The sequence below is a fragment of the Triticum aestivum genome, chromosome 4A, assembly GCF_018294505.1.
Source record: "Triticum aestivum cultivar Chinese Spring chromosome 4A, IWGSC CS RefSeq v2.1, whole genome shotgun sequence".
NCBI classification, from domain to species: domain Eukaryota; kingdom Viridiplantae; phylum Streptophyta; class Magnoliopsida; order Poales; family Poaceae; genus Triticum; species Triticum aestivum.
In genome coordinates this window covers 635,743,235-635,815,197 of record NC_057803.1, presented here as the reverse complement: position 1 = coordinate 635,815,197, position 71,963 = coordinate 635,743,235, and the positions used below count along the sequence as shown (strand labels likewise).

The 71,963-nt window shown below is 44.4% G+C and overlaps 3 pseudogenes; all 3 read left to right on the top strand.

Moving 5' to 3' along the window:
• Positions 1-2,741, top strand: part of LOC123084159 (BTB/POZ domain-containing protein POB1-like) — a 10,626-nt pseudogene extending 7,885 nt beyond the window's left edge.
• Positions 2,742-24,599: 21,858 nt separating this feature from the next.
• Positions 24,600-44,033, top strand: LOC123082799 (BTB/POZ domain-containing protein POB1-like; annotated as a pseudogene).
• A 2,777-nt stretch (positions 44,034-46,810) lies between these two features.
• Positions 46,811-52,238, top strand: LOC123082798 (BTB/POZ domain-containing protein At2g46260-like; annotated as a pseudogene).
• Positions 52,239-71,963: the final 19,725 nt, after the last annotated feature.

Here is a 71,963-nt window from a genome sequence, read left to right as displayed (position 1 = left end):
AGCTCGCGCGGCGAGATCTGTGGCGGAGGCAATGGCGGGCGCGGGGCGTGAGGTCGCCGTGGTTGGGGAGCGTGGGGAGCGTGGGGAGCGTCGAGAGAGTCCAAGGATCTCACCACCACAATCCACGAGTATAACACATGTTGTTCATTATTTTTCTTTTGTTTGGAGGGTTAATTTCGTTTGTGCAAATAGCTGGGGTTGTTCTTTTCTGTTCGTACACTGTTATTGTTTATCTCCGTTCTTTCTGCCTGTTGAAACATTTAAGATCATCATCACCCTGCCCGATGAGTGTTTACTTTTATAAGTAGAATAATATAAATACCTGGTGTATACTGGTAAATTTGGTACTGGCAAATGTCCTGATCAAACGTATGCCTTGGCTGCTTCTTTTGCAACACATGTAAGTTAGGGGCAAATGGCAACACTGGCAGTCGCGCCTTCCCACCAGGTCTTAGTTAATTAACCCCTTTTCCCCCCTTTTTAGCTACTTGACTTATTTCTGCTACTAAATGATACTCCCTCCAATCCATAACAAGTGTGCCAGTTTTGAACTAAGGTTGAACTAATCTTAGTTCAAAACTGCGACACCTATTTTGGATCAGAGGGAGTATAAAACTTTGTGGGTTCCTTTTCCGTTATTTACTGGGTACATGTTTATATATACAAAATTCTGATATGATCCTTGGGTTATGGGAATCATTTATGATTACCGAGTGAGCTACAAGCATGCCTCTGTTGCTGGATGCAGCTGCGTGAGTGCATTCCTAATTTTCGTGATTTTAGTTAATCATTTTTACCATATTTGCTGATGAGCAATTAAATGAATCTGCACCATGGTATTTTTTATTTGTCTAGTGTTTCTCCTTGTTTGCTCACTTTCCTTGTTATCTTCCTCAACCATGGCAGGCACACCAGTTTTACGAGTAAAGACAATTCATATCAATTCAGCGATTCTTTCTGTTAGAAGTCCTTTCTTTCTCAAGGTAATACTTATAACAATTTGAAATACATTTGCTTTATTGTCTGTTCATCCTTTCTAATAAAATTTCATGCTTCTTAGTTGTTCTCAAATGGCATGAAAGAATCTGACCAGACACGTCCAACACTTAGGATTGCTGATTCAGGCAACGTTATGACTCAAATGTAACATTCTTCCTCTTATAATTGGTTCTGATTAATTGTTGTGGTGATGCTACTATTTTCTGTACTTCTAAAACAAAAACATGATTGCATATAATAAATAGTGATTTATGTTTCTGAGTTTCTTCACTCTTCTTTCTCTCTTTGATAATGAAATGTTTATTAGTCTCTTTTCATTCTTCACTTTTACCTACCAAATGAATATTTTGTCTACTTTTTGCCATAGGTATATTTCCTCAATACTAAATGTCAATAATAATACTTCAATAACTTAGACACAAAAACCTTCCGTTTTTGTCAAGTTCTTAATTCTTAATTATTTTCTTAATCATTTTGCTGTTTTATTTTTATTCTACATGGAACAGAGGAAAATGCCCTTATGGAGATTTTAAGCTTTATGCATAGTGGGAAGTTGACAACAACCGAGCCCACTCTTCTGCTCAACATCTTGATGGCTGCCGATAAATATGAGGTTCTTTCGTGCGTGAGTTACTGCAGTCAGTTGCTCACAAGGTTGCCCATGACCACAGAATCTGCGCTGATCTATTTAAAGCATTCATGCTCCATTTCAGTGCCAGTTGAAGTTGAACGTTTGGTAGTTGCAGCCAAGGAATTCCTAGCCTTCAAATATGAGGATGTGCTTGAGTGAGTGATCCCAATTGAAAGGAGACATATTTTTTATTTTATTTCCTGAGAAAAATCTTTGGGCATTGTTGTCACCAAATCATGTATAGAGTGTACTCAAGGCATTGTATGTCTCCTTTTCAGGTTCACGGGCGAACTTAAGAATTTCCCTCTTGCTGGGATCGAAGCCATCTTCTCAAGTACTGGATTACATGTACGAACTGAAGATGACATATATGACTTCATGCTCAGTTGGTCCCGTTCGCGATACCCAGATCTGAAGGAAAGGCGCAAGATCCTGAGTTCTCGTTTACTTCCGCTGGTGCGCTTCAGTCATATGAGCCGTAATGGACTGCAGAAGGTCCTACTGTGCACTGATGATGATATAGACCATGATCAAGTAAATAAGTGTATCAGTGAGGTACTTCTGCACAAAGCTTACCCATCACACTTGTATGGTGACCGTGCAGTAGACGCGACAACATGGCAGCTTGAAGAGCGAGATTACTTGTTCAAACCTGTGAAGTTAGTTGCATTTGATGGACCCTGCCCACAGGTTATAGCTTACTGGGATCTAAAGCATGAGGACTGCTCCCGATTTTTTCATTCCAAACAGAACCGTTATACAGAGGTTTTGTCGCATTCGCTCCATCATGCAGGCCTTAACTTGTTTCTCTTAGCACAATGTGTCGGGAACAAGGTGAGTGGGCTGTATAGCTTTGGCCTATTCTTGTACGTCAGCAAGAGTTCAAAGCGTGTGACATTACAGTATGAGTTTGCTGCAAGGACAAAGGCGTTCGGGCAAATTTGTGAGCAGGTTTGAGGGTCAGGGTTCCTTCAGTACTGGATCCAAGCATGGATGCAATGATGTCTTTGGTACTGCATGGTCGAACTTTATTGCTGACAACAACCTCTTCATCGATGACGTGCTGCATCTGAGAGTTGACTGGACGGTGGCGGAGCAGTCGGACTTATGAACTTGATATCTTATTACTTGGGCTCTTACACTACAAATTGTAGGCCTGATGCTGAGCAGATCATGGATTGATCTTCAATGAGTTTTTTTTTTTTTAAATCTGGAATGAGTTATCTGCTTCTTCATGATCACATTCTTGTCGGTGTCAAGATATTGCTACTATATGCCGTTTTCTGCTATGCTTTGGTCCCTTGTCCCTGCAGTTGTAGTAGGATTTGTACGTATGTTTGCTGTTACTTTTCTTGGATGCATGGTGCGGCTATGGTTTTGTAGCTGGGTCGTTCTCTTGCAGCGCTTGGCTTGGCATATATTTGGCTATTTATGTTAAAAACTACTCCCTCCGATCCCAAAAAGTGTTGGGGCTTTAGTTCAGTTTTAGCTTTAGTTCGCTTTAGTTTAAAGCTGAACTAAAGCCACAACACTTTTTAGGATTGGATCCAGTAACTATTAGTGGATTCCATGAAGATATGCCTTCTCATGGAACTTATTTTGCTAATGTCTCTGCTAAATGCTATCAATCTACAATGTTATGCGTTTGATCCGGCACTTTACCCTAGCTTGTTGAAACTTGGTGCCCTGGTTGAAAGATCGTGGATGTCGCCTAGAGGGGGGGGAGGGGGGGCGGGGGAGGGGGAGGGGAGGGTGAATAGGCGTTTTAAAATAATTACGGTTTAGACTTGAACAAATGTGGAATAAACCTAGCGGTTAATTTGTCAAGCACAAAACCTAAAACAACTAGGCTCACCTATGTGCACCAACAACTTATGCTAAGCAAGATAAGCAACTAAGTGATAGCAAGATATATGACAAGAAAAAATATGGCTATCACAAAGTAAAGTGCATAAGTAAAGGGCTCGGGTAAGAGATAACCGAGGCACGCGGAGACGATGATGTATCCCGAAGTTCACACCCTTGCGGATGCTAATCTCTGTTTGGAGCGGTGTGGAGACACAATGCTCCCCAAGAAGCCACTAGGGCCACCGTAATCTCCTCACGCCCTCGCACAATGCAAGATGCCGTGATTCCACTAAAGGACCCTTGAGGGCGGTCACCGAACCCGTACAAATGGCAACCCTTGGGGGCGGTCACCGAACCCGTACACTTTGGCAACCCTTGGGGGCGGTTACCGGTACCCGTCAAATTGCTCAGGACGATCTCCACAACCTAATTGGAGACCCCAATGCTTGCTCGGAGCTTTACACCACAATGATTGAGCTCCGAACACCACCAACCGTCTAGGGCGCCCAAGCACCCAAGAGGAACAAGCTCAAGGGTACCAAGCACCCAAGAGTAATAAGCTTCTCAACTTGTAACTTCCACATATCATCGTGGAGAACTCAAACCGATGCACCAAATGCAATGACAAGGGCACACGGAGTGCCCAAGTCCTTCTCTCTCAAATCCCACCGAAGCAACTAATGCTAGGGAGGAAAATGAGAGGAATAACAAGAAGGAGAACACAAAGAACTCCAAGATCTAGATCCAAGGGGTTCCCCTCACATAGAGGAGAAAGTGATTGGTGGAAATGTGGATCTATATCTCCTCTCTCTTTTCCCTAAAAACTAGCAAGAATCCATGGAGGGATTGAGAGTTAGAAAGCTGAAGAAGGTCAACAATGGGGGGAAGAACACGAGCTCAAAGGATAAGGTTCATTGGGGAAGAAGACCCTCTTTTATAGGAGGGGGGAAATCCAACCGTTATGTGCTCAGCCCGCACACGAGCGGTACTACCGCTTGGGTGGAAGAAGCAGGGAAGAGGAGCAACAAAATATGAACCTTGGGGCAGTAGTACCGCATATAACCGGTACTACCGCTCACCCCAGCGGTACTACCGCTGGAGGAGCAGAACACGGGACCAAAAGAGGCAGGCAGAGCAGAGTATGGCGGCAGTGAGGCAGAAACGGTACTACCGCTCGACTGGAGCGGTACTACCGCTTAGGCGGTACTACCGTGCCTTACTGCCGTGCAACTACTGCTAAACCCGACACAAAAAGAGCAGGACCCAAAATGGAGGCGGTAGAAGAACCGCACTGTAGCGGTACTATGGCTGAGAGCTCCAAGCGGTACTACCGCTGGGACCAGACAAAAGCCACTCTCAAGAAAACAAGAACTGCCATAACTTTTGCATGTGAGCTCCGAATTAAGCAAACTCAAACTTATTAGAAACAAGACGACGAGTAGCATCAAAACAACGACTGTTTATAGTAAGAAGAGGTAGGGGAGGTATGCCTAACAAAAAGAGGAGTGAAACCTCCAAACGAGAAGAACCGGCAAAACCTTCAACATCGAAAACATTATAGAAGATGCATGTGAACTCCGTTTTCGATGAACTCGAGCTTGTCATTAAGATGACCATAAGCTCTAAGACTCACAAAGAGAACCAAACAAGAACCAAGAAAGATGATGCAAGGATGCAATGGTTTGAGCTCTCAACGAACGATACGATCAAGCTACTCATCGAGAGCCCCCCTTGATAGTACGACAATCGATCCTATAACCCGGTCTCCCAACTACCATCACGAGACCGGTAAAATAGAAAACCTATCAAGGGCAAACCTTTGCCTTGCACATGGTCCACTTGAGCTAGATGATGACGATCTTGACTTCCTCAAGTTAGACCATCTTTCTTGATTGTGTTGCCTCGATGAAGACTAGTTGATTGCTCCCCCATACTTCACTATGGGTGAGCCACTCTTCCGCACATCTTCACATGTTCATTGTCACCACAATGGACGGCAAGCTTCAAGCATTTGATCTCTTAATGATTCTCCACTTGAACTTGCACGCCGCAACCTAACCCCACAAAGAACTCTCACGAAGACCATGGGTTAGTACACAAAGCGAAATTGACAATGCTTACCATACCATGGGATCACTTGATCCCTTTCGGTACATCTTCTACGCTTTGTGAGTTGATCAATTTGATTCATTCTTGACTTAATCTTGATCAACCTTGAATTTTTTCAATTCTCTTCATTTGGATGATGTCTCGAAGGTAGACATGAATGATCATACAATTTTCTTCTTCAAGACATGTTTGCAATAAGCTCGACACTCACATGACCAATCTTTGAATAATTCCTTGAATGTCACCTTGGTCAACACAAACTCTCCTTGAAACCAACACATGTACTCCAAAAAAAGCCTATGGACAAAACCTTTATATATAACTCAAGGCAACCATTAGTCTATAGAGATTGTTATCAATTGCCAAAACCAAACATGGGGCACCGCATGTTCTTGCAGTGGTCTCTGATGTGTAAACTCATGCGTAATATACACTTATATTTTGAAAAATTGTACTGTTTCTAGCCTCATACGTTGCTAATTTGCTAGCTCAAAAATATTCGTCCGGAGAAGTCAAATTCTAGTGCTACCAAGTCTTGTCTTGCTATACTGCGCAACCAACACATGGTAGCACCACTAGTGTCACATTTTTTTGCGCTTCTCTTGGTAAAATTGATTGATACGAGATATTCTATCATGTCGTAGGATATAAATCTAAGTTTGATCTTAACACGGAGTTTTAAGGGAAATAAACCGCGATCGGAGAACCGAAGCAATGACAAAAGGCCATCTAGGGAGGTAGACTCGCCATCGTGGTAGGCCATGCCATCACGATCACCTAGGTGTCGGGCATAGCAAGGACATCTAGTTTCACCGCACATCATGGCGTGACATGTCTACTGAAGTACCGAATGTTTCTCACCTCACACTCCTCCCTTCTGCCTAGTGACATCACTCTACTCCCCTCTTCTCGACGACTCCTTTACCTCTATGCATGTATTGAAGGTCCTCGCTGGCTAGAACTGATAAGACGGGCAAAAAGGAAAAATGACGCAGTCCCCTTTTACTTGAAACCATAAAGAAAAGGGCGTGCTACGGTCGGCCGGCCGGTCTTTTAGGAAGATACGGCGTCTAGTGAGCCGTCTGGTTGTGTGACATGTGATGTCAGCTTCTCTTATGTAATTTTCCGCAACAATACTTTTGCTGGGAAACCTCTTCTTCATTATTCTCATGCAACAAGACCTTTGTTGTGAAACCTTCTCTTCTCTAATTCTCTGCAACAACTCCCTGTTGCAAAATATCTTTTCTAATTTTCTGCAACAAGATCCTTGTTGCAAAAAATTGCAAACACATCTCCCGACGCGCTTAATTTTCTATAACAAAACCCTTGTTGCAAAAGTTGCAACAACATCTCCGGCCGCATTGTGTAGTAACACAGTCATCTTTTGCTGCCACCGTTCCGCAACAATGTTGTTGTTGCTGCAGAAACTTGGAGTGGACGTGGACGTACGGCGTGGTGATGTGGCTGCTAGTAGTGCTGGTGGTGCCATGAAGGAGGTGAGGTTGATGGCGCTCCATGCCGACGTGGTGAATCTTGCCAGATCCATTGATCCGGTTGCCGGGAGGCGTTTGGCGGCGGAGATCCAGCATGGATGCGCTCGCGACGACGACCTACAAGCGGTGGCACTCGACGACGACGACGACCTACAAGCGGCCGCGCTCAGCGACGACGATCTACAGGCAGGGGCGCTCGTCTAGGCTGCTGGTCACGCGTGTTCGGTCCACAACAGACCATTTATTTCGGTCAAGCCAATTGAAACAAGGGGCGAATTGCAAAAAACTATACTAGGATAGAAATTGTTTCTGAGTCGTTCGATTCAAATCAAATCCGACAGCCACGGTGGAGGTCGACGCACACACAAACATCCACCGGTTGAGCGATAATGTTTTCCCTAACGAGAAACATTATTGGGAGTTTAAGAATTCTGAAAATATAGGCACTTCTTAGTACTACTACGCTGGCGTGTTTGCAATTCGGCCGCTTCACAAGGCCCTATTGGCAAATGTTGGATTCCTCCAAGGGGAAAAAAAGTTCGCGGGGTTTCCAGTTAGTAGTGATGGCCTCAGTGGTGAACTAGCTTTGTTTTGGTCAAAAGAGGTTGATGTAACTCTTAATAATTTTTCAAACCAGCATATTGATGTATTGGTTAAGAATATTGGTGATAATAAAAAGTGGCGGTTTACGGGTTTCTATGCGAAAGCTAGACGAAGTGAACATGCAGAAAGTTGGAATTTGCTGAGATGGTTCAAGGCTCAAAGTGATGCCCCGTGGCTATGTGGAGGTGACTTTAATGAAATTCTCGATAGCTCGGAGTATTTTGGTGCCCATGACCGCCCGGAGTGGCAGATGGAGGGTTTTAGGCAATGTGTGGATGATTGTGAACTACACGATTTGGGCTACCAGGATGTGCCATTCATGTGGGATAATATGCAACATGGCGATTCAAACGTGAAAGTTCGCCTTGATAGATTCTTAGCGAATCAGCGATGATGGCATTGTTCCCATCTTCATTTGTGCGACACTGTCCAACGCCAAAGTCAGACCATTGTATGCTAGTGGTGAAGATGAAGGGGGTAATCTTGCCAGAAGAAAGGTACCAGCGCAGGTTCATGTATGAGGAGGCGTGGCAGCAGGAAGAATCATATGATGCCGCGGTCATGCATGGGTGACGCAAGGGGGTTGGCACGCAAGGTCTCCAGGGCATAGAACAGGCCCTTCTGGACATGCAAGTGCAGCTTACGGACTGGAAGTCAAAGAAGGTAGGAGATGTGAAGAGGAAAAATCTGTTGGGGAACGTAGTAATTTCAAAAAAAAAATCTACGCACACGCAAGATCATGGTGATGCATAGCAACGAGAGGGGAGGGTGTTGTCTACGTACCCTCGTAGACCGAAAGCGGAAGCGTTAGCACAACGCGGTTGATGTAGTCGTACGTCTTCACGGCCCGACCGATCAAGCACCGAAACTACGGCACCTTCGAGTTCTAGCACACGTTCAGCTCGATGACGATCCCCGGACTTCGATCCAGCAAAGTGTCGGGAAAGAGTTCCGTCAGCACGACGGCGTGATGACGATCTTGATGTTCTACCGTCGCTGGGCTTCGCCTAAGCACCGCTACAATATTATCGAGGATTATGGTGAAGGGGGGCACCGCACACAGCTAAGAGAACGATCACGAAGATCAACTTGTGTGTCTATGGGGTGCCCCCTGCCCCCGTATATAAAGAAGTGGAGGAGGGGAGGGCCGGCCCTCTCTATGGCGTGCCCTAGGAGAGTCCTACTCCCACCGGGAGTAGGATTCCCCTTTTCCTAGTCCAACTAGGAGTCCTTCCATGTAGTAGGAGTAGGAGACAAGGAAGGGGAAGAGGGAAGAGAAGGAAGGAGGGGGCGCAGCCCCTCCCCCTAGTCCAATTCGGACTAGGCCTTGGGGGGGGGGCGCGGCCTGCCTCTCCCTCTCCCCTAAAGCCCAATAAGGCCCATATACTTCTTCCCCCGTATTCCCGTAACTCCTCGGTACTCCGAAAAATACCCGAACCACTCGGAACCTTTCCGATGTCCGAATATACTCGTCCAATATATCGATCTTTACGTCTCGACCATTTCGAGACTCCTCGTCATGTCCCTGATCTCATTCGGGACTCCGAACTCCTTCGGTACATCAAAACTCATAAACTCATAATATAACTGTCATCGAAACCTTAAGTGTGCGGACCCTATGGGTTCGAGAACAATGTAGACATGACTGAGACACGTCTCCGGTCAATAACCAATAGCGGAACCTGGATGCTCATATTGGCTCCTACATATTCTACGAAGATCTTTATCGGTCAGACCGCATAACAACATACGTTGTTCCCTTTGTCATCAGTATGTTACTTGCCCGAGATTCGATCGTCGGTATCTCAATACCTAGTTCAATCTCGTTACCGGCAAGTCTCTTTACTCGTTCCGTAATACATCATCCTGCAACTAACTCATTAGTTGCAATTCTTGCAAGGCTTAAGTGATGTGCATTACCGAGAGGGCCCAGAGATACCTCTTCGACAATCGGAGTGACAAATCATAATGTCAAAATACGCCAACCCAACAAGTACCTTCGGAGACACCTGTAGAGCACCTTTATAATCACCCAGTTACGTTGTGACGTTTGGTGGCACACAAAGTGTTCCTCCGGTAAACGGGAGTTGCATAATCTCATAGTCATAGGAACATGTATAAGTCATGAAGAAAGCAATAGCAACAAACTAAACGATCAAGTGCTATGCTAACGGAATGGGTCAAGTCAATCACATCATTCTCCTAATGATGTGATCCCGTTAATCAAATGACAACTCATGTCTATGGTTAGGAAACATAACCATCTTTGATCAACGAGCTAGTCAAGTAGAGGCATAGTAGTGACACTCTGTTTGTCTATGTATTCACACATGTATTATGTTTCCGGTTAATACAATTCTAGCATGAATAATAAACATTTATCATGATATAAGGAAATAAATAATAACTTTATTATTACCTCTAGGGCATATTTCCTTCAGTCTCCCACTTGCACTAGAGTCAATAATCTAGTTCACATCGCCATGTGATTTAACATCAATAGTTCACATCACCATGTGATCAACACCCATAGTTCACATCGACATGTGACCAACACCCAAAGGGTTTACTAGAGTTAATAATCTAGTTCACATCGCTATGGGATTAACACCCAAAGAGTACTGAGGTGTGATCATGTTTTGCTTGTGAGAGAAGTTTAGTTAACTGGTCTGCCACATTCGGATCCGTAAGTATTTTGCAAATTTCTATGTCAACAATGCTCTGCATGGAGCTACTATAGCTAATTGCTCCCACTTTCAATATGTATCCAGATTGAGACTTAGAGTCATCTGGATCAGTGTCAAAAATTGCATCGACGTAACCCTTTACGACGTACCTTTTGTCACCTCCATAATCGAGAAACATATCCTTATTCCACTAAGGATAATTTTGACCAATGTCCAGTGATCTACTCCTAGATCACTATTGTACTCCCTTGCCAAACTCAGGGCAGGGTATACAATAGGTCTGGTACACAGCATGGCATACTTTATAGAACCTATGGCTGAGGCATAGGGAATGACTTTCATTCTCTCTCTATCTTCTGCCGTGGTCAGGTTTTGAGTCTTACTCAACTTCACACCTTTGTAACACAGGCAAGAACTCTTTCTTTGACTGTTCTATTTTGAACTACTTCAAAATATTGTCAAGGTATGTACTCATTGAAAAAACTTATCAAGCGGCTTGATCTATCTCTATAGATCTTGATGCTCAATATGTAAGAAGCTTTACCGAGGTCTTTCTTTGAAAAACTCCTTTCCAATATTCCTTTATGCTTTCCAGAAAATTATACATTACTTCCGATCAACAATATGTCGTTCACATATACTTATCAGAAATGCTGTAGTGCTCCCACTTACTTTCTTGTAAATACAGGCTTCACCGCAAGTCTGTATAAAACTATATGCTTTGATCAACTTATCAAAGCGTATATTCCAACTCCGAGATTCTTGCACCAGTCCATAGATGGATCGCTGGAGCTTGCATATTTAGTTAAAACCTTTAGGATCAACAAAACCTTCTAGTTGCATCGTATACAACTCTTCTTTAGTAAATCCATTAAGGAATGCAGTTTTGTTTATCCATTTGCCAGATTTCATAAAATGCGGCAATTGCTAACATGATTCGGACAGACTTAAGCGTAGATACGAGTGAGAAAATCTCATCGTAGTCAACACCTTGAACTTGTCGAAAACCTTTTGCGATAATTCTAGCTTTGTAGATAGTAACACTACTATCAGCGTCCGTCTTCCTCTTGAAGATCCATTTATTTTCTATGGCTTGCCGATCATCGGGCAAATCCATCAAAGTCCATACTTTGTTCTCATACATGGATCATATCTCAGATTTCATGGCCTCAAACCATTTCGCGGAATCTGGTCTCGTCATCGCTTCCTCATAGTTCGCAAGTTCGTCATGGTCTAGTAACATGACTTCCAGAACAGGATTACCGTACCACTCTTGTGCGGATCTCACTCTGGTTTACCTACGAGATTCAATAGTAACTTGATCTGAAGTTGCATGATCATCATCATTAGCTTCCTCACTAATTGGTGTAGTAGTCACAGGAACAGATTTCTGTGATGAACTACTTTCCAATAAGGGAGCAGGTACAGTTACCTCATCAAGTTCTACTTTCCTCCCACTCACTTCTTTCGAGAGAAACTCCTTCTCTAGAAAAACTCCGAATTTAGCAATAAAAGTCTTGCCTTCGGATTTGTGATAGAAAGTGTACCCAACAGTCTCCTTTGGGTATCCTATGAAGACATATTTCTCCGATTTGGGTTTGAGCTTATTAGGATGAAACTTTTTCATATAAGCATCACAACCCCAAACTTTAAGAAATGACAACTTTGGTTTCTTGCCAAACCACAGTTCAGATTGTGTCGTCTCAATGGACTTAGATGGTGCCCTATTTAACGTGAATGCAGCTGTCTCTAATGCATAACCGCAAAACAATAGTGGTAGATCGGTAAGAGACATCATAGATCGCACCATATCTAATAAAGTACGGTTATGACGTTCGGACACACCATTATGCTGTGGTATTCCAGGTGGCGTGAGTAGTGAAACTATTTCACATTGTTTTAACTGAAGACCAAACTCCTAACTCAAATACTCTTCTCCACGATCAGATCGTAGAAACTTTATTTTCTTGTTATGATGATTTTCCACTTCACTCTGAAATTCTTTGAACTTTTCAAATGTTTCAGACTTATGTTTCATCAAGTAGATATACTCATATCTGCTCAAATCATCTGTGAAGATCAGAAAATAATGATACCTGTCGCGAGCCTCAATATTCATCGGACCACACAAGGTTGTCAGAATCGTGATTCTGAATCGAATCGGAGCTCCGATGGTAGGATCGCAAATCGTAGAATCTTCACTATCAGGATCGTAGAAACGTAGATTCTATAGACTAAAGTCGTAGAATCGGAGGGGTTAGTTTGGATCGTAAAGTCGTAGAATCGTACAATAGAATCGCGATTCTGAAAACCTTGGGACCACATACATCAGCATGTATGATTTCCTACAAATTTGTTGCTCGCTCCATTGTTCCGAAGAACGGAGTCTTAGTCATCTTGCCCATGAGGCATGGTTCACAAGCATCAACAGATTCATAATCAAGTGATTCCAAAAGCCCATCAGCATGGAGTTTCTTCATGCGCTTTACACCAATATGACCTAAACAGCAGTGCCACAAATAAGTTGCACTGTCATTATTAACTTTGCATCTTTTGGTTTCAATATTATGATTATGTGTATTACTACGATCGAGATCCAACGAACTATTTTCATTGGGTGTGTAACCATATAAGGTTTTATTCATGTAAAGAGAACAACAATTTATTCTCTTACTTAAATGAATAACCGTATTACAATAAACATGATCAAATCATATTCATGCTGAACGCAAACACCAAATAACACTTATTTAGGTTCAACACTAATCCCAAAAGTATAGGGAGTGTGCGATGATGATCATATCAATCTTGGAACCACTTCCAACACACATCGTCACTTCACCCTTAACTAGTCTCTGTTTATTCTGCAACTCCCGTTTCGAGTTACTAATCTTAGCAACTGAACTAGTATCTATTACTGAGGGGTTGCTATAAACACTAGTAAAGTACACATCAATAACATGTATATCAAATATACTTATGTTCACTTTGCCATCCTTCTTATCCGCCAATCACTTGGGGTAGTTCCGCTTCTAGTGACCAGTCCCTTTGCAGTAGAACCACTTAGTCTCAGGCTTAGGACCAGACTTGGGCTTCTTCACTTGAGCAGCAACTTGCTTGCTGTTTTTCTTGAAGTTCCCCCTTTTCCTTTGCCCTTTTCTTGAAACTAGTGATCTTGTCAACCATCAACACTTGATGCTCTTTCTTGATTTCTACCTTCATCGATTTCATCATCATGAAAAGCTCGGGAGTCGTTTTCATCATCCCTTGCATACTATAGTTCATCACAAAGTTCTACTAACTTGTTGATGGTGACTAGAGAATTCTATCAATCACTATCTTATCTGGAAGATTAACTCCCACTTGATTCAAGCGATTGTAGTACCCAGATAATCTGAGCACATGCTCACTAGTTGAGCAATTCTCCTCCATCTTTTAGCTATAGAACTTGTTGGAGACTTCATATCTCTCAACTCGGGTATTTGCTTGAAATATTAACTTCAACTCCTGGAACATCTCATATGGTCCATGACATTCAAAACGTCTTTGAAGTCCCAATTCTAAGCCGTTAAGCATGGTGCACTAAACTATCAAGTAGTCATCATATTGAGCTAGCCAAACGTTCATAACATCTACATCTGCTCCTGCAATAGGTTTGTCACCTGGCGGTGCATCAAGGACATAATTCTTCTGTGCAGCAATGAGGATAAACCTCAGATCACGGATCCAATCCGCATCATTGCTACTAACATCTTTCAATATAGTTTTTTCTAGGAACATATCAAAATAAACACAGGGAAGCAACAACGCGAGCTATTGATCTACAACTTAATTTGCAAAATACTATCAGGACTAAGTTCATGATAAATTTAAGTTCAATTTAATCATATTACTTAAGAACTCCCACTTAGAAAGACATCTCTCTAATCGTCTAAGCGATTACGTGATCCAAATCAACTAAACCATAACCGATCATCACGTGAAATGGAGTAGTTTTCAATGGTGAACATCGCTATGTTGATCATATCTACTATATGATTCACGCTCGACCTTTCGGTCTCAGTGTTCCGAGGCCATATCTGCATATGCTAGGCTCGTCAAGTTTAACCTGAGTATTCTGTGTGTGCAAAACTGGCTTGCACCCGTTGTAGATGGACGTAGAGCTTATCACACCCGATCATCACGTGGTGTCTGGGCACGACGAACTTTGGCAACGGTGCATATTGTGACACTCCAAAAATTTTATTTGGTTTTCAGCAAAAACTTTGTTGGTTTTTGAAAAGAGGCCATTTAAATTTTTTCCAGAAAACCTTCTTCTTAAAAACTTCTTTGGCAAGGGTTTTTATTTTTGTATCTTCTTCAAACTATGGTGTTTGATCATTTAAAACTCTTTCTCCGATGGTTCCCTTCTCAAAGTATATTTTTGGAAATTTTTCTTTTTCTTATAAAAAAGAACTCTATGAATTTTTAGGTTTTTCTTATCTTGAAAACCACCCATGGTTTTACCATGTCTCCTATAGTAAATCTTCTCAAAATCCCTCCCTCCACCTTTGAACAATCTAAATTCTCTGTCTCAACAAGTCCAAACAAGTTTTGGATTTTATTTCAATTATTTTGTCTCTCAAATCATTTCTGCCAATTATTTTGAGCATGAGTGATTTTCAAAGCAAGTACCTCATTGCCTTTGAGTTTTTATCTCAAACCAACTCCTCTGGATTGTCCTTAGCACCCACAACCTAGAACCATCTTGATCCACTCTTCTTCTTTTCAAATTTTTCAAATTTTACTCACTGCAAGTTTGGACCCGATTTGCCAAATTTGGTGAAATTCATATCTACACTTCTCCAAAAATTCCACAAAAATTCAGGCAGTCTCCTGGTGAAATGAGAGGCCACTCCACCAAAAATCAGCTCAAGCAGAGCCTCCCTCATACCAAAAACATTATGTCGAACACCTGAGCTGCACTGTTCCTTTGCACATTCAGAAAATTCAGAGAAACTTCAGGGTTCAGTGTCGTTTCTCTTCATCAGATTTCAGTCACGCGGCCACAGTGCCCTTGGCATGTTGCTCTCCGCCTGGCCTGCTTGTCCGGAGCTCCACATGCGCGCTTGGCGCCTTCCTGGCGTCGGTGGCACCCCGGCCCGCCTGCGCCGGCGTGTCTTGCGGCGGCCGAACCACCGTAGCGCTGACAGGGAGCAGAACGGCGGCTCAACGCCGTTCGGCGCCGCCCAATCCTCCTGGTAGCTCCGCGTGGCCTCATGCATGCTAGCGCAACCCCGCTGCACCGTCGCCGTGGCCCGGCAAGCACAGGGCACGCTCTCTGCCGCCGACGGGCCCGCGCCGCCCCGTTCCGTCGAAACCCACCCCAAGCTCCTAATCCAAGTCCGTTTAGCGTCTGAATGGAACCAGTGGACCTCCACGTTGATGCCCAACCTCCTAAACTCCCCGACCGAGCACTGCGCCGCCGTAATCCATCGTCGGAGAACCCCGTTCACGGCCACCGCCTCGGATCGCCTATAAAAGGGGACCCCGAGCTCGCCCTCTAGCACACACCCTCACTACACCCCACAGACACCCCGCCAGGACACTAGGAGGACCTCGAGGAGGTCTCCTCCCCCAACTCCGGCCGCCTCGTTCCGCCTCGACCACCAACTCGATTCACTCCGGTGAGGCCATCCCCGACGCCCAAACCTCGTCAGTAGCCTCCTCGAGCACCCAGTGAGCTAACCCAAGCGTCAATTTGGCCTTCGCAGCTCTCCCCGACGAGATCCATCTCCACCCGAGCCACCGTCCGCCGGAGCAAGGGCCGCCGTCGACGTAGAGCTCGCCGGCGACCACCACCACCACCCACCGACGCGGAAGGACGAACTGAACACAGAGGTACCACCCGATCCCCCTGCCTCGCCGTGGATCGCCGCCGACGACCACCGCGGCTCTCGGGCACCGTCGAGCTCTGCCGCCTCTTTTGAAAATTCAAACCTGACGGGCGGGACCCGCCTGTCAGCCTCTCTGTCCTTTCTAAACGAACCGTTTTCTGAAAGCATCTTCTGCCAAATGCGTTTTCCCTCTGGGCCGGCGTATTCTTTATCGAAGCATTTTCTATTTTTATAAGTTAAACCCTGGAAACTTTCTGTTTCATTACAGATGAGTCCCTGGACAAAAACCTTTATAACTTTTAAACAAAAATATATTTTTGATTGATTCTTTTTCTGTCCTCTTTAGAATTTTGTCTAGTTTTTTATCAGATTTATTTGAAAAATATTTGGAATAATTTTGTGCACCTCTCGGTATTTACGTTAGCGCGTGTGTTTTCTTTATACCGTAGATACCGAAGGAGGTGACGGAACCACAAACTTCACCGAGCTAGGCTCCGACTACTCTGAACCAGGCAAGCATGTTTGAAATTTTGATATGATGATTGTTTTGGCATGTTTGCATTAAGTAGTTTCATGGCATGTTGATGAGCATGCCGACGAGTGTCATGTTACATGCAACGATGAGGCAAGTGAGTTTCGAAAATCCATAAGTGGATGGATGTGAGTATGCATGGCCATGTGTTGGCATGAGGATGGGTAAGATGGCAGTGTTGTAGCATGCCAGTCTTATGCCAGACTATATGACTTCAGTGTCAACCCGTATCGGTCCAGTTCCTTCCATTTTTCCTTCCCTGTACTACCACATGTTTTCCGCAAGGAATATGGCTTAGAAGTTGCAAACCGCTTTCTTGGTACACACCAAAAAGGAGAGGCCGTGATGATGGTTCCATGGCCCTGGATTAAAGCCAGTCATCCGGTCAGGGGGCATGGGTGTTTCCGGTTGGGACCGAGAGGGGGGCACCCCTTAGAGCGCGCGTATATAAATTTGATCCCATGCTATTCGAGATTGTGATCTCCCCGTCTTAAAAGTTTTTCTTGGACGATGTCTAGGGTGATTCCTGGCATCAAGAGGTAGGATGGGTGTGTACTGGCTAGCTGTGTTTTCTTCCAAAATACCGTAAACGGAACTAGTCCTTCGTGACTACGGAAATCCGTTGGCTGTGGGAAAAAATTTCGTACAAACTCTGTAGAGTCATATATTCCTTTGAATCATCTATTCCATGTCCAAGTTCGGTATTATCTTATCCTGACAAATGTCAGTTTTGATGACAGAGACTCCGGTGAATCACATGAGTGCTAAGTCCGGTTAAATGTTTATTCCTGTGGATGGACTAACCCGTTTATTATCATGAATTGAATATTCATTATGAGTATTATTTACTTGTAAATAAAAGCCCTTTCTGTGATGTCGCTCAGACGTCCGATTGTGGCGTTGTTATTATTTACTTTCAATAAAAGCCCTTTCTGCGATGTCGCTCAGACGTCCGACTGTGGCATTGTTATTATTTACTTTCAATAAAAGCCCTTTCTGCGATGTCGCTCAGACATCCGACTGTGGCATTGTTATTATTTTCAATAAAAGCCCTTTCTGCGATGTCGCTCAGACGTCCGACTGTGGTAGTACTATTATTTACTTTCAATATAAGCCCTTTCTGTGATGTCGCCCCGACGTCCGACTGTGGCACGCATGTCTTTTGTTTTCAGTTTAAGCCCTTTACGTGGTGTTGCTTAGACGCCCGACTGCGGCATGATCTTTATTTATTTGTTCACCCTTCGAGGTGTCGCTTCAGACACCCGATCGGTTTTCTATTATTTCTTTTTGTTGGGTTTTCAGGCGGACTACCGCCGATTCCCTTTTTACTTACCTTGCTTGCTAAATTTTGAACGTGCATTGGTAAATTAATCATGACGCATCCATGAATGCATTTGTTATATCTTACGTCCGAACTGTCTTGCGAGTACTTTCAAAGTACTCACCTGGCTTGTTGATTTGGCCAGATGCTGACGAAGGCGATCTCATGGATGAAGAATTTGATAGCGAGTCCGACGCCTAGAGGAATCCCAGTCAGTCTCGTGCGACCCTGGATTTGGTCACTGTATTATATCCGCTTCCGCTACCAAATAAATTCATCGAGCCTCACCTCGACGCTCGATGAGATGCCAGTTTTAGAGTCATGTATCTCACTCCCCGCTGTGATTTTCCACCACCACCCTATCCTCGAGTCAGTAGTATGCCTCCACACCACTGTGTCATATCCGCCATTATGTATAATTATTGGCGTGCTTGTAATAATTTGGTTGAGCAACCGTAGCTCTACCCTGTAATATATTTTATGCTACTGGCTTATTGTATCAAGAATTTGTCTACCAGTAAGGAGGATTTTTCTCATACTGGACTCAAAAGATTGGTTTCTCAATAAACATTTTTATTGGAAAATCGGTCGTGACACATACTCAGGGAGAACACTTTTATCTTGAAATTTAGTGAGAGATCATCTTATAATGCTACCGTCAATCAAAGCAAGATAAGATGTATAAAAGATAAACATCATATGCAATCAAAATATGTGACATGATATGGCCATCATCATCTTGCGCCTTTGATCTCTATCTCCAAAGTACTATCATGATCTATATCGTCACCGGCATGACACCATGATATCCATCATCTTGATCTATATCAATGTGTCGTCACATGGTCGTCTCGCCAATAATTGCTCTTGCAACTATTGCTATCACATAGCGATAAAGTAAAGCAATTATTGGGCACTTGCATCTTATGCAATAGAGAGACAACCATAAGGATTTTGCTAGTTGTTGATAACTTCAACAAAACATGATCATATCATACAACAACTTATATCTCATCACGTCTTGACCATATCACATCACAACATGCCCTGCAAAAACAAGTTAGACGTCCTCTACTTTGTTATTGCAAGTTTTACGTGGCTGCTACGGGCTTAAGCAAGAACCAATCTTACCTACGCATCAAAGCCACAACGGTTTTAACCTTCGCAAGGACCGGGCATAGCCACACTCGGTTCAACTAAAGTTGGAGAAACTGACACCCGCCAGCCACCTGTGTGCAAAGCACGTCGGTAGAACCAGTCTCGCGTAAGCGTACGCGTAATGTCGGTTCGGGCCGCTTCATCCAACAATACCGCCGAACCAAAGTATGACATGCTGGTAAGCAGTATGACTTATATCGCCCACAACTCACTTGTGTTCTACTCGTGCACAACATCAACGCATAAACCTAGGCTCGGATGCCACTGTTGGGGAACGTAGTAATTTCAAAAAAATTCCTACACACACGCAAGATCATGGTGATGCATAACAACGAGAGGGGAGAGTGTTGTCTACGTACCCTCGTACACCGAAAGCGGAAGCGTTAGCACAACGTAGTTGATGTAGTCGTACGTCTTCACAGCCCGACCGATCAAGCACCGAAACTACGGCACCTCCGAGTTCTAGCACACGTTCAGCTCGATGACGATTCCCGGACTCTGATCCAGCAAAGTGTCGGGGAAGAGTTCCGCCAGCACGATAACGTGCTGACGATCTTTATGTTCTACCGTCGCAGGGCTTCGCCTAAGCACCGCTACAATATTATCAAGGATTATGGTGGAGGGGGGCACCGCACACGGCTAAGAGAACGATCACGAAGATCAACTTGTGTGTCTATGAGGTGCCCCCTGCCCCCGTATATAAAGGAGTGGAGGAGGGGAGGGCCGGCCCTCTCTATGGCGCGCCCTAGGGGAGTCCTACTCCCACCGGGAGTAGGATTCCCCTTTTCCTAGTCCAACTAGGAGTCCTTCCATGTAGTAGGAGTAGGAGACAAGGAAGGGGAAGAGGGAAGAGAAGGAAGGAGGGGGCGCAGCCCCTCCCCCTAGTCCAATTCGGACTAGGCCTTGGGGGGCTGGCAGCCTGCCTCTCCCTCTCCCCTAAAGCCCAATAAGGCCCATATACTTCTTCCCCCGTATTTCCGTAACTCCCCGGTACTCCGAAAAATACCCGAACCACTCGGAACCTTTCCGATGTCCGAATATAGTCGTCCAATATATCGATATTTACGTCTCGACCCTTTCAAGACTCCTCGTCATGTCCCTGATCTCATCCGGGACTCCGAACTCCTTCGGTACATCAAAACTCATAAACTCATAATATAACTGTCATCGAAACCTTAAGCGTGCGGACCCTACGGGTTCGAGAACAATGTAGAAATGACCGAGACACGTCTTCGTTCAATAACCAATAGCGGAACCTGGATGCTCATATTGGCTCCCACATATTCTACGAAGATCTTTATCGGTCAGACCGCATAACAACATACGTTGTTCCCTTTGTCATCGGTATGTTACTTGCCCGAGATTCGATCGTCGGTATCTCAATACCTAGTTCAATCTCGTTACCGGCAAGTCTCTTTACTCGTTCCGTAATGCATCATCCTGCAACTAACTCATTAGTTGCAATGCTTGCAAGGCTTAAGTGATGTGCATTACCGAGAGGGCCCAGAGATACCTCTCCGACAATCGGAGTGACAAATCCTAATCTCGAAATACGCCAACCCAACAAGTACCTTCGGAGACACCTGTAGAGCACCTTTATAATCACCCAGTTACGTTGTGACGTTTGGTGGCACACAAAGTGTTCCTTCGGTAAACGGGAGTTGCATAATCTCATAGTCATAGGAACATGTATAAGTCATGAAGAAAGCAATAGCAACAAACTAAATGATCAAGTGCTATGCTAACGGAATGGGTCAAGTCAATCACATCATTCTCCTAATGATGTGATCCCGTTAATCAAACGACAACTCATGTCTATGGTTAGGAAACATAACCATCTTTGATCAACGAGCTAGTCAAGTAGAGGCATACTAGTGACACTCTGTTTGTCTATGTATTCACACATGTATTATGTTTCCGGTTAATACAATTCTAGCATGAATAATAAACATTTATCATGATATAAGGAAATAAATAATAACTTTATTATTGCCTCTAGGGCATATTTCCTTCAAAATGAGGAAAGTACGTAAGGAGTATGAAAACGAGAAGTCTAACTCTCTGTTTCGGGGACCGACAAAGAAAGAAAAAGACCTTGCCCGCTAGCTATCGGAGCTCCTTCATAAGGAAGAAATCATGGCGCGGCAGAGGTCTAGGGCAGACTGGCTGAAAGCAGGCAATCACAATACAGGCTTTTTTCAAGCTCGCGCGGCAGCACGCAAGAGTATTAATCGAATTCGAAGCCTCCAAACGGCGGATGGAGGAATCTGCGAGACGAAAGAACAAATTCATGCCGAAGTGCAGCAGGTTTATACTGGGCTATATACGGCGCAAGAGGATACAGATGTGGAGGCAGTGCTTCACCATGTGCCACATAAAATAACAGATCCAATGAATGAATGACTCATGAGGCCGTTCAGAGAAGAAGAAGTGAAGGCTGCGCTCTTTGCCATGGGGCCGACGAAGGCGCCCGGAAGTGATGGTTTCCATGCAGGGTTCTACTAGCGCCATTGGGAGTTGATAGGACCGGATGTTACAACGGCGGTCCTAGGTTTCTTGAACGGAGGCCACATGCCTGCCACGGTGAACAGCACGGTGATTGTGCTTATACCAAAGGTAAAGAACCTGCAAAATATTACCCAATATAGTCTGATCTCACTGTGCAATGTTATATACAAAATCTGCTCTAAAGTGCTAGCTAATCATTTAAGGGAGATTCTTGATGAGATTATAGCAGAGGAGCAGAGTGCTTTTGTCCCGGGACGATTGATCATTGACAACGTCCTAGCGGCGTACGAGTGCATACACTCAATGCGAAGAAAGAGAGGAAAACAAGGTTGGTGTGCGGTCAAGATCGATATGATCAAGGCTTATGATCGCGTTGAATGGGAGTATCTGGAAGGGATTATGCGTCAACTTGGGTTTCATGATCGCTAGATAGCCCTTGTTCTGGCGTGTGTGATGACAGTGAGCTTCCAGGTGAAAGTTAATGGGGAGCTGCTACCGGTGTTCTCACCGACGAGAGGTTTCCGCCAAGGGGACCCGATCTCACCATATTTATTTCTGCTATGTGGGGAGGGCCTCTCATGTTTGCTGCAAAACTATGATGGAGGATGGATAGATAGAGGAATAAGAGTTAGCAATAATGCCACGTGGATCTCCCACCTCTTATTTGCAGATGATTGTTTAATTTTTATGAAAGCTGACTCCAGAAGTGCAACTAGGCTAAATGAAATTCTGCATCAGTATAGCATTGGCTCTGGACAAAGTGCAAACAATAAGAAAAGTTCAGTCCTTTTTAGCCCTAATAGTGGCTCGTCAGTAAAGAGGGGAGTCAAGGCAGCCTTACAAATTCAAAGAGAAGCGATGTCAGAAAAATACCTTGGGCTCCCAACAGCTGCGGGAAGAATTACAAAGCAAAGTTTTGAACATATTAATGAAGGATCAAGGGCAAGAGTACAAGGGTGGTGCGAAAGGAAAATGTCATGTGCAGCGAGAGAAGTTCTTCTGAAGTCAGTGGTCCAAGCTTTACCGGCCTACTCTATGAGTTGTTTCAAACTCACAAAAGGTTTGTGAAAGAAAGTGACGACAAATATGTCCAAATATTGGTGGGCTGGATCTCTTGACAGAAGAGGAATGCATTGGCAATCGTGGGAGAAGATGTGCATTGCAAAGTCACAAGGAGGGATGGGATTCCGAGACTTGGAAACTTTCAATGATGCGATGTTGGCAAAGCAAGCATGGAGGATTCTTGAGAATCCAAATAGCTTGTGTGCACGAGTGCTCAAAGCACGCTATTTCCCTCATGAGGATTTCCTAATGGCGGGATGTCCCGCGAGTGCATCCAGGACATGGAAAGCAATCATTATAGGGAGAGAGATGTTGAAGAAGGGACTCATCTGGTGACTTGGTAATGGAGAGACCACCGAAGTGTGGCATGATCAATGGATAGATGGAACCATATCTATGAAACCGTTGGGAGCCCTCAAGCAAAACTCAGTCCAGTTAGTGTCGGATTTGATTGACCCAGTGTCAAATCAGTGGGATAAGGAGCTCGTTCAAAGTATTTTCTATGCCCCAGATGCGGCAGCTATTCTTGCCATGGTAAGACCACGTGTGGCAGGCGCGGATGTGTGGGCATGGTCACGGGAAAAGTCTGGTATCTTTACGGTTCACTCGGCATACAGACACGAGATGCAATCTAAGCTACAGGGGGCTGAGATAGTGGGTTCATCTTCGGGTGAATCGACAATGTGGAAGGCATTATGGAAGATCAATGTGCTTCCAAAGATCCGGGTGTTTTGGTGGCGCGTGCTAAAGGAGTTCTTGCCTTCCTATGGGGAGCTTAAGAGGAGACACATTAAGCAGCTACCGCATTGCCCGATGTGTGGACATGACAATGAAACACTGTTTCACTCGCTTATGGAGTGTGACCACGCAAAACGTTTTTAGGAAGCAGCAGAACGCTTCTTTGGTATTGATATACCACGGTTACACCCATCGTCATGGTCTCGAGATCTGTTAGATCCTCGTTTGTTCAAGAAGGAGGTTGTGGCTATTATGATCACTGTGATGTGGGCGGTGTGGCACTCGAGAAACAATTATACTCATGGTGAGGTAGTATACCAGCCGGTCAAATCAATGGTGATTATAGAAGAGATTATCAGGGCTCTGGAGATCCCTGAGAGGAGGAGGGCCCAAGTTACTACTCCCCGGAGGTGGCTACACCTGAGGATGGGTGGATAAAGGTCAACACCGATGGAGCTACGGACGCGGGTCTAGTATGTGGAGGGGCGGGCTTCCTTGCCCGAGATCATCATGGAGCCCTCGTTAGAGCAGGAGGATCACGATATGATGGAGTTACTGGTCCTTTATCCATTAAACTACTTGCATGCAGAGACACGATCCTAATGGCACGAGACATGGGCTTGCAGCAGGTGGTGGTGGAGACGGATTGTCAGGAGATCCAGCGACTCTGGGAGACACCTCAGAAGTCGACGTGTTTTCACCTCATCATGGAGATGAAGGAGATGTCTACTATTTTCCAGGGATTTAGACTACGGTTTGCGTGTCGCCAGACCAACATGGCGGCACACCGTCTAGGTAGGCATTCGTTAAAACTTTCTGTTGTTATGCACTTTTTTGATACTATCCTTGGGTGGCTGATTGATTGTTTGCAGTCAGACATGCTAGCGCCTAATGAATAAAGAGCCGGAAGGCGTTTTAGCTTCAAAAAAAAGTACAAAGTAACCCCACCGCGGAGTCCCGAAAGAAGCCACCGCGGCCGCGAAGCTAGGGTTTACGGCCACCCCGTCCTCCCTCTCCCAGACGCGGCGGGGCACATGGTCGGCGCCCAAGGGTCGACGATGCCGGCAGCGGAGGCGGGGATGGACATTGAGCTCTCACGCGGGAGCTGGGCCCCAAACTTCGCGTTCGCGTTCGATTCAGAGCGCTTCTCCGACAAGGTGCTGCGGATAGAGATCGTCGCCAACAGTGAAGTTGCGGGAGGAGGATCCCTCACCGAACCGGCAAGCCAGCGCGCGGAGGAAGGTGCGTAAAGTGCAATGCCTTTTGGGCCGGGAGGTGAATGAATTCAATTCCTGTTTGTAATCGTACGTTTCTCTTGTAAAAATTTGCAATGGATTTGTGATGCTCCAATAAAAGAGGCGGATCTCCAAGTTTTGTGCTTGGCCTGATCGATGTGGTGTAAATGCAGTACTTTTCTGACACTGAAAACTTGGTTCACAGTATCGAGCTCAAATTTATTGAGGAAAAGTAGTTAGCAGATTATATGTTGTCCATACGTCAAATCTGTCAATTGTTATGTTGTCCATAATATGAGTCGGAGGGAGTATAAGACTTTGTCCTTTTTAAGTGTTGATAATATGTGCTACTATGCCCTTGCATATATTTGGAGAGGAGGGAGGGACTCCTAGATCTTTAGAATTCTACAGTCTCCACAACCATGTTCCATGTTAAACATTTAATCATTAAGGTTAACATTGGTCTGCCTTTTTCTTGTTCATCTCTGTTCTTTCTGCGTGTTGAAATGTTTAAGATATATCATTGGCCCTTGCTTGATGAGTGCTTACTTTTAAGTAGTACAAATACCTGATAGCTATCATTTTTAGACTGGATGACTTAGTTTCTGCTATTAAATCACATGGAATGCACTAACTAATTGGATACACTATAAAAATCTGGTGGGATGTTTTTTTACTTGACCATGGAATCATTTATGATTGCTGAGTGAGCTACCAGCATGGCCTCTATTGCTGGATGCAGCAGTGGGTGCACTCAGTTTTTGTGATTTTATTTCATATTTTTTGCCATATCGCTGATGAGTTATTTAATGAATCTGCACCCACGATAGAACATGTTCCAAGAATTTTTAACAGCAAAGAACTTGTTTAAGTGATTCTCCATGTATCTTCTACTTTCCATGTTTAACCTTTATTTCTTTTATCTTGGTATATTTTCTCTTCCTCAACCATGCTAGGTACACCCAAAGTGGTCGGACCCTTCTCCGGACCCTGCGCAAGCGGGAGCTACATGCACCGGGTTGCCCTTTTTTCAACCATGCTAGGTACACAAGTTTTACGAGTAAGGACAATGAATATAAGTTCAGTGATTCTTTCTGCAAGTAGTAGCTTCTTTCACAAGGTAATTCTTATAAACTTTTTAAATACATATATTCTATAATCAGTTCATGGTTTCTAATAAGCTTCATAATTCTTAGCTTTTCTCAAATGGTATGAAAGAATCTGAGCAGACACATGCAACGCTTGAGATCGCTGATTCAGGTAATGTGTGATAACTCAAATGTGACATTCTTCCTCTTATAATTGTTTCTAATTATTACTGTGACTAGGACAAATGCCCGTGCGTTGCAACGGGCGTAGAGACTCGCAAAATCATATCCATGTGCTATTATGCACATAGCAAAAGTGCCCGTGTGTTGCAACGATACAAAATAACTAACAATTAGTACCTCCCTTCTCCACCATTGTTTAAATGAGTAAATCTTCGCCGGTCGATTTTTTTAATTTTTTGTAGTAGTTCGGGTGTTGTTTTAAAATAATCACTTGAATAATTAGTATCACTTAATCTGTAATTATTTTAGAATTAGTAACACTCAAATAATTAGTATCACTTAATCTGTACTTATTTTAGAATTAGTAAAAAGTTTGGGTGTTGTTTTAAAATAATCAATCAAATAATTAGTATCACTTAATCGGTAATTATTTTAGAATTAGTAAAAAAATACCGGTATATGTAGGGCGTATGCACGCTGCATGCATGCTGTAGCCAATCCTTGCAGACCTTCCCATTATGTGGTCTTTGCATATACTTTTTGATGAATAAATCTTTGAGTTCAGTTAATTGGTCTTGCCACACCTTCCTATTATATGGTCTTACTTTCTAAGAAATCCATCCGAATATCCCCTCTATACCCGAACATCCCATCAAATGCAAATAAAGGGCAGCTAGCCCAGCTGGTTCCGTCTCCTCGTCAGTTAAGCGGGTCGTGAGATCGATCCCCACAAGTGTTAGAGTACGTAATGGGCCTAATGGACCCATTAGTCTTAGGGTTAATTAAAGATAAGAGTCACTTGCTTAGGGGTCAAGTAAGCCTTGCTTGGGAGTCAAGTAAACCTCTCTATATAAAGAGAGGAGATGTATCAATCTAATCAAGCAAGAATTAAGAAGGAAATCCCTTCCATCTTGTCCGTCCGTGGGCAAAAGGCTCCCGGACGGCCCTCTCGCGCCCTCCTTCTAGCAGCGCCATAACAATTTGGTATCAGGTAGCTCAGTTCCGATCATGTCTTCGTCGCCGCCCACCCCGTCGCTTCCGCTGCCGACCGTCACCACCTCGCTGCTGGCCATCTACACCGCGCCGCTGCTGTAGGATCGAAAGTATGTCTAGAGGGGGGGTGATTAGACTACTTGACCAAATAAAAACTTAACCTTTTCCCAATTTTAGTTCTTGGCAGATTTTAGCTAATTTAGGACAAGTCAAGCAATCATCACATGATTCAAGCAAGCATGCAAAGAGTATATAGGCAGCGGAAAGTAAAGCATGCAACTTGCAAGAATGTAAAGGGAAGGGTTTGGAGAATTCAAACGCAATTGGAGACATGGATGTTTTTCCCGTGGTTCGGATAGGTGGTGCTATCCTACATCCACCTTGATGGAGACTTCAACCCACGAAGGGTAACGGTTGTGAGAGTCCACACAGGGCTCCACCCAAGGGTAATGGTTGCGCGAGTCCACACAGGGCTCCACCCACGAAGGGTCCACGAAGAAGCAAACACCCACAAAGGGTCCACGAAGAAGCAACCTTGTCTATCCCACCATGGCCATCGCCCACACAGGACTTGCCTCACTAGTGGTAGATCTTCACGAAGTAGGCGATATCCTTGCCCTTACAAACTCCTTGGTTCAACTCCACAATCTTATCGGAGGCTCCCAAGTGACACCTAGCCAATCTAGGAGACACCACTCTCCAAGAAGTAACAAATGGTGTGTAGGTAATGAACTCCTTGCTCTTGTGCTTCAAATGATAGTCTCCCCAACACTCAACTCTCTCTCATAGGATTTGGATTTAGTGGAAAGAAGATTTGAGTGGAAAGCAACTTGGGAAGGCTAGAGACCAAGATTCATATGGTAGGAATGGAATATCTTGGTCTCAACACATGAGTAGGTGGTTCTTTCTCAGAACATATGAGTTGGAATGGTGTGTATGTTCTGATAGCTCTCTCTTCGAATGAGAAAGAGGTGGAGGGGTATATATAGCCTCCACACAAAATCCAACCGTTACACACTTTTCCAATCTCGGTGGGACCGAATCAATAAACTCGGTCGGACCGAAAATGTAAACCTAGTGACCGTTAAAGATTTTCGGTGGGACTGACATGCAACTTGGTAGGACCGATATGGTTAGGGTTTGGGCATAACGTAATCTCGGTGAGACCGATTACACAAACTCGGTGAGACCGAATTTGGTAATTAGCTAACCAGAGAGTTGGTCAGGCAAACTCGGTGGGACCGATTTGCTCTTTCGGTGAGACCGAGTGGAACTCGGTGAGACCGAAAAGTTACAAAGGGGAAACACTGAGTTTACATTGCAATCTCGGTGGGACCGATTCGCTCTTTCGGTGAGACCGAAAAGTTACGAAAGGGAAACAGAGAGTTTGCAATCCCATCTCGGTGAGACCGAGATCCTTATCGGTAGAACCGAATTGCTAGGGTTTGGTAGTGGCTAATGACAAGTGAAACTCGGTGGCGCCGGATAGGAAGAATCGGTAGGACCGAGTTTGGCTTAGGGTTTAGGTCATATGTGGATATGGGAAAGTAGTTGAGGGTTTTGGAGCATATCACTAAGCACATGAAGCAAGAGGCTCATTAAGCAACACCTCATCCCTCCTTGATAGTATTGGCTTTTCCTAAAGACTCAATGTGATCTTGGATCACTAAAATATAAAATGAAGAGTCTTGAGCTTTTGAGCTTGAGCCAATCCTTTGTCCTTAGCATTTTGAGGGTTCCACTTTCACATCCATGCCATGCCAATCATTGAGCTTTCCTGAAATAATCATCTTGGAATAGCATTAGCTCAATGAGCTACATGTTGTTATGAATTACCAAAATCACCTAGGGATAGTTGCACTTTCAATCTCCCCCTTTTTGGTAATTGATGAGAACATATAGATCAAAGCTTCGACAAATGATAATAAGCATGAAATATATCGTCGCTTTGAGAAGTATGTGATAAGTAAGAGCTCCCCCTAAACTTGTGCATATTTAAAATTTGCTTTGGACTGCAAATGCACAAGGAGTTAGAGTCATGGGTTACTCTTCCATGTCATATACATCTTGGTGGAGCGCTTAAAATGATAAGAATGAAATACATGCACTCATCACCAAGAAAAGTGAAAGATCACATAAGATAGATAAGATAATAACATTCATCAAGCATTAAGTGTAGCTTATGATCAAACACATGATCATCAATGTCTCACAAATAATGACGTAGTATCTCAAGCACTCAAAAGCAAACAAGTTTGAAAAACCACCAAATAAAGCAGGAGAGAAAAGCAACACTCTCTCTCTCGAAGTCTATGATCTATACATCTTCTCCCCCTTTGGCAACAAGTTACCAAAAAGTTCCTAAAAAATGCATAGTGCTAGATCGACACTCAGGCTTGATCTTCTGGTGGTGGTGGAGTCCGGATCACTCCAAGGACGAAGGCTTCGGTAGACGCTGAAGTAGACGCTGGAGTTGGAGCTGAAGTAGATGCTGGAGCTGGTGGAACTGAGGCTGTAGCTGGTGATGAAGTGGTGGCTCTGGTGTCAGCAGCTGGCACGGCAGATGACCTCGGGCCTCGTGGCACTCTGGCAAAGGCATGAGTGGTAGTCCTGCCTCTCCTCTCCTGCATGTCCTCCTGGAGCTGCTCCACTGCAGACTGAACTTCCGTTACTTTGACATCCAAGTCATAGAACTTCTGTTCCATGATTCTCTCTAGGCTCTGCTGATTCTGAGTGAGGGTGGCCAGACTTTGCTCAATCCTCAAGCGTGGATGCAATCAAGTAACCAAGCTGCTCTTGTTTGGTCTTCAAGAAGTATTCAGATGCCTCCTCTTGAGTTGGCATCTTGGCAGCTTTCTCCTTCCTTGCCCTCTCCTTCTTCGCGTATGCTTGGGCAGATGATGGCTCATTCTCAGTCATGACAACTTGATTGTCCTCGAAATCTGGACGGATGGGCAGGTGTTCCTTGTCCAATAAATATATGCCCGTGCCCATCTTGGAGTTAATGAGCTCCTGGATTTGAGGGGCATATCCGCAACTCCTCTTCTGATCTGCTGTAGTCCTTTTGATAGTTTCCACTATGAGGCTCATCACTTTGAACTTCTGAGGCACATCAAACACATGTAGCAAGTTGATGGCATGGCCTCTGATCATCTTGTGATCACCTGACTTGGGCAATAAGGTGTGCCTCAAGATCCAATTGATGGTTGGCAGTCCTGACAGAAGATAGTGCACTGAGCCAAATTTGAAAGTGTCAAGTGCCTCATTTGGAATTTCCTTATACATATTGGACATTGAGTTGTGGTCCATCTTCTTCTTGGCATATATGTCCATGTCATCATCATGCTCCTCTGGGGCATTAATCAACTTTGCCCATTCCTCAACAATGGATTGGTACCTCGTACCCTCAGACATCCATGTGATCCTCCCATCTGGATAAAAATGTGCCGTGGAGTAGAACTGCATTATAAGCTCCTCATTCCACTTTGTGAGCTTCTGCCCAACAAAGTCAGCTACTCCACAAGCTATGAAGCTGTCTTGCACTCTAGGATAGTGCTCTTCGTTTTCCTTGATATATTCCCAGTCGACCCATCTCATATCACATACAATGGGCTTCTTATCTAGCAGCACAATCTCATAGAAATCTTGCTGCTCCTTGGTGTGAAATATGTAGTCCACAGCAGTCCTTCTCCTTGAAGCATATGGGTCTGCTTCTCTCCACTTCCTCATCCCTGAATCTCTCCTGAGCTTCATATCCTCAGTCACAGGATGAGCATCGTTGTGGTCTGGGATCTTGGGCTTTAGCTTTCTCAGGACATTCTCTTCCTCTTCTTCAGCAACAGTCTCAGGCACTGGGGCCTTGTTCTTCTCAGCTGCAGGAATGCTCCTTGTATTCCTCTTTGGTTTTGGCTTGGAGGCAGCTTTGGGCTTAGATGCAGTAGCCCCTGACCTTATTGCATCACCCATCAGCTTGGGTGCCTTGGGTGTTGGTGCAGCTACCTCTTCTTCCTCTTCCTCTTCCATGATGGAAGCTTTTCCTAGCACTCTGGCTACGGTCTTCTTGACCCTTTCCTTCCTCTTCTTGCCTTCTGCAGCAACTGGCTCTTGGGGAGTGGGCTTCTCAGTTGAGGCTCTTGCCTTTGACATGGGCTGCCTGCCTGCTGGCCTTTTGATTTTCAGCCCTGGCTTTGTGCCTTGAGCTGGCTCAACTCTCTTAGAAGTGGCCTCTTTCTCTGCCACATAGTCCTCATCTTCGGAATCTGAAGTCCTCTTCTTCCTCTGTCTCGTGGCAGCCTTTGGCAAGTTGCTAGGGGTGCTCCTGCTGCCCTCATCTAAAGAACTTGAGGGACTAGTTCCCTCACTCATGTGCACCTGCTGCTCTGACATGTTTTGGCTATCACTTTGCTCAGACATGCTGCAAACTGACTGCTGACCCTGTGAACAGATTATAGATGAGGTAGAAAGGATGAGCATCACAAAATGCAAAGATTTTTGCAAAAGAATGATCCAAAAACTTAGTTTTAGTTTCCCACTGAAATCATCTTGGATCTACCGATTTTCAAACTCGATGATACCGAAGCAGTTTTGGAACCTATACTAGTGAACTCGGTAGGACCGAGTCACAGTTCGGTGGCACCGAGACTGCTAGGGTTTCACAGAGTTCCAAAATCGGTCACACCGATAAGTAATTCTCGGTCAGACCGAGTCTCACTTGTGCAATGGCATAAGCCAAATCGGTGGGACCGAGTTTTTCAACTCGGTGGGTCCGAGATGGTTTCGGCGGAGACCTAAACCTAGAATTTTCGAATCAAACCTAATCTATGAGCGTTTTGACTGGATAGGAGTGTTTCAATCGTGGCAAGAATCATGAAGATCACAATGTGCTAGGAATCAGATTGGAGAATAGCACAAAGATCAAGTCCATACCCTAGTTCGGCGGGGACTTGCTACGGCAGCAACGGCGGGGCAGAATTCCCGTTGACGGCGACAGAGACCAGCGACTGGAGGCGGCTGGCGGCGAGAAGATGATCCGGAGACCACGAGGGCAGAGCAGGCTATCGCGCGGGCGAAGGGGTTCGGAGAAATTTCCAAAATTTTGCCCGTGACTATATATAGCTCGACCCTGTCGGTGTGACCGAGTGGAATAACTCGGTGGCACCGAGATTCATAACTGCAAGCAGTTACTGAAACTCGTTGTGACCGAAAGGTTCAAATCGGTTGCACCGAGATCGAAAACCTAGATCAACTTAATGATCTCGGTAGGACCGAAAGTGGAGTATCGGTCAGACCGAGAATCATAAAGAGGTTTTGGAAGTTTAAGTCTATGACGAATCGGGGACTCCGAGCGCTCCTCACACAGAGTGGTTCGACTCTGACTTGATCAAATTTTGTGATGCAGCATGAATAGAGTTTGAGACGAGAAAAGCATAGATAGCTAGAGGAGGTTCTTAGGCATTCTTGTCCATCCACTTGGCAAAAAGAAATAAAGCCGAACAATCAAAACAACAAGTGGATGTCCTCGAATGAGTAAAATATGCAACCAGCATGCTCACACAATAAGATGGCAAATGAAATATGTGACAAGGCATGCACAACCAATTCTAGCATCTATCAAGCAATTTGCGATGACTAGGTCATCTATATATGAGTATATTGACTTAGGAGTCAAGTGAGAACACTTGATCATAGGTCATACTCATCGTTTAAGCTCAAGTGGGGTTACCACTTTTACATAAAGCATTGTTGTGTTCACATCTTTAGAGTTGCTTTAGCTCAAGTCTTAGAGTAAAGCTCCCCCTAGATGTGATATCCCCCTAAGAGGGATGAACTAACCTTGGGTTTTGTCGATGATGACTTCATGTAGATATTGAAGATGTGGATGCTCAATGTTGATGTAGATCTCTTGGAGCTATCCATTTGAGTGAATTGCACTTTCAATACCTACATGGGTTAGTCCCACAAGGAACAAACAAGGATATCCATAGACATAGAGTGATGCACACACAAGATGATGTCCATGAAAACTTTTAGGTTACCTTGTCCCTTGTCTTACCAACAAGAGGGTTTGTGACTCCTTGAACTAGTGCAAGATGTGGAAGTTGATTGCACTTGTTCTTGCCAAAATGATAAGAGTGAAGTATGTTGGCGGAGTCACCCTCAAGAACTCTCTAGTTCTTCTTCTTTTGGATCCACACCATCTTGATGGGAATTCTTGGAGTTGTAGTCGTACTTGATGAAGTGGAACTTGAAGTAGTCTTGGGAATCCACTTGACTAAGGTCTTAGGAGCTTCTTCAAATGCGTCAATTTCCTCTTGAAGCTTGTCCTTGCCTTTTTGCTTGTAGTCTTGTGGTGGAAGATCATCTTGAGCTTGTGTCCCCTTGAAAGAAGTATCATACTTCTCTTGTTGAGGAATAAACTTTGTCTTGGGGTATTGATCTTCTTCCCACTCAACTCCATTGGCATTGAACTTTCGTTCAAAACCAACACCTTGATTCTTCCGGTGCATTCCTTGCTTGCGCACAATTTCCTCGAATTGCTTACTCCCGACAAGGCTTTTGTACACTCCTTTCTCTATAATTCCCTTCAATAAACTATTTTCTTGCTCAAGTGTAACTTGGCTAAGAGAATCATTATTGGAATCAAGAGAACTACTAGAAGCAACAATATTGGATTTAATATGATCATTGTTACTGCTAGAGGAAGAATCTTTCTTATTACTAGACTTGACTTGAGGCATGTAAGTGGATAAGAGTAAACACTTGGCAATGTAAGAAGAACTTTTCTTGCGGAGATCATCATTGAATTCTTTTAAGAACTCATGCTCTTGCTCAAGATTGAGCTTCTCAAAGCGTAATTTCTCATGAGCTCTTAAAAGTTCTCGATGATCTTCGAAGATGATTTCATGAGCTAACTTAAGAGTGTTTAGTTCTTTAGTTAGGGCCTCAATCTTCTCCTTATCATTGTTATTCGTTTTATCTTGATTAGCATGTTTAATTGACATTTCATCATAGTATTCATCACTAGAGTTGTCAATAAGCAAATCATCACCTAACAAGTCATCTTCATCACTATTGAAATCAACATACTCGGGGTGTGTTACCTTAGGACCTTTGGCCATGAAGCATCTTCCAATTCCTTCATTTGGTGAGTCAAATATGTCGTAGGAGTTGGTTGACACAAGTGCTAGACCGGCAACACCTTCATCTTGAGTATCTTCGGAGTCGGAGTGATAACTTCTTTCGGAGTGGCTGTCGGAGTCAGAGTCGGATACCCATTCACCAACATGAGCTTGATGTCTTCGTCTTGTATAGCTCCTTGATGATTTTTCCTTCCTTTCCGAATCCTTGCTTCCCCGTGAGTATCTTCGTTCATAACGATCATCTCTACTCCTTCTCTCTCTTGGTGGTGATCCTTTGCTTCTTCTTTTTGGAGAATCTTCTCTTTTCTTGTAGGGAGCCGTACACTCATTGGAATAGTGTCCGGGTCTTCCACAATTGTAGCAGTTTCGCTCTCGACTAGAAGATCTTTTGTCATTGTAGGACCTTGACTTGAAGCTTCTATCTTTGCTTCTACTCTTGTAGAACTTGTTGAAGTTCTTCACCATTAAGCTCAATTCTTCATTGAAGTCTTGTTTCTCACTTGATGATGTAGGGGCTTCACATGAGGCTTTATAGGCACCACTTGATTTATTGTGAAGTTCCTCTTTATCCTTAAGTGACATCTCATGAGCAACAATTTTTCCAATCACCTCCGTTGGCTTGAGATCTTTGTAATTGGGCATCATTTGGATCAATGTGCACACGGTATCATATTTTCTATCCAAGGCTCTTAGAATCTTCTTGATGATGAATCTATCGGTCATCTCTTCACTTCCTAAGCCGGCAATCTCATTTGTGATGAGAGCAAGTCTAGAGTACATTTCGGCGACACCTTGACCATCCTTCATCTTGAACTTGTCAAGTTGGCTTTGAAGCACATCCAACTTGGATTCCTTGACGGAGTCGGTACTTTCGTGCATATCAATCGAAGTGTCCCAAATTTCCTTTGCATTCTCAAGACGGCTGATTTTGTTGAATTCTTCGGGGCACAATCCATTGAAGAGAATATCACAAGCTTGAGCATTGTATTGCAACATCTTCAACTCATCCGCGGTAGCTTCACGGTTTGGTTCTCTCCCATCAAAGAAGTCACCTTGCAAACCAACACACACAATAGCCCAAACGGCGGGGTTATGTCCAAGAATATGCATTTTCATTTTATGCTTCCAACTAGCAAAATTAGTACCATCAAAGTAAGGACCTCTACGGTGATAATTTCCCTCGCTAGACGCCATACTCTCCTAGGTTGTGAAACCAAGGCTATGACCACCAAAGCTATGGAGATCAAAGCAAATGAAGACCAAAGCTCTGATACCACTTGTAGGATCGAAAGTATGTCTAGAGGGGGGTGATTAGACTACTTGACCAAATAAAAACTTAACCTTTTCCCAATTTTAGTTCTTGGCAGATTTTAGCTAATTTAGGACAAGTCAAGCAATCATCACATGATTCAAGCAAGCATGCAAAGAGTATATAGGCAGCGGAAAGTAAAGCATGCAACTTGCAAGAATGTAAAGCGAAGGGTTTGGAGAATTCAAATGCAATTGGAGACACGGATGTTTTTCCCGTGGTTCGGATAGGTGGTGCTATCCTACATCCACGTTGATGGAGACTTCAACCCACAAAGGGTAACGGTTGCGAGAGTCCACACAGGGCTCTGCCCAAGGGTAATGGTTGCGTGAGTCCACACAGGGCTCCACCCACGAAGGGTCCACGAAGAAGCAACCACCCACAAAGGGTCCACGAAGAAGCAACCTTGTCTATCCCACCATGGCCATCGCCCACACAGGACTTGCCTCACTAGCGGTAGATCTTCATGAAGTAGGCGATCTCCTTGCCCTTACAAACTCCTTGGTTCAACTCCACAATCTTGTCGGAGGCTCCCAAGTGACACCTAGCCAATCTAGGACACACCACTCTCCAAGAAGTAACAAATGGTGTGTAGGTAATGAACTCCTTGCTCTTGTGCTTCAAATGATAGTCTCCCCAACACTCAACTTTCTCTCTCATAGGATTTGGATTTAGTGGAAAGAAGATTTGAGTGGAAAGCAACTTGGGAAGGCTAGAGATCAAGATTCATATGGTAGGAATGGAATATCTTGGTCTCAACACATGAGTAGGTGGTTCTCTCTCAAAACATATGAATTGGAATGGTGTGTGTGTTCTGATAGCTCTCTCTTCGAATGAGAAGGAGGTGGAGGGGTATATATAGCCTCCACACAAAATCCAACCGTTACACACTTTTCCAATCTCGGTGGGACCGAATCAATAAACTCGGTCGGACCGAAAATGTAAACCTAGTGACCGTTAGAGATTTTCGATGGGACTGACATGCAACTCGGTAGGACCGATATGGTTAGGGTTTGGGCATAACGTAATCTTGGTGAGACCGATTACACAAACTCGGTGAGACCGAATTTGGTAATTAGCTAACCAGAGAGTTGGTCAGGCAAACTCGGTGGGACCGATTTGCTCTTTCGGTGAGACCGAGAAGTTACAAAGGGGAAACACTGAGTTTACATTACAATCTCGGTGGGACCGATTCGCTCTTTCGGTGAGACCAAAAAGTTACAAAAGGGAAACAGAGAGTTTGCAATCCCATCTCGGTGAGACCGAGATCCTTATCGGTAGAACCGAATTGCTAGTGTTTGGCAGTGGCTAATGACAAGTGAAACTCGGTGGCGCCAGATAGGAAGAATCGGTAGGACCGAGTTTGGCTTAGGGTTTAGGTCATATGTGGATATGGGAAAGTAGTTGAGGGTTTTGGAGCATATCACTAAGCACATGAAGCAAGAGGCTCATTAAGCAACACCTCATCCCTCCTTGATAGTATTGGCTTTTCCTAAAGACTCAATGTGATCTTGGATCACTAAAATATAAAATGAAGAGTCTTGAGCTTTTGAGCTTGAGCCAATCCTTTGTCCTTAGCATTTTGAGGGTTCCACTTTCACATCCATGCCATGCCAATCATTGAGCTTTCCTGAAATAATCATCTTGGAATAGCATTAGCTCAATGAGCTATATGTTATTATGAATTACCAAAACCACCTAGGGATAGTTGCACTTTCATCTGCCCTCCCCGTCCACGTCGCTGGTCGCATCCTCCGGCGCCGCCACCGCCCAGATGCCGGCGCCCTCCACCGCACCTCCGTCCGCCGTCTACACCCCGGAGGAGATCACCGGGGTCCTCAACGACCTTGTCACAGCCATCCAGGGGATCCGGCTGTACCCGGCCAGCCCCTACGGGCCGCCGCCGCCCCTGCCGTTGACCGCCACTGCCGGGCCGCCGGCCCTGTCGTGGTACTCGCCGCATCCAGGGGCCTCCGCGGCATTCGCTGGGACGCTGCTGCCCCAGCTGTAGCTGTCGCCCGCCGCCGCCCCGTAGTGGCCGCAGTGGCCGGCGCCGGCTCCCGCCGCGCCTCCAGCGCCCATCGTCGCCCCCGCGCCGCCGTGGCTGCCGTGGCAGCCGCCGCACCAAGCAGCCTTCGCCGCGCTCGCCGGACCACTACAGCAGCCACTGCAGCTTCCATCCATCGCCACCACCGCCCAGCCCTGGCTGTAGTGCCAGCCGCCGCTCCTGGCGGCCTCGCCCGGTGCTCCGCTGCAGCAGCCGCTGCTGCTGCCCGATGCGCCACCGCCGCAGCCGCTGCAGCTGCAACAGCCACCGCCGGTCAGCTCCGGCCCCGCATCGACCGCGTCGGCGGGAGTCCCGCTCCACCAAGTCCAGTCCCCGCCGTCGTCATCACCGCTTCCGTCTTGGATCGCTACCCGCCACGTGTTGACGGCGGTGAGGCTGCAGGCTACTGCACGCGGCCTCCTAGCGCGTCGGCGTGTGCGGGAGATGCGTGGTCTGCAGCTGCCGCTCCTCCAAGTTACCCTTCGCTGCGCAAAGGACCTTGATCTCATCCGCTGCGCCGGGGATCTTGGGCATGCGGTTTCCCCCACGGGCAGCGGGCATGCTGTTTTCCCCGCGGGCAGCGACCTCAAAGTCTGCGACATCGGCGGTTGGGGGGCGCACCCCTCCTCGTCATTCTCCATCGCAAGCCCTCCACTCTTCCCTGTGCGGTGCAGACCAACAGCCGTCCGGCAGGAAGAAGCCATGGTGTCACCGACAGCAGTGCACCACGTAGCACCACTGCATTCCGTCACCGGCCGCCGCGAGAGCGCCTCTGCTGGTCACTCTTGCGACCACTTCCAGGTGGTCCTACACATGCACTTCTTTTGTCTAGATGGTGTCCATGGGATCCAGGTGGCTATACACGTGCACGTCCGACGTGCGGATGGTGTCCACTTTTTGTTAAGGGGTCCAAAATAAAGTGTCCTAGTCCATTTCAGGTTGAGAATAATAAAACAAGCCGAGATGTAAAAGGCTTGTTTCTAGGTGTTAGGTTTGTGTTGCGTCGCTTCATGGTTATAAGTTGGTTAGGCTGCAGCTTGGGGACAAGCTGCATGTCCAGGTGTGGTGTAGTGTTAGAGTACGTAATGGGACTAATGGGCCCGTTAGTCTTAGAGTTAATTAGAGATAAGAGTCGCTTGCTTAGGGGTCAAGTAAGCCTTGCTTGGGAGTCAAGTAAACCTCTCTATATAAAAAGAGGAGATGTATCAATCTAATCAAGCAAGAATTAAGAAGGAAATCCCTTCCATCTTGCCCGACCGTGGGCAAAAGGCTAGCCTGCTACTGCTCTCTCATCTTTCTCTTCACCCTTTTATCTTGAAGCCTCGCTCAAATTGTATGACAATGTAAGAACTTCACCAAACGCAAACAAAAAATCGAGTCACCGTTGCGAACTTGTGGTGTAACACCATAGCAATTTCATGTTTTTTGTATTAATGAAAAGGGAGAAAAAAACATGTTTGGAAGCCACTCAAAAGTGGCATTGAGGCGAGTTCCAATCTGCAAAATATGAAGGAATCAAATTAGAGAGAGAGAGATGAACACCGCCAACTGCATATTCCCTCCGTCCCAAAATTCTGGTCTTAGATTCATCTATATGCGAATGTATCTAATATTAAAACGTGACTTGATACATCCGTATTTAGACAAATTTAAGATAAGAATTTTAGGGAGAGAAGTGCATATTTCAATCCTGAACTCTTGCCCTAGTCTAATTTACAACCCTGAACTTTAATACCGTCTAAATTACAACCCCAAGTCTCAAAACCGGTCAGGATTCAACCCTCCCCTCCCTGTTGACCGGTTTTGACCTGGGGTGACCAGTTTTGACTAGTCAACGGGTCCAATCAGCATGCCACGTCAGAATTTTTTTTTCAAAATTTCAAGAAAAAGTAAATAAAAATCTATAAGATCAGGGAAAAATATAAAAAGGCAAAATTCCGAAAAACTATTCGCGAAAAAGCTAGGGAAAATAAAAAATATTTTTTTTTCTGGAATTTGAGTTTTTGGGTTTTTTCTGGAAATTCGTTTTTTTATTTTCCGTGTTTTTCGGAAATTGAATTTCTTATTTCTTTTCCTGGATTTTCTTCGATTTTACAGGTTGTTTCCTTGGAAATTTTGCATTTTTTACTGATGTGGCATGCTGACTGGACCTGTTGACTGGTCAAAACCGGTCAACCAGGTCAAAACCGGTCAACAGAGAGGGGAGGGTTGAATCCTAGCCAGTTTTGAGAGTTTGGGGTTGTAATTTAGATGATATTGAAGTTCGGAGTTGTAAATTAGACTAGGGCAAAAGTTGAGGATTGAAATATGCACTTCTCTCAATTTTAGGACGGAGGGAGTACAATTTAAGCGAGACAATCAATAACTCAAAGAACGAAATAAACTACTGATGCAAGTTTGAAGCCTGACCACTGAAAGAATTAGAACAGCCCGCAGGTTAGTCCACGCATAACATTCTATCCGATATCATCTATGCAAAGGAAGAAATACGTACAATATTAGTAGATTAGCCCAAGTAAATTCAATATATAATTTTAACATTATATTTTCATAATAGGGTCACACAAATGATAGTAGTATGTCGAGCTAGCAAGTTATGTCTCTGCATTCATTCAGATAGCCCACAAGATTGAGCAGAGCAATATTAATGTACTGTAGAACACACCAAACCTTTTTTTTTCTCTCTGTGGAACACACCGATCGTAACCAATTGATACAATATAAGATATGCAATGGTAAGTTAACCCAATCTCGCTAAATAATGCTCGGCCATCTAGCCAAGAACCACATGCACAGGCCATTGTTCATCTCTCTACTCAAAAACTATACATAAGTATTCGCAAGTGTATCGTTATATGTCAGGTTGTCGTTAAACTATGGTGTTGTCAGGTTTTCGCCCCATGACGTTCGTTTCGATGTCGGGCGAACGTAGTGGGTTTCCTGGCAGTGCCCGAACTTGCTGCATCTCTTTCCCTTTTCTCCTGTTTGTTTCTCGGAATAATGTATTTCCGTTCATTTGCAATAGAAAGGGATCATGCCCGGTTTGAAAAAAAAAGTGTATCGTTGTACAGGGTGCCAGGGCTTGCTGCCGACATGCATGGTGCCCACAGCGCGGAGTGCTGCTTCTGCGGCGTCTGTGGTGTACTGCCGGGCAGACGCTGCGGGGCCCTGCCTGCCGTGCGACGGCCACGTCCATGGCGCCAACATGCTCTCCTGCTGCCGAAGCCACGCACCCCGCTCTGGGACGCCTGCCGCACCATCGCCACTCATGACCCCTCCTTCCGCAGCGGCACCGCCCGGTTTCTCCGGTCGAATTGCGGCTATGAAGAGCAGCAGGATTGGAGGCTGTTGCAGGCGCCGTCGCTGCACCACCGTTTCACGGTGGAGGGCTACACCGGGTGCCTCTCTCGGCAGGAGAGCTCGCGGCGATCCTCGGTGTAGTCGGCTGACTCGGCTGTCGGCAACAAAACGGCTAGCAGGCCGGCCTCGAGTGCAACCGGCGCTGCTCGCCATTGAAGGCCGCGGGTGCGCGGACACGGCGCCGCCATCCTCGTCGGGAGAAAGAAGGAAGGGGCGCAGCGTGGACAACCACCGCCAAGCAGAACATAAGTGCCTCTACGTCCCCGCCAGGTTGTGCAGATGCACCACCCCAAAGTGGGTTCTCCGTAGTAGAGCACGTTGCCGGCGAGCTGCTCGGCCTGCAAGCATCAAGCCTATACACCACACATGCAGCAGCAGCATCACGCCAGCCGCGCAGACACGCAAAGCAGCACCAGGACGCGTCAGGCCAGAGACATGAACGTAACGCAGAGAGAAGAAGTAGACTACTGTCGTGCAGTTCACCTGGAGGCGGAGCAAGAGGAGCCCAGGCATATCCCCATTTGGCGAAGGCGTGTTCCGCGGGAGCGCTGGACTCCAGTGCGTGCTTCTGCTTGGACGCAAGCGGCGACCGCACGGACACACCGTTGCCGGTCCAACGATGGGGATCTTCGCCTGCGTGACTGCGTCAAGCGCATGGCCGCCGCCGGAGCTGAGCTTCCTAACACTAGTGAACGCCGTGCTTCCTCGATTCTTGCTGCTGATGCCGCTGCGTGGCCAAAGTCCCAACTCCGAAAATAACTTGACGCGGTGGCGACAGGCCGGATTGCGTTCACGGTGGTCCTCGAAGATGTTGGTAGCCTTGCGCAGCGCGAAGCTCTGGCAGGCGTTCTACACCTGCTCCTATCCCTGCACGGCGACGCACACCTCCAATGGGTCAACAGTCTGTCGCGCCGATCGCTGCCTCTGAATCGATTTCCACCAACATCAGCTAATTGGCGGCACCGGAGAAGGCCAGGATGGAGGGCCGGTCGGCCGGGCCGGGGCCTAGAGGTGATCTACAGCGAGGCGCGATGGCGAAGTGGGATGTTGGCGTCACCGGAATTTTGCAGACAGATGCAGCAACGTGTGGGTGGGCTAGAGGCGAGGAGAAAAATGGCAACGGAGAAAGCGAGCCATGCGGCGATGAGATTCTGGGGTAGCGGAGGAAGAGGCAGCGTTGCGGTGGGAGGAAGCGGGCCGCGACTCATCTCTTTTTATATGCATCTATGGCGGTGGTGGAGCCGTATGGATTTGACTCGACACTTCCAAACCCAAGCATGAAAAGATCAATATGTTCACGTAACAATCACTTAAAATATCAGCATACGCTAGAACTTACCATGAGCGGCGGCGATCTGTATATGCATGCAGGCAGCCGACTCAATCTAGGAAATCCACGCCCAACCAGCACATGCATGTGCCAGAGACAAAATTGGAAACCACCACCCCATGCCGCAGAACACAACACATTGACCAGAAAAAACAAATCTAGAAACAAATTACTGAATGCACCCCGAAGCGTACCCTGTCAAATCCCCCAGTAAATAAGGTGGCAGCACCCCATTGGTCCGGTTTTCACTGATAGAAAAAATTCAAAAAAACCTGGTAAACTAAACCTGGCCAGGTTTAGTATATGTATAATTATGATTTTGTCCATACAAATTGTAAAAGCGTATTAGGGAGAGATTTGTATTATTTTCTGTATTTTGAAACTAGAACATTGATTTCTTGTGATAATGGTTATTCTTATTTCACTTTTTCGCTTTTACTTACCAATGGATATTTTGTCTACACCGTACCTATAGCTTTCCTTAGTACCAAAAGTCAATAATCACATTTACATAATTTTTATTTGCATTCTACTTGGAACAGAGGAAAATGCCCTTATGGAGCTTTTGAGATTTATGTAACTGTGGAAAGTTAACAACAGCTGAGCCTGATATTCTTCTAGACATCTTGATGGTTGCCAACAAATTCGAGGTTCCTTCTTGTACAAGGGATTGCAGTCGGTTGCTCACAAGGTTGCCTATGACCACGGAATCTGCGCTGCTCTACCTAGAGCATCCATGCTCCATTTTAATTCCAGCTACTGTTCACCATTTGGTAGTTGCAGCCAAGGATTTTCTTGCTAAAAAGTACAGTGCTGTGCATAAGTGAGTGATCCCCTTTGGATGAAGCCAACTTTTCTTTCCTTTCCATAGAGAAGTGAAGTGTAGACATGGCTGTCACAGTTATCATGTTTGAAGTGTACTAAAGGCTTGGTTTGCATCATTTCAGGTTCCAAGATGAAGTGATGAACATGTCACTTGCTGGGATCGAAGCCATATTTTCAAGTACTGACCTACATGTAGTACATGAAGACTGCTTATACCGCCTGTTGCTCAAGTGGGTCCGTGCGCGGTACCCAGACCTGGAAGAAAGACGTAAGATCTTGAGTTCTCATTTAATTCCGCTGTTGCGCTTCAGCCATATGACCTATGGAATACTTTGGGAGATCTTAACATGCACTGATAATGACATAGACCATGAGAAAATAACTAAGCGTGTCACTGAGGTACTTCTTTGCAAAGCTTATCCAGCACACAGGCAGATGATCTTGCAGCATGTGGAACCTCTAGTCAGCAATTTGCAGAGCGAGCTTACAAGTGCAAGCATCTGAAAGTGGTTGCATTTGATCAACCCTGCCCACAGGTTATAGTTTACATGGATTTGAAGCGTGAGGAATGCTCCCAACTCTTCCCATCAGAACAGATATGCTCGCATCCATTCTATGTTGCAGGTCAGGGTTTCATTCTTTTTGTACGATGTAACATGGTCGAGCAGAGTGGTTCATGCAGATTTGGCATCTTCTTATGTACCAATTTGAAGCTGAAGGATTCAACGGGTGTGTCGGTAAATTATGAGTTTGCGGCAAGGACAAGACCATCTGGGCACTTTGTGAGCAAGTACAATGCTAGCCACACCTTTACTGATAGGTCTTCAAGTGGATCCAGGGATTTCTTTTCGGTTCCATGGGTGACGTTCTTGGCTGATGACAACCCCTTCTTCATCGATGGAGTGCTGCATCTCAGACTTGATTTGAAGGTGGTGGAGCAGACATAACTGCAAACTTGATATCTTACCCAAAGTTAGGTCTGGCTTGCTTGTGATCCTTGCATAATCCGGCACATCGAGATGATTTGTGAGGTCATGGCAAACTAGGAAGAAAGAGCACGTCTTGTCAGCAGATTGTTTATACTTTAGCCACCGCGAACCAAATGTGTGTTGTTGTCAGAGTCTTATATCTGGGAGCTGCAAGAGGATAGCAGTAGTAGGTCCTTCCGTCCCTGGCAGTGTTTCGGTACGTACGTCTGTTGTTCCTTTTGATGGAATGGGTGAGGTTTCGCGTGCCATGCACCGGGAGGTGCATGCCACTTTGCTTTTCTTGTACTATCAGTGGAATCTGTATCCTGGACCTGGAGTTGCTTTTGTTTCTTAGGTTCGCTGTTTACCTTTTTCCTGAATCGAAGGTTTGCTGTTTACTTGGTAGGCTATTATGTTTCAAACATGGGAGCCTTTTCTATGTCTTATGATGCTTTGTAAGTGCTCCTGTAAGCTGGAAACCCCAGCTAAACTCAGGGTCGAAGGCGCACTTGTTTGTCTCAAAATTGAAGTCCTTATAATGCCAATTGAATCGATGTTATTAGCTATCAATTTGAACTTTTTGGTATGTACATGCCCCAATTTTGTGTTGTTCTTTGCTTGGAGATGCTCTTTGTGTTTGTATGCATCAGCAAGAAAGTGATGCTTTCCATTGTAGAAAAGTTACTGATCTTCTTTGTTTTCCTATATCAGGATGGAGGGGTCAATGGTCTTCACGTGATGTGTTGGGCAACCGGTTGTATGAGTTCCCTCAAATATCTCGTGACGCATATATAGAACTCCCTAACAGAAAATGCAAATGTTGTGGTGCCCGTTCCAAGAAAAACATTTTCTGCAACATAAAAAATGTTGAATATTTTTTGTAAACACACAAACATGTATAACACGTATGTGCAAATTTCCACAACATCTTACTTTCACAGGTGGCTTACAAAAAAAGACAAATATGTTTTTCAAATAGGCCGCTTTTTGTTTGTTTTGGGCTGGAACTTTTTTTGTAAAGCTTACAATTACTTTTTTTTCAAAACAAAATTCATGGATATGTAGAGAACACATACAAGTTTCCACAGATTTTTTTTGAAACTTCTAAATATGTTTTTTGATTTTTTTTAAACGAGCACCATGGTGCCCATGCATCATAACGTCACACTCACTCTGTAAGGTATTATTAAGCCGTGAACTTACTTTTTTTTCTTTGTAAAAGGAGGTTGAAACTCCCGGCCTCATCAACGTAATGCACACAATCATTTTTATTAAAAGTTGTTGCACTGTAACAGGGTCAAAGGCATCAAGGATAGAGTACATGCCATGGACTACTATGATAGAAGCATTATTACAACATATGAAGTAAACACCTACAACTAAGTCGTCATCTTCCATAGCGACGCTTTTAAGTAGGGATAAACGCACTCGCGCCGCGTCATTCCAGCTGGCCAGAAATGACCAAGAAAAGGATTTTCATCCTGGATGTCGATGCGTCTCCCGAGCACGCTATGGAGCACGCCCCAGCTCCGTCCTCCAGCCCAGCGCCCGACGATTATTGACCACCAACTCTCGCCAAGATCACATTGCTGAAGTTGCAACGACACTGCATTAACCCTCCAAACCACCCATGCATCCCATCCGATCACAATGATGTGCGCAAGTTGCCCACTATTAGACCATCATGAGCTAGAAGATTGTATCTGGGATGGATACCACCCGGAGGACGTGGACAACTTTGCAAGCTCTCCCTCGACAACTAAAAACAAAGACGAGGACCTTCCACCCTATAGCAGGTCCTCATGTCGGCTCTACGCGAATCGAAGAATGCGGGGCTCAACAACAGCACTAACCGTGCCTTTGCGTGCAATGCTGCACTTGCCATCATCAATCCTAGCTGGTCCGCTCCCACGAGCACCATCTCGGTCTTGAGGTAGTAACCGCCCTTGACTTGGACCTTATTCTCGGGGAAGAAGATATGGAAGAACTCCCTCTAAGCAACTTTCGAAAGGTATCTATCATTTTGGCTAGGTTCAAGAAACAATCCCATAAAAGGGATTTCAGAATGATGCACAAATAGAGAAGATCAAAATGTGAGCAATAAGAAGTAGAGAACAAATACAGGAAGCCTTGCAAGCTCTTGAGTGTTGTGGGTTGAGCCCAATCTGCAATTGCTTGGATCTTGTTTGCATCTATTGCACCACCATTGATGCCAATAATGTGGCCCGTGTACTCTTAGCTCTTGTTGGACGAATGAACACTTGTTCTCCTTCAGGAGTAACTAGTGCTACTGAAGAAGTTCAAACACCCCGTGCAAGGGCATCAGGTGAGCTTCTTCCATGTGGTTGTACTAAGATATCGTTGATGAACACTAGTACATAGCGCCACAATATTGGCTCGAAGATTTGATTCACAATGCTTTGGAAGGGTGCTGACACGTTGATGAGGGCGAATGACATCCCAAGGAATTCATACATGGTTTCATGAGTTTGGAATGCCGTTTTGTACTGGTCCTTGACTGCAACACAAATCTGACGGTCTGCCTTGGGCCCTTAGTTAGGCACGTGTCCATGGTTGGTTCCCCTAAAAAAGAGAGAGCAGATAGGTCAGCCTTTTGGTCAAAAAGAAAAAAAGATAAGTCAGCCGTCAGCACTCCTTAAGAAAAAGCAGATAGGTCAGCCGATCAAAACAAATCTTAAAATAGACAGAAAAAGGTTCCAGTAGAAAAAGGACAAACTGAAAAATGTTCGAAAAGAGGTTCGCGGTCATTGAAACTATTTACTCGTAGATCCGACCGGCGACGGCCCTCTCGCCTCCTGGAAGAACCCTCCGGGAGCTAGGGTTTCCGCCGCTGTCCCGCACGTCCTTCCTGTCGTCGCGCGCGGAGCGCATGGCCGGCGGCGAGACTGCGGCGGTACCTGCGGAGGCGGAGACGGGCCTGCAGTTCTCGCGCTGCGACGAGGTTCCCGATTTCGAGTTCGCTTTCAATTCGAAGGCGTTCTCGAACATCTACTGGAGGTAGAGGTCGTCGCCGGCGACGACGGAGGAGGATCTCTCCCCGACGCGGCCAGCCAGGAGAAAGGTGCGTAGAGTCTCGTTCACCCCCTCCCCTAATTCCTTCCCCCTTATCGCCGCTGGATGGATCTAGCGTTTGTAATTACCTTCATGTTTGATGCGATTCGTACATACAGTAGATCTGTGCGTGTGTGGGCTTCTTGCACTTGATTTGTGATGATTGGCCTAATTTCGTTTCTGAAAGTGGTTCAGGGCTTCAGGCTGACCCTCTATCAATGTGGTTTAATTTTAGGGTTTAGCATAAGGTGTAAACAATGTAATAGAGAGAATCCATAAGTTATGTGCTGTGGGTGACTACTATGCTGTGTATATGTAAGAGTCACTCCCTCGGGACCGGTATATAGGGCGGGAGGAAACATCCCCGGTAACCAAAGGCGTGCGCACCACGGCAACACACCTCTTTAATGACACCGCAAATCTCTTGTTCGTTTATTAATGAGCTATAATATCTGCGCGTGTGGATGAGAGTTAAGGCTGAGCGACAAATCTGTTCCCGGAAACGTCTTTCTGTGGCTGCTTCAGCGAACTTGAACGAGGACATGACTTGGAGGAATGGCACACGATCACTGGCCTTCTACGATTTTGTTCTCTGGCCCATAAGAGAGGGTCTCTGATATTGACAGCGGTGCATGCTCATTTAATCGAACTCAATTTTGTAGAGAAAAAGTAGTTAACCAATGAACATTAGTTTTGAACCAGAGATTGTACATTATCCACACGCCAAATCTGCCAATTATATTATGTTTCTGAATGTATCCCAGAAACGGAAGAACATATTATTACTATATATGTTAGTGCTTGACTATGGATTTGTATTTGGAACGCTGGAAAAATTATTTCACGACTTCATAATTCTATTTCATATGTTAGTAATATGATCCTTTTTATTTGAAGAGGAGATGTGGAGAGGAAAGAATTACATAAAACTTTAGAACTCTGCAGTCTCCACAGCCATGTTACCTCACTTGCCTCTTCAAGCATGGAATATGTCAATTAGGCTGCTTGACAAACTCTTATGTTTAAGTATTACAGATTCATGTTGTATATATTGTAAGTTTTCACCTGAGGTCTTATCATGGAAATGTACGACAAAAATGACAATGAAATTCGGGCTCGACTAAATCAACATCAAACTTATTCAGAGAAAACAACAAATGTCTTCCAGTGTCCATACATACGACAAAGATGCCACAAATATTAGTCCAACATTTTGATGTGGCAGTGCTGTTAACTTTTTTTTCCATATTCCTTGTCCCTGCAAACATAAAATAAGATGAATACACTGCATTTGAGAGTAGCGTCTGTATATAGTCACTCCCTCCAGACTGGTATATAGGGCGGGAGGTAAAATATCCCCGGTAACCAAGCCGTGCGCGTCACCGGAATACACCTATTTAATGAAACCCCAAATCTCTTATTCATTTATTAATGCGCTAATATGTGCGTGTGCGGATGGTAGTTAAGGCTGAGCGACAAATCTGTTCACGGGAACGGCTTTCTGTGCCCGAGGACATGACTTGGAGGAACGTCACACAATCCCTGGCCTTCTACGAGTTTTTTTTTCTCTGCCCCATGTGAGGGGTCTCTGACAATGACAGCGGTGCATGCTCACTTAATCGAACTTTATTTTGTAGAGAAATGTAGATTGGCTTTGAACCGGAGATTGTACTATCCACACGCCAAATCTGCCAATTGTTATGTTTCTGAATGTTTCCCAAGGAAGAACATATTATTACTATATATGTTGTACTTGACTATGGATTTGTATTTGGAATGCTGGAGAAAATATTTCGCAACTTCATAATTCTATTTCATATGTTAGTAATATGATCCTTTATATTTGGAGAGGAGATGTGGAGGGAAGAACTACATAAAACTTTAGAACTCTGCAGTCTCCACTGCCATGTTGCCTCACTTGCCCTTTCAAGCATGTAATATGTCAATTAGGCTGCTCGACAACCTCTTATGTTTAAGTATTACAGATTCATGTTGCATGGATTGTAAATTTTCACCTGAGGTCTTATCGTGGAAATGTACGACACAAATGACAATGAAATTTGGGCTCGACTAAATCAACATCAAAGTTATTCAGAGAAAACAACAAATGTCTTCCAGTGTCCATACATATGACAATGATGCAACAAATATCTAGTCCAACAATTTGATGTGGTAGTGCTGTTAACCTTTTTTTTTAAATATTCCTTGTTCCTGCAAACGTAAAATAAGATCAATCCACTGCAATTGAGACTAGCGACTGGACAGTGGAAGTGCTCAATGATGCAATTCAGAAATTTTGGAAAGAAGTTACTCGAGCTGAAACCTGAAGTTCTACTACTTTGTTGTCCTTTCTGGAAACGCGGGTTCTGAAATTCTTGGTCAAGTTTCTGAAACCTTTCAAAAGGCATTGTGTAAGTTTGGCTATTGACAAATAATTATCTAATAAAGTTATACGAAATTCTTGTTGGGTCATTAGGATAACATCTATGATCACTTTGCTCAGTGAACTACAGGCATGCTTGCTGGCTGCAGTAAATGGCCGTTCAATCTTTGTGATAATTTTAACCATTTTATCATACATCTGAAGATTGACTAAACGAATCTGCACCATTGAACAGAATGTTCCAAGCATTTTAACAGAAAAAATCTATCTAATGGTCGCTCTGTACATTTTTTCCTAGTTGTCTTGTTTCTCATTGATCTTGTTTTTTTGCAGCTGATGAAGGACAGAGTATTGACTCTTCCTCAACCATGGCAGCCAAAGCAATTTCAGCAGTAAAGGCCCTTTATATAAACTCGGCAATTCTTGCCGCAAGAAGTCCTTTCTTTCAAAAGGTAATTTTCATAGCCATGTGAAATGTATTTGTTATGTAGTCAGTTCAAGTTTCTAATAAGCTTCAGTTTCTTAGCTTTTCACAAATGGGATGAAAGAATCTGATGAGTCACATCCAAGAATTAGGATTGCTGATTCAGGTAATATTATAACTTAACTGTAACATTCTTCCTCTTACTTTTTATTCTAATTCTCTATTGTGGTTGTGTTACTGTTTATATTTTGTATATACCGAAAAAGGCTAATTGAGAGAGCTAATATTGTGGTTGTGTTACTGTTTCACCTTGCAAAGCACCTCATAATTTCATATTAATTACAAAGATAATTGAGAGAGTTAATTAATCCATGAATTGCCCACATCACTGACTACAGAGACGACACACTGGTGGATACTCTATATGATAGCCCTATAGTACTGGTTACCTACCGCCATTGCTTCGCAATCCACACTACGAGTTTGAATTATCAAATGAAATTAGTTACCATACAATTAATTATTAACCTCAATAAGGAAAGTTCTTCAGTAATTTTAAGAAAGTGCGAACATGCACTTAGAAACGTGTGTGTGAAGTCTGCGTAAGTAGTCCTATAAGTGGTAGAAACTACAAAACATAATATTGAGGTGCTTTGCAAGGTGAAACTTAATTTATGAGCCATTGGATCTGATTGTATCGAATGGTTGATATCGTTTGGATTCCGCTAACTCATACGTTTTCTATTATAGTATAGATAAAACTTTTCCATGATTGGAAAAGGTTAATCCAAGGTGGAGCTTTTCTTACTTCTTTTTTGCACTGTTCTCTTAATCCTTGTGCCTTTACTGTTTTCCTTCTACTTGGAACAGAAGAAAATTCCCTTATGGAGCTTCTAAGATTCATGTACAGTGGAAAGCTGACAACAATTGAGCCCACTCTTCTGCTCGACATCTTAATGGGTGCTGACAAATTTGAGGTTCCTGCTTGCATGAGGTACTGCAGTCAGTTACTCATAAGCCGTCCTATGACCACAGAATCTGCACTGCTATACCTAGGCCATCCATGCTCCATTTTAATGGCTGCTGAAGTTCAGAGTTTAGTACGTGCAGCGAAGGGATTCCTTGCCAATAAATACAAGGATTTTGATATGTAAGTGACCACTATTTGATGGAGCAATGATTTTTTCTTTTCGTTTCGGAGAAAATGTTGACATTGATGTCACTAATTATATTGTTTATATGTCACTCATAGCATTATTTATCTCATTTCAGGTTCCAAGATGAACTGATGAACATCTCTCTTGTTGGAATCGAAGCCATCTTTTCGAGCAGTGACCTACACGTATTATGTGAAGATGTGGTTTATTACTTCTTGCTCAAGTGGGCCCGTGTGCGATACTATTATTCAGAGGAGGAAAGGCGCAAGGTCTTGAGTTATCGCTTACTTCCACTGGTACGCTTCAGTAATATGAGCTGTGATGCACTGCAGAAGGTCCTAAGATATGAAGATGTTGATATAGACCATGAGTACTTAACTAAGCATATTGCTGAGGTACTTCTACACAAAGCATACCCAAACCAGATGGAAGGTGCTCTTGCAGCAAACGTGACAACATGTTGGCAATTTGCTGAGCGAGCTTACGACTTCAAACTTGTGAGAGTGGTTGCTTTTAATCAACCCTGCCCACAGGTTACAGTTTACATGGATCTAAAGCGTGATGAGTGTTCCCGACTCTTCCCATCAGGAGGTATATGCATGCAAATTTTCCATCTCGCGGGGCACAAATTCTATCTCTTGGCAAACTGTAAAATGGTTGAGCAGGCAACATCGTACAGCTTTGCCCTATCGTTAAATATTTTTGATGAGCCGGCAGGCTCAATATGTTTAGATATTGAGTTTGCTGCAAGGACAAAGCCGTTAGGAAAATTTGTGAGCAAGTACGGATATAAGAACACCATGACTGGTGATCGGTCGCAGGGATGCGGTGATCTTTTCGGAATGCCATGGTCGACGTTCATTGCTGATGACAGCCTCTTCATCGATGGCGTGCTATATCTGAGAGCCGACTTGACTCTGGTGGTGCAGCCTGAATTACAGACCTGATCTGATATCTCACTCAGCAGAGTTAATTGGGTAGTGTCTTTTGTGCAGTATCAGACGCTTCAGTCTGAAGGGCAATGAACAGACTAGCTGATGTACGTGGGCCGGCTGCTACTGCATTTACTTAGTAATATATGTGTGTGTTTGTGTGTTGCCTTTGTATGTCGTTGTTGCATGTTGTACCATACAGTTTATGTGGAGAAGCTTTCTCTGTGTTGGTCGTTGTCTTATAAGTGGTCTGTTGGATCCATGATGCAGTTGTAAGTGTCACAAAGTTCAATGGGATTTCAGTTATAATTTTGGATATTGTTGCTTGGCTGGGCATATGGGCAGTGTGGGCTGTTGGGTCGACGCTTGGTGCGGTCTTGTATAGCTATTTTTTGCTTCTGCTGGAATGTTTGGTGCCTGAATGTGAATGATGTAAGTAGATTGCACTTGTTCAGCTGGAAGCATTGGAGCGCGATGAGCTTCCTGGCCATTCGTTGTGGAAGCGAGGTCGATGTCCAGTGCTAGACGTTGCGCTATAGCTGACTGCAAAAAACTTGAGAGTTGATAACTGGCTTCATCTGGCTTATTATCCCCCAGTTCCTTAATATATAGTTGGTTTTCTAAAAATCAAGTTTCTTAAGCTTTGACAGGATTTATAGAGAAACCCATTCTAAAAAAATAGAAACATTTTTTAAACTAGAATACTGAATTTATACCGTGTAAAATTATATTTCATCATGAATCTAATGATAATGATTTGGCATTCTAGAAATTGATAATTTTTCTATGAAGTTAGTGAAAGTATACAAATTTTGACTATAGAAAATCGAATGTGCACTATACTTTGATTCTTTGGAACGAAGTGAGTAGAGTTTCCTTACAACAGTGTCCATATATACTACTCTACTTCCATCCACTAGAAATGAATGAAACTGAAGCACCAAGACTCATCTACTCCCTCCGTTCCTAAATATAAGTCTTTTCCGAGATTTCAATAAGGACTACATACTGATGTATATAGACATATTTTCATAGTTTAAAAAACTGAACCGGTTATCGAACCGGCAAGGCTGTCGGTTCTGGTTTATCGATCAGACCGCCGGTTCACCGTTTCGATTGTCGGCTTTCTAAGCAATGAATAATATGTACTTTATCAATAAATACATCAATCAATAGATAAAGAATGTGTAATCACACATAGAGTAACTAGTAACTACTACTCCCTCCGTAAGGAAATATAAGAGCGTTCAAATCACTACTTTAGTGATCTAAATGCTCTTATATTTCTTTACCAAGGGAGTACATGTTAATATCTAATTCATGTATGTGATAAAAAATGTGTAGTTGTTGCCACGCGGAGCCGGAGCGGCAGGGTCGATGCACCAGGGCGCCGAGAAAGGGTGGTTGCGGAGGGGGGGGGGGTGCAACGTCTGATGAATTTGCCTCACTAGTAGAAAAGAGGGCTTTCTTTCGCGCCAGATAAGCCCATTAGTCCCGGTTCAGTCACGAACCGGGACTAATATGAGCATTGGTCCCGGTTCGTGCGGCTAAAGGCATTAGTCCCGGTTCAAATGAGCCATTTAGTCCCGGTTTGAGACACGAACAGGGACTAAAGGGTGTGATGCCCTTTAGTCCCGGTTCGTGTCTCAAACCGGGACTAAAGGTCCCATTTTCAAACTCCACCCCCGATCACCTTTTCAGTTTTGTAAAAAGCAAAAGAAAATGATAAAAACTTCAAAAAAATAAAATCCTTCGAGATGTAGTTATATTACTACATCTACTAGTTAGGAAAATTAAAAAACTTAAATTTAGACATGTTTTGCAAAAAAGTGTCATGAAAAAGTAAAACGGCTATAACTTTTGTATACGACGTCGAAAAAAACGTATAATATATCAAAATGTTCACCACGAAAATCCGCATCCGATTATATATGAAAGTTGTACAATATTGACATGGAACAATCAAAAATTATAGATACGCCGGAGACGTATCAATTTGCATTGTGAACAATCTCATAAAAATGAAGAATGGAATTTGATGTATTGACTGACATACCAGTAGTGACCTCAATGTCACGAAGCTTGGCCGCCCGCATAGCGCACCTTAGCTGCATGTCATCCACATCCGGCTGCTCCTGGAGACGACTGCTCATCCGGCGCCCCTTAGAAACAGGATCCGGTATCCCTCCATAAGCAATGACCTCCTCCCGCGTGACCCTGTTTGGGGTAGGGCCTCCTGCCCGGCCCCCAACAGAGCTCAACTAAACTAGAACAACCGAAGAGTCACCAAGAGGCCTCGAAGCCTGCCGCGGCATCGGCCGATGCTCGAATCCCGGGGACGCCACGGGAGCCCCACCAACCACGGGCGCAGCCGAAGCACCCGAAACAGGCGATGCCGCTGGATGTCGCGTCAAAGTGATGAAGGGCGAACAGGGCCCCTGGCCGCCAGCCCCAGCCGACCCTCCCACCAGGGTTGCCGTCGCCGGTGACGGCGCCACCGGAGGCGTCAGAGGGTGCATCGCCTGAGGGGGAGAAAGGGGTACGCAGGCCTCCTGCCCACATGCCCCTCCGAGGTCCGCCGGTCCCCTCGGGAACCCATGGCCGCAGATCCTTCCCTGGGCCCCTTCTGCGGAGATGAAGAAGTCGAGGAAGAAGGCCGGACCATCTGCCCGCCTCCTCCCGCCACGGCGTCCAAAGCAGCCGCCACCTCCAACCTATGCAACGGAGATGAGGAAGGGGCAATGGCGGCCTCCTGTCCACCGGCTCCACCCTGTCCATCCAGCACTATCAAAGACTCACACCCCACAGCCGCCGGCGGAAGATGTTCCGACGGGTCGTCCAAATCAACTCGATCACTCCAAAGACGAGGAGGCGTGGAGAAAGCCCCCAAGGATCCAAGTTACAGCATGTTGGTCAGAGCAGAAACCGGAGACTTCTCATTAGCAGGCTCTCCTGCTTTAGATGAAGTTGAAGTCCCTCTAGCCTTGTCACCATTGTTCTGTGCACTATCATCCTGGTTCCCGGAGGCACCTCCACCCTCAAAAGTATCCATATGATGTACCTCCTCAAAGTCCTGAAATAAGTTTGGATCCTCATACTCGACATCCAGCAAATACACGATGCCCTCATGAGTCCATCTTACCACATCCGGCAAGAACTCAATGTTAGCAACACTTACAAGCAAACATGCCGCCCCATGAGCGCGTATGAAGGGCATATCCACCTGTTCCGTCTTGCCAAGCAGGGATCCTAGTCTCCATGTGACCAAGAAATTATCCAGTGGTTCAGATGGTGCCCCCACGAAACAGACCCAAATCTGAGTCAACGGCGTATGATGTCTACTACACAACCTTCTTCTTGTAGACGTTGTTGGGCCTCCAAATGCAAAGGTTTGTAGAACAGTAGCAAATTTCCCTCAAGTGGATGACCTAAGGTTTATCAATCCGTAGGAGGCGTAGGATGAAGATGGTCTCTCTCAAGCAATCCTGCAACCAAATAACAAAGAGTCTCTTGTGTCCCCAACACACCCAATACAATGGTAAATTGTATAGGTGCACTAGTTCGGTGAAGAGATGGTGATACAAGTGGTAGATGGATAGTATATAATGGTTTATGTAATCTGAAAATATAAAAACAGCAAGGAAACTAAAGATAAAAGTGAGTGTAAACGGTATTGCAATGCTAGGAAACAAGGCCTAGGGTTCATACTTTCACTAGTGCAAGTTCTCTCAACAATAATAACATAATTGGATCACATAACTATCCCTCAACATGCAACAAAGAGTCACTCCAAAGTCACTAATAGCAGAGAACAAACGAAGAGATTATGGTAGGGTACGAAACCACCTCAAAGTTATCCTTTCCAATCAATCCGTTGGGCTATTCCTATAGGTGTCACAAACAGCCCTAGAGTTCGTACTAGAATAACACCTTAAGACACAAATCAACCAAAACCCTAATGTCACCTAGATACTCCAATGTCAACTCAAGTATCCGTGGGTATGATTATACGATATGCATCACACAATCTCAGATTCATCTATTCAACCAACACATAGAACCTCAAAGAGTGCCCCAAAGTTTCTACCGAAGAATCACGACGAAAATGTGCCAACCCCTATGCATAGGTTCATGGGCGGAACCCGCAAGTTGATCACCAAAACATACATCAAGTGAATCACGTGATATCCCATTGTCACCACAGATACGCACGGCAAGACATACATCAAGTGTTCTCAAATCTTTAAAGACTCAATCCGATAAGAAAACTTCAAAGGGGAAACTCAATCCATTACAAGAGAGTAGAGGGGGGGGGGGAGAAAACATCATAAGATCCAACTATAATAGCAAAGCTCGTGATACATCAAGATCGTAACACCTCAAGAACACGAGAGAAAGATCAAACACATAGCTACTGGTACATACCCTCAGCCCCGAGGGAGAACTACTCCCTCCTCGTCATGAAGAGCGTCGGGATGATGAAGATGGCCACCGGAGAGGGATTCCCCCCTCCGGTAGGGTGCCGGAACGGGTCTAGATTGGTTTTCGGTGGCTATGGAGGCTTCTGGCGGTAGAATTCCCGATCTATTGTGCTCTGATACGTCCATTTTGCATCATGCTTATATATCAATATTTATTGCATTATGGGCTGTTATTTCACTTTATATCACAATACTTATGGCTATTCTCTCTTATTTTACAAGGTTTACATAAGGAGGGAGAATGCCGACAACTGGAATTCTGGTCTGGAAAAGGAGCAAATATTAGAGACCTATTCTGCGCAAATCCAAAAGTCCTAAAACTCCACGGAACGTCTTAAAAGAAATAAAGAAAAATCCACGCCAAAGATGAAGGCCAGGGGGCCCACACCCTGCTCACGAGGGTGGGGGGGCGCCCCCCTAGGGCGCGCCCCCCTACCTCGTGGGCCCCCTGGTGGCTCTCCGACGCCCATCTTCTCCTATATGAGGTCTTTCGATGAGAAAAAAAGAAGAAGGAACTTTTCTGGACGAGACTCCGCCGCCACGAGGTGGAACCTTGGCGGATCCAATCTAGAGCTCCGGCAGAGCTGTTCTACTGGGGAAACTTCCCTCTGGGAGAGGGAAATCATCACCATCGTCATCACCAACGCTCCTCTCATCGGGAGAGGGCAATCTCCATCAACATCTTCACCAGCACCATCTCATCTCCAAACCCTAGTTCATCTCTTGTATCCAATTCTTGTCTCAAAGTCCGGGATTGGTACTAGTAGGTTGCTAGTAGTGTTGATTACTCCTTGTAGTTGATGCTAGTTGGTTTATTTGGTGGAAGATCATATGTTCAGATCCTATATGCATATTATTACCCCTCTGATTATGAACATGAATATGCTTTTTGAGTAATTACGTTTGTTCCTGAGGACAAGGGAGAAGTCTTGCTATGAGTAGTCATGTGAATTTGGTATTCGTTTGATATTTTGATAAGATGTATGTTGTCTAGACTCTAGTGGTGTTATGTGAACGTCGACTACATAACACTTCACCATTATTTGGGCCTAGAGGAAGGCATTGGGAAGTAATAAGTAGATGATGGGTTGCTAGAGTGACAGAAGCTTAAACCCTAGTTTATGCGTTGCTTCATAAGGGGCTGATTTGGATCCATATGTTTCATGCTATGGTTAGGTTTACCTTAATAATTTTGTTGTAGTTGCGGATGCTTGCAATAGAGGTTAATCATAAGTGGGATGCTTGTTCAAGTAAGAACAACACCCAAGCACCGGTCCACCCACATATCAAATTATCAAAGTATCGAATGCAAATCATATGAACGTGACGAAAACTAGCTTGACGATATTCCCATGTGTCCTCAGGAGCGCTTTTCCTATTATAAGAGTTTGTTTCGGCTTGTCCTTTTGTTGAAAAGGATTGGGACATCTTGCTGCACTTTATTTACTTTTGTTACTTGTTGCTCGTTACAATTTATCCTATCACAAAACTATCTGTTACCACTTATTTCGGTACTTGCAGAGAATACCTTGCTGAAAACCGCTTATCATTTCCTTCTGCTCCTCGTTGGGTTCGACACTCTTACTTATCGAAAGGACTACGATAGATCCCCTATACTTGTGGGTCATCAAGACTCTTTTCTAGCGTCGTTGCCGGGGAGTGTAGCGCCTTTGGTAGGTGGAATTTGGTAAGGAAAAATTTATATATTGTGCTGAAATTTACTGTCACTTGTTACTATGGAAAGTAATTCTCTGAGGGGCTTGTTCGGGGTATCTTCACCCCGTCCAGTAGAGCAAAGAGTTGCTCCTCAACCTACTGAACCTATTGAAAATGAAATTCCTTATGAGTATCCTTTGGGTATGATAGAAAAACTGCTAGCTAATCCTTTTACAGGAGATGGAACAAAGCATCCTGATGAGCACTTAATATATGTGGATGAAGTTTGTGGATTATTTAAGCTTGCAGGTATACCCGATGATGTTGCTAAGAAGAAGGTCTTCCCTTTATCTTTGAAGGGAGATGCATTGATATGGTATAGGCTATGTGATGATATGAGATCATGGGACTATAAAAGATTGAAGTTGGAATTTCATCAAAAGTATTACCCTATGCATCTTGTTCATTGTGATCGCAATTATATATATAATTTATGGCCTTGCGAAGGAGAAAGCATCGCTCAAGCTTGGGGGAGGCTTAAATCAATGTTATATTCATGCCCCAATCATGAGCTCCCGAGAGAAATAATTATTCAAAATTTATATGCTCGGCTTTCTGATAACAATCGCACCATGCTTGATACTTCTTGTGCTGGCTCTTTTATGATGAAGACTATTGAATTCAGATGGAATTTATTGGATAGAATTAAACGCAACTCTGAAGATTGGGACCTCAACGAAGGTAAGGAGTCAGGTATGACACCTAAGTTTGATTGTGTTAAATATTTTATGGACACCGATATTTTCCGTAAGTTCAACACTAAATATGGACTTGACTCTGAGATAGTAGCTTCTTTCTGTGAATCTTTTGCTACTTATGTTGATCTCCCTAAGGAGAAGTGGTTTAAATATCATTCTCCCATAGAAGTAAAAGTAGCTGCACCTATTAAAGTTGAAGAAAAGACTGTCACTTATAATGATCCTATTGTTACTACTTCTTATATTGAGAAACCACCTTTCCCTGTTAGAATAAAGGATCATGCTAAAGCTTCAACCGTTGTTCGTAAAAGCAATATTAGAACGTATACACCTCCTGAGCAAGTTAAAGTAGAACCTAATATTGCTATTGTTAAAGATCTCTTGTCTGATAATATTGATGGGCATGTTATTCAGTTCGAAGGTGAAACTGCTAGAATTGCTAAACCTTGTGATAAAGATAAACATAGACCTGTGGTAGGCGTGCCTGTTATTTCTGTTAAAATACGAGATCATTGTTATCATGGCTTATGTGATATGGGTGCTAGTGCTAGTGTTATACCTTATGACTTGTATGAAGAAATTAAGAATGAAATTGCACCTGCTGAGTTAGAAGATATTGATGTCACAATTAAACTTGCCAATAGAGATACTATTTCAGCAATGGGAATTGTTAGAGATGTTGAAGTCTTGTGTGGGAAAACTAAATATCCCGCTGATTTTCTTGTTCTTACCTCTCCGCAAGATAGCTATTGTCCCATTATATTTGGTAGGCCCTTCTTAAATACTGTCAATGCTACCATAGATTGCACTAAGAATGTTGTTACTGTTGGCTTGGATGATGTGGTTTATGAGTTTAACTTCTCTAAATTCAATAAACAACATCGTGAGGAAAAATTACCTAGTAAGGATGAAATTATTGGTCTTGCTTCTATTGTCGTACCTCCTAGTGATCCTTTAGAACACTATTTGATAGACCATGAAAATGATATGTTCATGAATGAAAGAAGGGAAATAGATGAAGTATTCTTTAAATAGGAACCTATTCTGCAACACAATTTTCCTGTTGAAATCTTAGGGGATCCTCCTCCACCCAAGGGTGATCCCGTGTTTGAGCTTAAACCTTTGCCTGATAATCTTAAATATGCTTATCTTGATGAAAATAAGATATATCATGTTATTATTAGTGCTAACCTTTCAGAGCATGAAGAAGAAAGATTATTGAAAACTCTAAAGAAGCATCGTGCTGCTATTGGATATACTCTTGATGATCTTAAGGGCATTAGTCCCACTCTATGTCAACACAAAATAAATTTGGAAGCAGATGCCAAACCAGTTCGTGATCCTCAACGATGTCTGAATCCTAAAATGAAAGAAGTGGTAAGAAAAGAAATACTAAAGCTTCTAGAGGCAGGTATAATCTATCCTGTTACTGATAGTGAGTGGGTAAGTCATGTCCATTGTGTCCCTAAGAAGGGAGGTATTACTGTTGTTCCTAATGATAAAGATGAATTGATTCCACAAAGAATTATCACAGGTTATAGGATGGTAATTGATTTCCGCAAATTAAATAAAGCTACTAAAAAGATCATAACCCCTTACCTTTTATTGATCAAATGCTAGAAAGATTATGAAAACATACACACTATTGCTTTCTAGATGGTTATTCTGGTTTCTCTCAAATACCTGTGTCGGCTAGAGATCAATCAAAGACTACTTTTACATGCCCTTTTGGTACTTTTGCTTATAGACACATGCCTTTTGGTTTATGTAATGCACCTGCTACCTTTCAAAGATGCATGATGGCTATATTCTCTGACTTTTGTGAAAAGATTTGTGAGGTTTTCATGGACGACTTTTCCGTCTATGGTTCCTCTTTTGATGATTGCTTGAGCAATCTTGATCGAGTTTTGCAGAGATGTGAAGAAACTAATCTTGTCTTGAATTGGGAAAAGTTCCACTTTATGGTTAATGAAGGTATTGTCTTGGGGCACAATGTTTCTGAAAGAGGTATTGAAGTTGATAAAGCCAATGTTGATGCTATTGAAAAGATGCCATGTCCCAAGGACATCAAAGGTATAAGAAGTTTCCTTGGTCATGCCAGATTTTACAGGAGGTTCATTAAGGACTTCTCAAGAATTTCTCGTCCTCTGACTAATTTATTGCAAAAGATATACCATTTGTCTTTGATAATGATTGTGTAGAAGCATTTGAAATATTTAAGAAAGCATTAGTCTCTACACCTGTTGTTCAGCCACCTGATTGGAACCTACCATTTGAAATTATGTGTGATGCTAGTGATTATGCTGTAGGTGCTGTTCTAGGGCAAAGAGTTGATAAGAAATTAAATGTTATTCATTATGCTAGTAAGAATCTAGACAATGCTCAAAGAAATTGTGCTACTACTGAAAAAGAGCTTTTAGTAGTTGTATTTGCTTGTGATAAGTTCAGATCTTATATTGTTGATTCTAAAGTAACTATTCAAACTGATCATGCTGCTATTAAATATCTTATGGAAAAGAAAGATGCTAAACCTAGACTTATTAGATGGGTTCTCTTGCTACAAGAATTTGATTAGCATATTGTTGATAGAAAGGGAGCTGAGAACCCCGTTGCAGACAACTTATCTAGGTTAGAAAATATTCTTGATGACCCACTACCTATTAATGATAGCTTTCTTGATGAACAATTAAATGTTATAAGTACTTCTCGTAGTACTCCATGGTATGCTGATTATGCTAATTATATTGTTGCTAAATTTGTACCACCTAACTTCACATACCAACAAAAGAAAAAGTTCTTCTATGATTTGAGACATTACGACCCACATCTTTATAAAGAAGGAGTAGATGGTGTTATTAGACGTTGTGTACCTAAGCATGAACAGGAACAAATCCTACGCAAGTTCCATTCCGAGTCTTATGGAGGACACCACACTGGAGATAGAACTGCACATAAGGTATTGCAATCTGGTTTTTATTGGCCTACTCTCTTTAAGGATGCCCGTAAGTTTGTCTTGTCTTGTGATGAATGTCAAAGAATTGGTAATATTAGTAGACGTCAAGAAATGCCTATGAATTATTCTCTTGTTATTGAATTGTTTGATGTTTGGGGCTTTGACTATATTTGACCTTTTCCTGCCTCTAATGGATACACACATATTCTAGTTGCTGTTGATTATGTTACTAAGTGGGTAGAAGCTATTCCAACTAGTAGTGCTGATCATAACACTTCTATTAAAATGATTAAGGAAGTTATTTTCCCGAGGTTTGGAGTCCCTAGATATTTAATGACTGATGGTGGTTCACACTTTATTCATGGTGCTTTCCGTAAAATGCTTGCTAAATATGATGTTAATCATAGAATTGCATCTCCTTATCACCCACAGTCTAGTGGTCAAGTAGAGTTGAGCAATAGAGAGCTCAAATTAATTTGCAAAAGACTGTTAATAGGTCTAGAAAGAATTGGTTCAAGAAACTTGATGATGCATTATGGGCTTATAGAACTGCATACAAAAATCCTATGGGTATGTCTCCATATAAAATGGTTTATGGAAAAGCATGTGACTTACCTCTCGAACTAGAACATAAGGCATATTGGGCTATTAAAGAGCTCAACTATGATTTTAAACTTGCCGGTGAGAAGAGGTTCTTTGATATTAGCTCACTTGATGAATGGAGAACCCAAGCTTATGAAAATGCCAAGTTGTTTAAAGAAAAAGTTAAAAGATGGCATGACAAAAGGATACAAAAGCGTGAGTTTAATGTAGGCGATTATGTACTGCTATACAACTCTCGTTTAAGATTTTTTGTAGGAAAACTTCTCTCTAAATGGGAAGGCCCCTATGTTATCGAAGAGGTCTATCATTCCGGTACCATAAAAATCAACAACTTCGAAGGCACAAATCCGAAGGTGGTAAACGGTCAAAGAATCAAACATTATATCTCAGGTAATCCCATAAATGTTTAAACCAATATTATTGAAACCGTAACCCCTGAGGAATACATAAGGGACACTTTCCGGAACATTTCAGACTCCAAAAAGGAATAGGTATGTGGTATGGTAAGTAAACCGACTCCAAAACAATTTTTAAGGCAATATTTCTCCATTTCAGAATATTTAGAAACATAGAAAAATAAGTAGCAGTCAGGGAAGTGTTGGAAATATGCCCTAGAGGCAATAATAAATTAGTTATTATTATATTTCCTTGTTCATGATAATCGTTTATTATCCATGCTAGAATTGTATTGATAGGAAACTCAGATACATGTGTGGATACATAGACAACACCATGTCCCTAGTAAGCCTCTAGTTGACTAGCTCGTTGATCAATAGATGGTTACGGTTTCCTGACCATGGACATTGGATGTCGTTGATAACGGGATCAGATCATTGCGAGAATGATGTGATGGACAAGACCCAATCCTAAGCCTAGCACAAAGATCGTGTAGTTCGTATGCTAAAGCTTTTTCTAATGTCAAGTATCATTTCCTTAGACCATGAGATTGTGCAACTCCTGGATACCGTAGGAATACTTTGGGTGTGCCAAACGTCACAACGTAACTGGGTGGCTATAAAGGTACACTACAGGTATCTCCGAAAGTGTTTGTTGGGTTGGCACGAATCAAGACTGGGATTTTTCACTCCGTGTAAACGGAGAGGTATCTCTGGGCCCACTCGGTAGGACATCATCATAATGTGCACAATGTGATCAAGGAGTTGATCATGGGATGATGTGTTACGGAACGAGTAAAGAGACTTGCCGGTAACGAGATTGAACAAGGTATCGGGATACCGACGATCGAATCTCGGGCAAGTACAATACCACTAGACAAAGGGAATTGTATACGGGATTGATCGAATCCTCGACATCGTGGTTCATCCGATGAGATCATCGTGGAACATTTGGGAACCAACATGGGTATCCAGATCCCGCTGTTGGTTATTGACCGGAGAACGTCTCGGTCATGTCTGCATGGTTCCCGAACCCGTAGGGTCTACACACTTAAGGTTCGATGACGCTAGGGTTATAAAGGAAGTTTGTATGTGGTTACCGAATGTTGTTTGGAGTCCCGGATGAGATCCCGGACGTCACGAGGAGTTCCGGAATGGTCCAGAGGTAAAGATTGATATATAGGAAGTATGGTTTTTGGCCATCGGAAGTGTTCCGGGCATCACCGGTAGTGTACCGGGACCACCGGAGGGGTCCGGCGGTCCACCGGGAGGGGCCACGGGCCCCGGAGGCATACATGGGCAAATAGTGGGAAGGGACCAGCCCCTAGGTGGGCTGGGGCGCCTCCCACCAAGGCCCAAGGCGCCTCCTAGAGGGGAGGGGGGCAAACCCTAGGGCAGATGGGCCTTAAGGCCCACCCTATGTGCGCCCCCCCTCTCTCCCCCTTGGCCGCAACCCTAGATGGGTTTGGGGGCAGCCGCCACCCCTAGAGAGGCAACCCTAGATGGGGGCACAGCCCCTCCCCTTCCCCTATATATACTTGAGGTATTAGGGGCTGCAAGACACACGATTTGATCTCTCCCTGGTGCAGCCCTACCTCTCTCCTCCTCGTCTCTTGCGGTGCTTGGTGAAGCCCTGCTGGAGTACCACGCTCCTCCACCACCACCACGCCATTGTGCTGCTGCTGGATGGAGTCTTCCTCAACCTCTCCCTCTCTCCTTGCTGGAACAAGGCATGGGAGACGTCACCGGGCTGTACGTGTGTTGAACGCGGAGGTGCCGTCCGTTCGGCACTAGGATCTCCGGTGATTTGGATCACGACGAGTACGACTCCTTCAACCCCGTTCTCTTGAACGCTTCCGCATAGCAATCTACAAGGGTATGTAGATGCACTCTCCTTCCCCTCGTTGCTGGTTTCTCCATAGATAGATCTTGGTGACACGTAGGAAAATTTTGAATTTCTGCTACGTTCCCCAACAGGAAGGACACGAGGGCCCCACGAGGGTGGTGTGCGTGCCCTACCCCCCTGGGTGCACCTCCTACCTCGTGAGCACCTCGTGTGCCTTCCGGACTCCGTTTTCTTGCACGTTACGTATTTTGGTCGGTAAAAATTCATTATATAATCTCCCGGAGGTTTTGACTCCCGTATCACGCAAACCTCCTCTGTTCTTGTTTCGGGCTGTTTTCTGTCAGGGTTTTCCAGGCTAGGCATCATGTCGTCTCCCTCCTCCAACAATGGTGACAACGATGCTTGGCTAATGAAGATAGATCTGAAGAGGGAAGAACCCGCGAGGGTCAACAAGGATGAAAGGATCAAGAAGGCCACAGAGGATCAAGCTCCCGCAGCAAAAGACACCCTCCAACTTGATCATAACCTTCTTACCCCAACTGAGATCGAAGCTTTAAAGATGATTGAGTTAGCTCGTGTACAAAACAAGTATCTCACACAATAAAATATTTTGTTGAAGGAGCATATTGTCGCACTCAAGGGCATTATTCGCAAGCTGGAGGACCTCTTACGCTTGATGTGCGATTATCCGACGCCTCCACCTTCTTCACCAACCAAGGAGACATAATCACATGGGTATGGGCACTCCCCTTGGCAACTGCCAAGCTTGGGGGAGGTGCCCCGGTATCGTATCACAATCACAACTCTTATCTTTACCGTTTTTCTTAGTTCAATCCTATTAGTAGTATCTTGATCTAGTAGAATAAAGTTTATGGCATGATCTAGTTTTGAGTTTTGCTTTATGATCTCTCTATGTAATCGAGTCCGTGAGCTATATATAATAAAGATTAGTGTTGAGTCAAGGGCTTGATTATTTTGTCATGATCTTGGGTGAACAAAAGAAAAGAGAAAAAGAATAAAAAGAAACAAAAAGTTCATATTGATCTTATTGAGAGTAATGACTTCACATAGAAAGAGTATGATGATTAAAAGTTGTTGGGAGTTGGCAGACATAGCTTTGATCATTGTTGCAATTAATAGGAAGTAATAAGGAAAGAGAGGTTTTCACATATAGATATATTATCATTGACATCTTTTATCATTTGGAGCACTCATTAAAATATGACATGCTAAAAAGTTGATGTTGGACAAGGAAGACAACATAATGAGTTATGTATTTCTTATATCTGAGATAAAGTATGTTGTCATGGATCGTCTAACTTGTTGAGCTTGCCTTTCCCCCTCATGCTAGCCAAATCCTCAGCACTAAGTAGAAATACTACTTGTGCTTCCAAAATCCCTAAACCAGTTTTGCCATGAGAGTCCACCATATCTACCTATGGATTGAGTAAGATCCTTCAAGTAAGTTGTCATCGGTGCAAAGTATTAAAAATTGCTCTAAATATGTATGATTGATTGGTGTGGGAGAAATAAGCTTTATACGATCTTGTGATGTGGAAGTAATAAAAACGACGGACTGCATAATAAAGGTTCATATCACAAGGGGCAATATAAAGTGACGTTCTTTCGCATTGAGATTTTATATATCCAACCATAAAAGCGCATGGCAATCTCTGCTTCCCTCTGCGAAGGGCTTATCCTTTATTATTACCTTCTACCTTCTGCAAGAGTCATGGTGATCTTCACCTTTTCTTTTTCATTTTATCCTTTGGCAAGCTCAGCATGTTGGAAAGAACATGATATATATATCTAATTGGATGAAGGGGAGCATGAACCATTATTGTTGACATTACCCTTGAGGTAAAAGGTTGTGGGGCAAAACTATAAGCCCCTATCTTTCTCTGTGTCCGATTAAAACTTCGTAACCACAAGTATCACATGAGTGTTAGCAATTATGGAGGACTAAATGATAGTTGAGTATGTGGACTTGCTTTTTAGCTCTGAAATAGACTCTTTCCGATGTTATGATAAATTGCAATTGCTTCAATGACTGAGATTATAGTTTTTTGGAGCCCAATAAGGTTTATGATTTATGCTTTTGCATTGTGAATAGATCATCACTTGAACATAAGTAATCATATGACAAAATCTATATATGTTGCTGTTATGAGAATAATCATGATGCCTTCATGTCCGTATTTTATTTTTATCGACGCCTCTACCTCTAAACATGAGGACATATTTATTGTTATCGGCTTTTCGCTTGAGGACAAGCGAGGTCTAAGCTTGGGGGAGTTGATACGTCCATTTTGCATCATGCTTCTATATCAATATTTATTGCATTATGGACTATTATTTCACTTTATATCACAATACTTATGGCTATTCTCTCTTATTTTACACTACTAGAAGAAGGGCTATAGATGGGATTGACAGTAATGGCGCACTAGACAAGCGGTGCGCCATTAGTATACTAATGGCGCACCACCTTCTAATACGCCATTAGAGTTGAAACTACTAATGGCGCACCAGGCCCAGGGTGCGCCATTAGTATCAATTTTTTTTGAACTAGTGCGCCTGTCCAAACATACTAATGGCGCATCCAGACACAGTGCGCCATTACTAGTTGTAACTAGTAATGGCGCACCTGTCGGAAAGTGCGCCACTAATGTTGTTTTTTTTATTATATTTTTATTCCTTTTTTTGCAAAACTACTAATGGCGCACTGTTCCACCGTGCGCCATTACTAGTTTAAACTAGTAATGGCGCAGTGTGGGACAGTGCGCCATTATTATGTTTTTTTTGCAAAACTACTAATGGCGCACCACCAGAAGGTGCGCCATTAGTAACCTGGATTACTAATGGTGCATTTAGAGTTGGTGCGCCATTAGTAAGTGGGCAGCAACAAGATATGTTGGACAGCCTCTCCTACCCACACTCACTTTTTCCCCACTTCATTCTCTCCACCTCCTCCTTGTCTCGGGTGCCTCCTATTTTTCACCTCATTTCCACCATAGATTCATTCAATTTAAGTGGTTAAATTACCTTGTTTTGATAGGTAAGTAAGGGGGGAAGCTATATTTATGTTGTTCTCCCTACAACAATGTGCACATGCACTTTTTATGGCCTAGCTAGATCTATGTATGTTCGTGGTGTTGCATATGTTTGTGGTGTTGCATATGTGTTTGTGTTTGGAGGTGTACCGGTATTTGAAATGCGATAGTTGCCAATATTTTGCCGGAATGTTGATTCATTTCCGTTTCGGCGAGAATTTTGCCATTAAGCATTCTTTTTGGTCCTATTTTTAGGGAAAGTCATGCCAAATTTTTTCTTGGTTCTAAAATATCATTTTGCTCTACCCCGCAGGCGACCATGGTCCGCACGATGACCGAAGGCATCGTGAATAGGTTTTTGAGGTCCGCGAAGGCCGAGATGCTTCAAAAGAACGAGACGGAGATAAGATGTCCGTGTCAAAGATGCAAGATGAAGAGCCTTATTGCGACCCGGAATCCGGGCAGGTGCGGGACCACCTGCTCTTGCGTGGTTTCATGGATGGCTATCGGTGGCAAGGTGATGAAGATGACTACGAAGTCATCCATGGGGGCCGGGCAAGAAATGAGGAAGGACAGCAAGACAACCACCACGGCTCGGGCGGGAGAGAAGACGAAGAATCCCCAGGAGATGATCACGACGGTGATGCTGTACACAGTCATCATGTAGAAGATGCAGGACATGATGATGAGGAAGATGCCGGAGCAGACGACGGGCATGATCATGAAGATGATGAAGCCGGTGGAGCAGACGACGCTGGACCATCAATGGGCTGGGTGCAGGACCCTCATATTCAAGAGCTGCTTCTCAAGCAGACGGATAACGCAAGAGCTGCCGCCCGAGAGAAAGCCAAGATGGATCAACTTGAGTTAGATGCGGTTACTCCATTGTATGAAGGATGCAGGCCCGAGGATACCCGCCTGAAAGTAATGCTCATGGCTCTGGAGATGAAGGTAAAACACAAAATGACCGACGCATGCTTCGACGAGAACATGTCATTCTGGCACGAACGTCTTCCCAAGGGGAACAAGTGCCCGACCAGTTTGGAGGAGGCGAAGAAAATCGTGTGTCCTCTAGATTTACCGCACGTGAAATACCATGTGTGCATGAAAAATTGCATCATTTATCGGGACGAGCACGCGGAGTCTACCATATGTCCGGTGTGCGGCGTCACTCGATACAAGAAGAGGAAGAAAGCTCCTCAAAAAGTGGTGTGGTACTTTCCGATCACTCCTCGTCTGTAGCGGTATTTCGCTTGACCCTAAGGTAGCAAAGCTCCTACGTTGGCACGCGGATAGGGAGGAGAAGAAGCGAGAAGATGACGCAAATGATCCGGAGATAGATAAGAAAGAAAAGATGCTGAGTCACCCTAAGGATGCGAGCCAGTGGCAAGCGTTGAACTTCGAAGACCCAGAATTTGGGAACGATCCAAGGAACATCGTGCTGGGCGCGAGCACCGATGGAGTCAATCCGTTTGGCAGCCAGAGAAGCACACATAGCACCTAGCCTGTGTTTGTGTGGATGTACAACCTTCCCCCCTGGTTGTGCATGAAGAGGAAGTACATTCACATGAGTATGCTAATTGAAGGACCGAAACAACCAGGAAACGACATCAATCTGTATCTGGGGCTGCTGAAAGAGGAGCTTGACACGCTGTGGAAAACGCCAGCCAATATGTGGGACGCCGCAGAGAAAGAATATTTCCCTATGAGAGCCGCGCTGCTCATGACGGTGCACGACTATCTCGGTTACAGATATGTCGCGGGGCAGGTGGTCCACGGATTTTCTGGATGCATCAGGTGCATGGATGACACAACGTATCGCCAGCTAGATAGAGATCCCGGGTCTTCGAAAACCGTGTTCATGGGACATCGAAGGTGGCTTCGCGACGATGACCCATGGAGAAAATGCAAGGATCTGTTCGATGGTGAAACCGAACCCCGAGGACGCCCGCGTACGAGGAGCGGCGAGGAAATAGACGAGCTGTTGAAAAATTGGAAAGACTGCCCACTGCCGGGAAAGAAGCAAAAGGCGCCAGAGCCGGGAAAGAAGCGAAAGGCGCCAGAGCCGCTACTGAAGGTATGGAAAACGAGGTCTGTTTTCTGGGACTTGCCGTACTGGAAGATCCACCGTGTGCCTCACAGCCTTGATGTCATGCATATCACGAAGAACGTGTCCGAGAGTCTGCTTGGTACCCTGCTCAACATGCCAGAGAGGACCAAAGATGGGCCGAAAGCAAGGGCAGACTTGAAATCAATGGGCATCAGGCAGGAGCTTCACGCTATATATGAAGATGATGATTATGATGATGATGATGATGAGGCGAACCAGGACACGGAAAGTCGTCGCAAAGGCAAAAAGGCCAGGAACACCGGAAATGACTACCCTCCCGCGTGCTTCACTCTAAGTCAGGAGGAGATCGAGCAGTTTTTCACCTGCCTCATAGGAGTAAAACTTCCTTATGGTTACGCGGGGAAGATAAGCAGATACCTAGACCCAGCGAAGCTGAAGTTCAGCGGGATGAAGTCTCACGACTGTCACATGCTGATGACGCAGATACTTCCAGTTGCAATCCGTGGGATCATGGACGCGCACGTCCGTGAAACCCTATTTGGCCTATGCAACTTTTTCAATGTCATCTCTCGGAAGTCTGTTGGCGTGAGGCAACTCAGAAGGCTATAGGAAGAGATCGTGGTGATACTATGCGAGCTTGAGATGTACTTCCCGCCCACATTCTTCAACGTTATGGTGCATCTGCTGGTCCATATCGTGGACGATATCATCCAACTCGGGCCGACGTTCCTGCACAGCATGATGCCATTCAAAAGGATGAATGGTGTCATCAAAGGATACGTTCGCAACATGTCACGTCCAGAGGGAAGCATAGCCAGGGACTTTCTGACCGAAGAGTGCATCTCTTACTGCACGAATTATTTAGGCATCGAGAACCCCGTTGGTCTGCCCGTCAACAGGCACCTCGGCAGGCTCGCTAGATGGGGTCACCGTGAGGGTCGCCGCGAAATGCATGTCGACTTCGAGGGTCGACTCGCGGACTTTGAAAGAGAAAACCTAGTCGCGCTACAACACATAGACGTGGTCGATCCTTGGGTGGTAGAGCACAAAACCTTTATTAAGAAGACGTACAATGACCGAGGCCAACAGAGGACGGACGGAGATATACTCAAAGAGCACAACTCATGTTTCACGCGTTGGTTCAAGCAGAAACTTCTGTCGTACCCTTTACATGAGGATTCTTCCGTGGAAGAACAACTCATATTAGCCTTGTCACAGGGCGCCGAGCACAACCTGATGACCTATGAGGCGTACGATATCAACGGCTACACATTCTACACCGAGGCCAAGGACATGAAGAGCGATGGTTATCAGAACTCCGGGGTAACGATGGAATCCTACACCGGTAACAACAAGGACAGATACTACGGAAGGATCGAGGAGATCTGGGAGCTGAGCTACGCTGGAGAGAAGGTCCCGATGTTCCGTGTCAGATGGGCCAAGAGCGTCCTAAAAGAAGACCGGTATTTCACCACCATGGTTATACCCGAAGCCAAATCCAAGACCGCGGGCGCAAACGTCACCGCGAAAAATGAGCCATGGGTACTGGCTTCCCAAGTGGACCAATGCTTCTTCATTACCGACCCGTCAAAGCCCAGTCGTGTTGTCGTGAGGAGAGGAAAAAGGAACATCATCGGAATGGATGGAGTAGCCAATGAGCAAGACTTCGACAAGTACGGCGACCCGAGGATCGAACATGACGACGATGATGAAGTAGCAGCATACCCCACAAGAAGAAGCAGGACCACCCTACCTAAAGGACGTCCGTTCCACAGAAGAACTCCATTTGCGAAAAACAAGGGCAAGAAGATTGTGAACAGATAGCTAGCTAAGATCGATTGTATTTAAATCGTAGCCTTCATTTCTCGATTGTATTTCATGGGCACTTTTTGAAGTATCATGAATATTTTTAAATTTCATGGACACTCCATCTCGATCCCCCTCCATCTCGATCGCTATCCCACCTCGCCAGATCCGGTCCCCCTCGCCGCCGAGCACCCCCCGGTCCACCGGCCGCCGCCGCCGACCCCCCGCACCCTCGATTCCCCTACTCAACCGCCGCCGCCGACCCCCGCACCCTCGATTCCCCTACTCAACCACCGCCGCCGACCCCCCGCACCCCTCCCCTACTCAACCG